A 72,089-nucleotide genomic window follows, 5' to 3' on the forward strand; every position below is an offset into this window, starting at 1 on the left:
GGCCCACTTATATGTCAAATCCTGTATATTTTCTCTACCTCTTTGTTTTAAAATTGTATCATACACTCGGGAGATGGTGCTTACCCCTTCCCTGTATTCTCCAATTATTTTCTTAATTTCTTTACTATCCAATTCCAAACCTGTATCTAGCCTTAATTTCTCTATCCAGTGTCTCACCTGCAAGTACGCATAGAAGCTAGATCTAGGAAGATCAAACTGTCGAGCTATTGCCTCAAAAGTTTTCAGTCTTAGATTTTTACCTTCACAGATCTGGATTACCAGTTTCAGTCCCTGTTCAGCCCAGGTTTGAAATGGTGACAAGCCCAATCCTGGTGGAAAATCGGGATTGCCTATGAATGGCAAGAATTCAGATTTCCGATAGTCAATATTCAACTCTTTACCTATTTTTTGCCATGCCTGTATAATAGTTTTAAAAGTGATCATTTGGCATATTGGAACTGGCAATTTATTTGCATTATAATGTAAAATAGCCTGAAGGTTAAAAGGTTTAATTAACATTGATTCCAAACTATAGAATGTAACCAGTTCTTTTTCAGTTACCCAATCTAATGCATATTTACACAAAGCTGCATAGTTATAATATCTGACATTAGGGCAAGCCAAGCCTCCATAAATTCTGGGTAATGTTAATTTAAGCAATGAAGTGCGAGGCTTCTTTCCTTGCCAAATGAAGCGATTAAAGCATCTATTCAGAAAGACCAGATCCCTTTTATAGAGAAGCAAGGGAAGGTTTTGAAGAAAATATAACAGTTTGGGAAACAAAATTACCTTGACCACCATAATCCTAGCTGTAATGGATAGAGGTAGATTGCTCCAATTCTGGAGCTTTTTATCCAATTCCTTAATACATCCTTTAAAATTAAGGTCATACCATAAACTAGGATCTTTACTCAGTTTAATACCCAGATATGTGATTTGTGTTGTTTCAGTGAAAGGTAGATTAATTTGCTTATGTGGTTTACTTATCCACATAACTTCTGACTTCTCAAAGTTAATTTGATATCCTGAGAATGAGCTAAAGATTGTGAAGAGTCTGATAAGCTTAGGGATCGAGTCTGATAGATCGCTAAGAAAGAGCAAGAGATCATCCGCAAATAAAGATAAAATCAGTTTGTGCCCTCCAATTTGTATACCCTGTAGTTCCCTCCTTAGATAGATTGCCAGGGGTTCAATCGCTAGATTGAATAAAAATGGTGATAGAGGGCAGCCTTGTCGCGTGCCACGTTTCAATATAATCCCTTTTGTAGTTTCCCCATTCACTAAAATTGTGGAGATTGGTTCTCTATATAGTTGTTGAATGAAAGATTGGAAAACCCCTGTTATCCCAAAGTTCTCCAAGGAGGTGAAGAGATGATCCCATATAATCGAATCAAACGCTTTTTCAGCGTTGATTGAAAGAATCGCTAAATCAGGGTTACCGTGATGTTTGTTACCGATTGATTTGTTCCAGTAATAATCTAGTACTAATTGTAATTTTCGTATGTTTTTTACTGGATTTCTACCATTCATAAACCCCGTTTGATCAGGATGTATCATATACCCCAAAGGGGATTTCAATCTATTAGCTAAAATGTGGGTAAGGATTTTATAGTCCTGGTTGAGGAGAGAAATTGGTCTATAAGATGTAGGAAGTTATGGGTCTTTGTCTTTCTTGTAGATCAAAACAATATTAGATGCAGCGAATAAAGGGGACTGTGGTTTGTTACTTATGAAATATTCATTAAATAGTTTACTTAAGATCAAGGGGACCTGATCTGCGAGTATCTTATAAAATTCGGCTGGTAATGCATCTGGCCTAGAAGCTTTTCCCATTTTTAGTTTTTGGATAGCAAGCTTGATCTCTTCCACAGATATAGGTTCATTTAGCCTCAGCAAATCGTGCAAGTCTATTTGAGGCAGGCTTATACCTTGCCAAAACTGGACTTTATTCTCAGTATTAATTTGTTTAGATGCATATAGCTCCTGAAAAGTTTGATAAATAGTTTCCCTTATCTCTGTAGGTTCTGTCACCCTAGAATTCCCCCTTTTTAAAGCTGCAATGTAGCTTTTCTGTTGCCTGATTTTGACTATTCTTGCAAGATATTTGGCTGAAATACCCTGCGCACCTGAATAGAGGGCTTTAAGTTTCTGCTCTTCTACAATCGAGTTTTGTTTAAGAAAAAGATTGTAAAGCAACTTACAGTCTTTGTATTTGTTCCAATGTTCTACCGAGGGCATACTGATGTAATTGCTATAGCTATTTCTTAATGTATTAGACAGCTGTTCCTCTCGCTTTCTCAGAATTGCTCGCATTCTTATCAGATATGCTTTTATCTCTCCTCTAAATACCGCCTTCGCAGTCTCCCACAATATTTCTGGTTTATCTAGATGGCCCGAATTTTCCGCTAAGAATTGATTCCACCTATTTTGCATCCATCTTTTAAAATGGACATTGTTTACTAGATAATTCGGGAAGAATATTCTACCTTTTCCAGTAAGTACTTTATCATTCAGACCTATTTCTAATGAGATCACTGCGTGGTCGGAGATCACAATATCTTGAATAGCAGTTTCTATATTCATTTTTAACATTTGTCTAGCTATTAAAAAATAGTCAATTCTAGAGAATGAAGTATGTACGTTAGAGACACATGTATACTCTCGTTGGTCAGGGTTTTGTGCTCGCCAAACATCTTGCAGTGCTAGTTTTTGACAGAACCTACGAAGAATCTCTGTTTCCCTTGCTTTTCTTGGAGCAAATTTAGCTTTTGATCTATCCAGAATATGTGAAAAGGCCATATTGAAATCGCCAGCTACTACAATGTTCTTTCCAATATGTAAAAACAATTTTAAGCTAATATTTTCCCAGAATTCTTTGTCTATCGCGTTTGGGCCATAAACATTACAAAAAACAAAATTAAAACCATTGATCTGTATTTCAAGGATCTGGTATCTCCCATTTGGATCATTATCTACCGAGATTATTTTATGGTTTAGCTGTTTTCGTATTAAAATAATCAGACCTCTTTTAGCCCTATCATAAGGGGTAAACACCACCTCTCCGACCCATTTGTTTTTAAGTTTTATAGCTTCTACTGGCCTAAGATGAGTCTCCTGTAGGAAGACTAAATCTGGTTTTTGCTTTCCTAAATGTTTTAACAGAAGTTTCCTTTTAGCTGGGGATGAAATCCCTCCGCAATTCCAGGAAAGTATTTTAAGTTTGGTCATCTAAAAATACTGTTAAAACAGAAATCAAGGTAAGGGCTCCTAAGGACGAAAAAAAAAAAAAAAAAAAAAAAAATTTATAATAGTTAAAACTCCTATTTTCCCATTCCCCCCTGCGCACCCTGCAACCTGTTTTTCCATGCTTAACCTTCAGCATTATTGCCCTACATAAAGTTACATCCATTTCTTATATCTATTTATGTAGGTAAGGCCCTTATTTATTAGGGGTTCTTATCTTGTGTGCCTCTCAGCTGTTCTGTGTCTAGCTTCTGGCAAAATGCCTTAATTTCTTCAGTTTTGGTAAATGTCAAAGTCTCACCATCTTTGTCAATAATTATTTTCGCCGGGTATATTAATCTTGCTCTTATATTTGCCTTAATTAACTGAGTACAAAATGGTGCCATCTCCCTACGTTTATTTTGAGTCTCTGATGAAAAGTCTTGAAATAACAGTATTCTATTAGATCCTATCATGATGTTATTATTTTTTATTTTTATCCTGAAAATTTAGAAACTTGATTATTACTACCCTAGGCCTTGCCATACCATTTACAATCCCTCTAGGTGCACCTATTCTATGGGCTCTCTCTATAGGCAATCTGACATTCTCAATGGTGCTCCCTACTAATTTAGGGAGCTGGGAGGCTGCAAAGCTTATCAGGTCTTGGTATTCTACTGTTTCAGGAAGGCCAACAACCCTAAGTTTGTTGCGCCTAGACCTGTCCTCTAACTCCTCTAATTTGGAGTGTAAAAATTTAATTTTTGTATCCTGCAAATGGGTCATTTGTTCTTGTATCTCTATTCTATCCTCAGCATCTGAAACCCTGGTTTCTAACTCATTTATACGTGTTGCGAACTGTTTTATTTCATTGGTAGCTGTGGCCATTTCTTGCCTTAAAGCTTCAAATTGTGGCATGATTAAATCAGAGATTTGTTGTATTAGTGGTGTATTATCAGTGGAATTCAGATCTATTTCATTTTGTAACTGTAAACCTATACTACTTTCATTAGTTTTGAGTTTTTTTTCTTTTGGTTTAGGCGGCATATTTGGTGACAAATTTTTAGAATGTGACATAAACCTTTCCATAAAGCTTATTATCGGTCTATTGTGATCAGAAAAAAAGACACACACAAAAAAAAACAACCTAGTTGTGTCTTGAATAAGGGTGAAGGAGGGGAAAAATATATCCTCTTTACTTATTTCTGTAAGTGGATAAGTAAGTAAACAAGAGATGTCTTCAGAGATCTTGTGTAAAAAATGGTTAAAATGTGTTCCTTTTTACATTTTGGTGACAAACAATACTTAATCAAAATATTACATTAATGTGTGCCAACACGTGCTTTGAACAAATCCTTAAATACTCTTATATGTGAAATCTTAGTTTTAAAAATCAGCGAAAAAAAATAAAAAAATGCATTTTTAGTGAAAAAACAAAAAGAGAGGGGAAAAAAAAAAAAAAAAAAAAAAAAAAAAGCAAAAAGAAAAAAGAAAGAACCAAAAATGTGAGTCGGAGAGTACAAAGACTCACAGTAGTGAACTGCCGAGAAAAAAAAAACCAGTTGTTTAAAGGTTTACAACTCTATTCCTCTTTCCCCTTCTTCCTCTTCCTCACTTCCCTCACTTCTTAACAGAGCCACTATCTGAATAGCTTAGGCCACTGGTATTCTAAATGTAAATCTAATGAAAACACAAAATAATCTATCTCTGGGTAGGTTCCTGTTACCAACACAATTGTACAAAATGAGTATATGATCAGTTCCAGCAGACACAAGTTATAACCATATAGAGAAGTTTATCACTATATAATAGACCCAATTTCTTATATATTGATATTTTTTCAGCTATAAAGAATAGACTATTTCTCTGCCACTACCAAAGGCAGAGAAAAAGGAGAAAAAGAGGAGAAAGAAGCAAAAAACAATAGACAGAAGAAGGAGAATACCAAGAGACAAAAAAAGGGGGAAGCTAGAGGAAAAAAGGAGAAAAAGAAGCAAAATTCAGTGTTCAAATCGGACTCTTTAGCTTATTTACGCCAGTCAAACAAGCTATATTTAACTGTATTTCTTATGTTAATAACCAGTCATAAAAGATAACTAAAAAGTTTTTATCTTGATTGAAGATCCATTATGAGGATAATCCCTTTCTAAAGGAGAGTTCCCAAGACCTAGAAATCTTTTTCTTGTATTTAACAGTAAATCATAAGTAATATCCCTCAGAAAAAGACAACTTTTTAGCTTGATTGAAGTTTTCATAGAGGACAGTCCCCACACAGAAAAATCCACAGAAAAGCAAACAGTCTAATGGAGATTGAAACAGCAGGTCTCACCGCTTGTACTCTGAACAGTTTTCTTATGATGTGTGATACTTAAGATTTCTAACAAAAACTTTACCATCTGTAGCAAGAGAGGGGGGGGCTATAAGGTGGCTCGGGCACATAGAGAGCCTGTATACCTCCGTATATGTTTTTCCAGCTTCTCTCTCCACTCCTCGGCCCCTCTATAAGACCTTTTTAAGCAGTTTCCTTATGTATGGGACTTTAATATTAGGAGAAGCAGATCTTAACCTTAGGCTGTGAAATAATTCAGTCTATATTTAGACATTTAACCAGGCTTGATAGTTATTTACACCTAGGTGCAGTCTTTTAATAAGCTCAGCCTTAGTATGTTTATATAGGTTCAGCTGTTATTGTCTAACAAGAGAGTGTCTAGGGATAAAACAGACCGTGTCTGTAATACCTGTTTCCAAATGAGGTCTCTTAGCAGCGGCTCTTTGTCTCACTCTGTTGTTCTTATCCACATAGCAGCTACCTCTTGCTTTCCAGCTAGCTTTCCGGTCTTTCCACAGGTAGATATTAAGGAGCGGCAGATTTGTGAAGTCGCGATTTCGGACACCTCCGCTACCGCAGCCTCCGCTGATACACCAGCTCCTCTGTCCTGTATGGCTGCCGACCGGTGGGTATGTTGCTGCAATTGATGCGTTTCTCTGTGTTGAAAGGAGGTTTACACAGAACAGGAACGCCTTTTGGCGTCGTGACTCCGCTTTGAAGTCAATCTGCTTACAGGAACCGGCCACTGCATGAAAGTTTATCCAAGCCGGGATGCGCCTCCGCTGGCCAAGGATCAGCACAGATGGGGTAGATCGATAAAGCCCTTCTCCCCAGAGCTAGAGTTAGCGTCCCACGTTCTTACTAGCTCCTCCCCTTCCGGTTCCCAACAACCCAGGTTTCATATTTCTAATAAACATTTCTACGCCTATCTTCAGGTGAGACATTATGTGTCGCGCCTTCTGCATTCCAACCCAGAGTTCTGGAAAAAATCCCCCTTTGCCATCTCTCAGACATTGTTTCAAATAGGGCGTTTCTCATTGTCAGATTTCTATAAGCAACTATTGAAACGTAAAGAAACCACAATACAAACTCATATTTTAATGAACCTGAATAAGGACTTCTTACCTATACTGACTATACAAGACATGACAAATAGTCTGGAGGCCATCAAATCAGTGATCTTGGCAGTCCCCCTCAGAGAGGCACAGCTTAGAATGCTACATAAAGATTATATTACACCTCATAGGTTATCAAGATCGAAAACACAACACCCAGACATATGTGTTAAATGCAGCAGTGAGTCTCCCTCATTTCAACATTACTTTTTCTCATGCCCGTTAATTAGACGGTTTTGGGGAAAGTACCAATACTGGTTAAAAGCTACATTCAACATAGAAACTGAGATAGACTTGAGTAAAATATACCTATTTCGATGGGAAGACACTCATAAAAAACACCATAGGCTACTCACCCTGTGCACACTGTTAGCGAGACACTGGGGCCTAGTTATCAAGCCGTCAACCTCAAATACGCTGGAATTCCGCAGCGTATTTGTGGCGAGGCTGATTCGCCATAGTTATCAAGCCCTAGATACCGGCAAAAGTAGAATTTAGTGACGTAAGCTTCGATCCGCCGGACTCAGTCCAACACAGATTGATGCTTACGTCACTACAGATGTTCCGCACACAAGTGCGGCACCATCTGACTACTTTTGCTAGTTATCAAAAAACTAGCAGGTACGCTCGGCACTTTTCCGGCCCAGCGTACCTTGTTTTCAATCCGCCGCCCTGGAGGTGGCAGATCCCATAGGAATCAATGGGAGTCTAACCATAGCGAAAGTTCATGTTCGCTGCAGCCAGACATCCCATTGATTCCTATGGGAGCTGTCTGCACCTAACACCCTAACATGTACCCCAAGTCTAAACACCCCTAATCTGTCCCCCCTACACCGCCGCAAATAAATAAATATTTTACCCCCTAAACCGCCGCTCCCGGAGCCCACCGCCACTCTAATAAACCGATTAACCCCTAAACCGCTGCTCCCGGAACCCACCGCAACTATAATAAATGTATTAACCCCTAAACCGCCGCTCCCAGACCCCGCCGCCACCTACATGATACCTATTAACCCCTATCCTGCCCCCCCCTATACCGTCGCCCTCTATAATAAAGTTATTAACCCCTATCCTGCCGATCCCGGACCTCGCCGCAACTAAATAAATAGTTTAACCCCTAAACCGCCGCTCCCGGACCCCACCGCAACCTATATTAAACTTATTAACCCCTAATCTGCCCCCCCTACACCGTCGCCACCTATAATAAGTTTATTAACCCCTATCCTGCCCCCCCTACACCGCCGCCACTGTAATAAAATTATTAACCCCTAAACCTAAGTCTAACACTAACCCTAAAACCCCCCTAACTTAAATATTAGTTAAATAAATCTAAATAATATTTCTCTTATTAACTAAATTAATCCTATTTAAAACTAAATACTTACCTTTAAAATAAACCCTAATATAGCTACAATATAAATAATAATTATATTGTAGCTATCTTAGGATTTATTTTTATTTTACAGGCAACTTTCAATTTATTTTAACTAGGTACAATAGCTATTAAATAGTTATTAACTATTTAATAGCTACCTAGCTAAAATAAAGAGAAATTTACCTGTAAAATAAAAACTAACCTAAGTTACAATTACACCTAACACTACACTATACTTAAATAAATTATTCCTATTTAAAACTAAAAACTTACCTGTAAAATAAACCCTAAGATAGCTACAATATAAATAATTATTATATTGCAGCTATTTTAGGATTTATATTTATTTTACAGGTAACTTTGTATTTATTTTAGCTAGTTAGAATAGTTATTAAATAGTTATTAACTATTTAATAACTACCTAGCTAAAAGAAATACAAAATTACCTGTAAAATAAATCCTAACCTAAGTTACAATTAAACCTAACACTACACTATCATTAAATTAATTAAATAAATTAGTTACAAATAACTACAATTAAATACAATTACATAAACTAACTAAAGTACAAAAAATAAAAAAGCTAAGTTACAAAAAATAAAAAAAATAAGTTACAAACATTTCAAAAATATTACAACAATTTTAAGCTAATTACACCTAATCTAAGCCCCCTAATAAAATAACAAAGCCCCCCAAAATAAAAAAATGCCCTACCCTATTCTAAATTAAAAAAGTTCAAAGCTCTTTTACCTTACCAGCCCTTAAAAGGGCCTTTTGCGGGGCATGCCCCAAAGAATTCAGCTCTTTTGCCTGTAAAAGAAAAATACAACCCCCCCAACATTAAAACCCACCATCCACATACCCCTAATCTAACCCAAACCCCCCTTAAATAAACCTAACACTACCCCCTGAAGATCATCCTACCTTTAGTCATCTTCAGCCAGCCGACCCACCGATGAAACCGAAGAGGAGCGGAAGAAGTCATCATCCAAAGGGTGCTGAAGAAATCTTCCATCCGATGAAGTCATCATCCAGGCGGCGCTGAAGAAGTCTTCCATCCGATAGAAGTCTTCATCCATGTGGCGTCTTCAATCTTCATCCATCCGGAGCGGAGCGGCGCCATCTTCAGACGAGCCGACGCGGAGCCATCCTCTTCTTCCCGACGACTACCGATGAATGGATATTCCTTTAAGGGACGTCATCCAAGATGGCGTCCCTTCAATTCTGATTGGCTGATAGGATTCTATCAGCCAATCGGAATTAAGGTAGGAAAAATCTGATTGGTTGATTGAATCAGCCAATCAGATTGAAGTTCAATCCGATTGGCTGATCCAATCAGATTGAGCTCGCATTCTAATGGCTGATTGGAACAGCCAATAGAATGCGAGCTCAATCTGATTGGCTGATTGGATCAGCCAATCGGATTGAACTTCAATCTGATTGGCTGATTCAATCAGCCAATCAGATTTTTCCTACCTTAATTCCGATTGGCTGATAGAATCCTATCAGCCAATCAGAATTGAAGGGACGCCATCTTGGATGACGTCCCTTAAAGGAATATCCATTCGTCGGTAGTCGTCAGGAAGAAGAGAATGGCTCCGCGTCGGCTCGTCTGAAGATGGCTCCGCTCCACTCCGGATGGATGAAGATTGAAGACGCCGCATGGATGAAGACTTCTATCGGATGGAAGACTTCTTCAGCGCTGCCTGGATGATGACTTCATCGGATGGAAGATTTCTTCAGCGCCCCTTGGATGAAGACTTCGGCCGCTGCGGATCTCCTCTTCGGTTCCATCGGTGGGTCGGCTGGCTGAAGACGACTAAAGGTAGGATGATCTTCAGGGGGTAGTGTTAGGTTTATTTAAGGGGGGTTTGGGTTAGATTAGGGGTATGTGGGTGGTGGGTTTTAATGTTGGGGGGGTTGTATTTTTCTTTTACAGGCAAAAGAGCTGAATTCTTTGGGGCATGCCCCGCAAAAGGCCCTTTTAAGGGCTGGTAAGGTAAAAGAGCTTTGAACTTTTTTAATTTAGAATAGGGTAGGGCATTTTTTTTATTTTGGGGGGCTTTGTTATTTTATTAGTTACAATTAAACCTAACACTACACTATCATTAAATTAATTAAATAAATTAGTTACAAATAACTACAATTAAATACAATTACATAAACTAACTAAAGTACAAAAAATAAAAAAGCTAAGTTACAAAAAATAAAAAAAATAAGTTACAAACATTTCAAAAATATTACAACAATTTTAAGCTAATTACACCTAATCTAAGCCCCCTAATAAAATAACAAAGCCCCTCAAAATAAAAAAATGCCCTACCCTATTCTAAATTAAAAAAGTTCAAAGCTCTTTTACCTTACCAGCCCTTAAAAGGGCCTTTTGCGGGGCATGCCCCAAAGAATTCAGCTCTTTTGCCTGTAAAAGAAAAATACAACCCCCCCAACATTAAAACCCACCACCCACATACCCCTAATCTAACCCAAACCCCCCTTAAATAAACCTAACACTACCCCCTGAAGATCATCCTACCTTTAGTCATCTTCAGCCAGCCGACCCACCGATGAAACCGAAGAGGAGCGGAAGAAGTCATCATCCAAAGGGCGCTGAAGAAGTCTTCCATCCGATAGAAGTCTTCATCCATGTGGCGTCTTCAATCTTCATCCATCCGGAGCGGAGCGGCGCCATCTTCAGACGAGCCAACGCGGAGCCATCCTCTTCTTCCTGACGACTACCGACGAATGGATATTCCTTTAAGGGACGTCATCCAAGATGGCATCCCTTCAATTCCGATTGGCTGATAAGATTCTATCAGCCATTCGGAATTCAGGTAGGAAAAATCTGATTGGCTGATTGAATCAGCCAATCAGATTGAAGTTCAATCCGATTGGCTGATCCAATCAGCCAATCAGATTGAGCTTGCATTCTATTGCCGTCTGAAGATGGCTCCGCTCCGCTCCGGATGGATGAAGATTGAAGACGCCGCATGGATGAAGACTTCTATCGGATGGAAGACTTCTTCAGCGCCGCCTGGATGATGACTTCTATCGGATGGAAGACTTCTTCAGCGCCGCCTGGATGATGACTTCATCGGATGGAAGATTTCTTCAGCGCCCCTTGGATGAAGACTTCGGCCGCTGCGGATCTCCTCTTCGGTTCCATCGGTGGGTCAGCTGGCTGAAGACGACTAATGGTAGGATGATCTTCAGGGGGTAGTGTTAGGTTTATTTAAGGGGGGTTTGGGTTAGATTAGGGGTATGTGGGTGGTGGGTTTTAATGTTGGGGGGGTTGTATTTTTCTTTTACAGGCAAAAGAGCTGAATTCTTTGGGGCATGCCCAGCAAAAGGCCCTTTTAAGGGCTGGTAAGGTAAAAGAGCTTTGAACTTTTTTAATTTAGAATAGGGTAGGGCATTTTTTTTATTTTGGGGGGCTTTGTTATTTTATTAGGGGGCTTAGATTAGGTGTAAGTAGCTTAAAATTGTTGTAATATGTTTTAAATGTTTGTAACTTTTTTTTTATTTTTTGTACTTTAGTTAGTTTATTTTATTTTATTTAATTGTAGTTATTTGTAACTAATTTATTTAATTTATTTAATGATAGTGTAGTGTTAGGTTTAATTGTAATTTAGGTTAGGATTTATTTTACAGGTAATTTTGTATTTCTTTTAGCTAGGTAGTTATTAAATAGTTAATAACTATTTAATAACTATTCTAACTAGCTAAAATAAATACAAAGTTACCTGTAAAATAAATATAAATCCTAAAATAGCTACAATATAATTATTAATTATATTGTAGCTATCTTAGGGTTTATTTTATAGGTAAGTATTTAGTTTTAAATAGGAATAATTTATTTAAGTATAGTGTAGTGTTAGGTGTAATTGTAACTTAGGTTAGTTTTTATTTTACAAGTAAATTTCTCTTTATTTTAGCTAGGTAGCTATTAAATAGTTAATAACTATTTAATAGCTATTGTACCTAGTTAAAATAAATTGAAAGATGCCTGTAAAATAAAAATAAATCATAAGATAGCTACAATATAATTATTATTTATATTGTAGCTATATTAGGGTTTATTTTAAAGGTACGTATTTAGTTTTAAATAGGATTAATTTAGTTAATAAGAGAAATATTATTTAGATTTATTTAATTAATATTTAAGTTAGGGGGGTTTTAGGGTTAGTGTTAGACTTAGGTTTAGGGGTTAATAATTTTATTACAGTGGCGGCGGTGTAGGGGGGCAGGATAGGGGTTAATAAACTTATTATAGGTGGCGACGGTGTAGGGGGGGCAGATTAGGGGTTAATAAGTTTAATATAGGTTGCGGTGGGGTCCGGGTAGCGGCGGTATAGGGGTTAAACTATTTATTTAGTTGCGGCGAGGTCCGGGATCGGCAGGATAGGGGTTAATAAATTTATTATAGAGGGCGGTGGTATAGGCGGGGGCAGGATAGGGGTTACTAGGTAGAATGTAGGTGGCGACGGTGTCCGGGAGCAGCGGTTTAGGAGTTAATACATTTATAAGAGTTGCGGCGGGGTCTAGGAGCGGCGGTTTAGGGGTTAATAACTTTATTTAGTTGCGGGGGGCTCCGGGGGCGCCGGTATAGGGGGTAGAACAGTGTAGTTAGTGTGGGTGCTTAGTGACAGGCTAGCAATAAAGCTGTAAAAAAGCCAAAGAGCAGCGAGATCGGATGAGTGATAACTCTCACAGTCCGCTGCTCATCGCCCCGTACTTGGTGCGCGGTTTTTTGACAGCTTTATTGATAACTTAGGCGAAATTTTGCAGGACCGCGGCGGCGATGGTAGGCGAGCTTAGGTGGGCGTATTGAACCGGCGAAGGCAGGTAAAGTAGACGCGTTGATAACTACCCCCCACTGTATTCTTGATAGGTGGATCTCTAAACAACCACCAACGATAGCCCAATTTAAGCTTCGTTTAATGAAACAGCTTTTTGTAGAACAGCATGACGTCAAATTAAGCACAAAACACAGGCTTCAACCTTTCTTAAAAAAGTGGCAGCCCTTTATAAAAACACTACAACCAGCCTTGCAGCAACGATTTTTTAGGCCCTTCGCACAACTTGAGATGATGCTTTTGGCAACTCTGGGTGGGGAATGGCAAGTCCTGGCTGAACCAGTGACAAATCAACCTAGAGCGGATTTCTCAGAGGAAATGCTGTTCTAACGTACCTTAATCTCTAAAAAAGTGTGGTCTTCCATGTTGAGGAGGAGTCAAATCCCCCCCCCTTTTTTTTTCTTTCTCTTTTCTCTCCCCTGGTTGGAATGTTATTGGTTAAGCGTTGATGTTTAGTAAATGTTGACATAAGTTGTTATAATAAAGGAAAAAAAAGGGATGGAGGCGATCATTCATGACTAAGCTACGTTTAATGTATTCTTGTTATGTGTCTGTCAGAGTACTCGACCAATGTAAACCTACCCCAAGGCATAATGTACTATCATTACCTGCTACATATTGTTCAATTCATTTTTTTGCATATTATATGTGCCATTTGATGGTCTGCGCACAGATCTTTGTTGAAATGTGATGACTCTGTACTCTTGGATTGTCATGTGATTGCTTTATCTCTGCCAATAAAAACGAATTTAAAAAAAAAATTAAAAAAATCCAGATTTGAAAAGGATTATTAACATACAGCTAGTTGACGAGTTTTGCGTTATGAGTGAAAAAGCATCATTATGCTTCATAACGCTGCTTTTCTCTAACGCTGCTATTACAAGTCTTGTCAGAATAGGTGTACCGCACACCTTTTTGTCCTTCACGCAACGTCAGTACTGCACTTTTCAAAAAGTTATTTTTAAATGGGACTTCCATAGCGCTGGTATTACGAGTTTCCCTGGGAGGCCAAAAAGTGAGCGGTACACCCTATACTGACAAGATCCGTACTGCCATCTAAAGTCAGTAGTTATGAGTGTTATGCTACAAATCTGTAACATAAAACTCATAACTAAACTGTCACAAAGTACACTAAACACCCATAAACTATCTATTAACCACTAAACCGAGGCCCTCCCGCATCGCAAGCACTAAAATAAAATTATTAACCTCTAATCTGCCACTCCGGACATCGCCGCCACTTAAAAAATGTATTAACCCCTATTCCGCTGCTCCCCGACATCAACGCCACTATAATAAACCCATTAACCCTTAAACCGCCGCCCTCACATTATTAACCCCTAATCTGCTGTCTGCCCACACCGCCACTATAATAAACCTATTAACCACTAAACCGCAAGCCCCGCACAATGAAATATACTAAATTAAACCCCTAACCCCTAAGCCTCTGGCCACCCACATCACTACATAAATATATTAACCCCTAAACCTAACGTAACCCTAAGCCTAACCCTAACACCCCCTAACTTAAATATAATTAAAATAAATCTAAATAAAACGTATAATTATTACCTAAATAATTCCTATTTAAAACTAAATACATACTTACCTTTAAAATAAAACCTAAGCTAGCTACAAAATAACTAATAGTTATATTGTAGCTATCTTAGGTTTTATTTTTATTTCACAGGTAAGTTTGTATTTATTTTATCTAGGTAGACAAGTTAGTAAATAGTTATTAACTATTTACTAAGTACCTAGTTAAAAGGAATACAAAGTTACCTGTAAAATAAAACCTAACCTGCCTTACACTAAAACTTAACATTACAATAAAATTAAATTAATTACATTAATAAAATACAATTATCTAAATTACAAAAAAAATAAACACTAAATTACACAAAATAAAAAATGAAATTATCAAAAATAAAAACAAATTACTCCTATTCTAATAGCCCTATCAAAATTAAAAAGCCCCCCCCCAAATAATAAAACCCCTAGCCTACACTAAACTGCCAATGGCCCTTAAAAGGGCCTTTTGCTGGGCATTGCCCCAAAGAAATCAGCTCTTTTACATAGCAATTAAAAATACAAACATCCCCCCAACAGTAAAACCCACAACCCACACAACCAAATCCCCCAAATAAAATTCTATCCTAACCTTTTCAGGGCATTTGAATGGGCATTGCCTTTAAAAGGGCATTTAGCTCTTTTGCCATGCCCTGAAAAGGGCAATCAGCTCTTTTACAAAGTGCCCAAACCCTAAACTAAAAATAAAACCCACCCAAAAAAACCTTTAAAAAACCTAACACTAACCACCGAAGATCCATTTACAGTTTTCGAAGTCCGGAGTATGCTCCGCGCCAGATGTCTTGAAAATGGACCCTCTCTGCGCCGAATGGATGAAAATAGAAGATGCCATCTGGATGAAGACTTCTGCCTGCTTGGATGAAAACTTCTGTCCGCTTGGATGAGGACTTCTGCCCTCTTGGATGAAGACTTCTGCCAGCTTTGATGAGGAATTCTGCCCGCTTCTATGAGGTCTTCTGCCTGCTTGGATGAAGACTTTGCTGGCTGGATGAGTAAGGATGTCCGGAATTCGAAAACTGTAAGTGGATCTTTGGGGGTTAGTGTTAGGGGTTTTTTAAGGTTTTTTTGGGTGGGTTTTATTTTTAGTTTAGGGTTTGGGCACTTTGTAAAAGAGCTGATTGTCCTTTTCAGGGCATTGCAAAAGAGCTAAATGTCTTTTTAAGGGCAATGCCCATCCAAATGCTTTTTTCAGGGCAATGGTTAGCTTAGGTTTACAGGTAGCCCTCAGTTTACGCCGGGATTAGGTTCCAGAAGGAATGGTTGTAAATCTAAACCGTTGTAAATCGAAACCCAGTTTATAATGTAAGTCAATGGGAAGTGAGGGAGTTAGGTTCCAGGCCCCTATCAAAATTGACATAAGTAACACCTAATACGTTATTTTTAAAGCTTTGAAATTAAGACTTTAAATGCGAAACAGCATTATTAACCTAATAAAATAGATTGTATCATCATCAAACTAAGTTTAACAAACAAAAACATTTGCTAAACCGCACCTAATAAAATTATCACACGGACTGTATCATCATCAATCTAAGTTTAATAAACAAAAACAAAATAATCACACAACAGACTGTATCATCATCAAACTAAGTTTAATGAAGAAAAACTTTTTTTACTTGCATTTTTCTGCAGCTAAGGGAAGAGGCTGCTAGATCTTGTTCCTTTAAAAACGGCTCCATTGCTCAGGTCTGGTTATACACTGATTAATTTCAGCCTGCCTGTGTTTAATCACACAACAGACTGTATCATCATCAAACTAAGTTTAATGAACAAAAACGTTTTTTTACTTGCCTTTTTCTGCAAACAGTTCTCTGCATTGAGTCTGCAGCTAAGGGAAGTGGCTGCTAGATCTTGTTCCTTTGAAAGCTGATCCATTGATCATGTCTGGCTTGCTTTTCTTTGCATGTGTTTGCTGCAACACAAGCGGACAGCTCCACCTACTGGCTATTTTAATGTATGCATGTGCTAATGCTTTCAATAGCAGTCAATGCTTTTCAATAGCAAAAAAAAGGGCGTTATTCTGAAACGGCGCAAATTGAACAGTCGTAAACAGAGGGCCACCTTTATTAAGAAAATTTAAAAAATTGTATTATATTAATTTAATTTATTTAATTTTATTGTAATTTTAGGTTTTAGCAGGGGCGTGTTAACGCATAGGCCGACAAGGCCGGTGCCTAGATCGTCAGGTTTTGGGGGGCAGCACTTGGCCGCTACTGCACTGAATATGTGGGGTCATTAAAAACAATTTTTTTACAATTTTGACAAGGCATAATATTTTACATTTAAAAAAACGTGTTTTTTTTTTGCCCGGGAGATTTTCTGGGGGACGGGGCAGGTGCACGCTCAAATGTGCAGTACTGTGGAGGGCTGGGGGTATGAGCGGCGAGTGCTCTGTCTGTGGATACAGAGAGACAGTCACAGTCAGTTATGAAGTGGAAGGAATGGAAGGAAGAACTTGTCAGACTTAAGGTAATAAAACTTATAAAGTGGCCGTGCACTTTAACAATCCAGCCTGCAGGCTCGCCAGAAACAGCAGTTATAAAGCAGCGGTTTTAACACCGCTGCTCCATAACCTGTCCAGGCAGACAGACATCTCTGCAATTCAACCCGATCGAGTATGATCGGGTTGATTGACACCCCCTGCTGATTGGCCGCAAATCTGCAGGGGGCGGCATTGTACCAGCAGTTCACAAGAGCTGCTGGTGCAATGCTGAATAAATATCCCCCTTTATATCAGACCTTTAATAAATATCCCCCTAAGGGTTAATAACTGTAAGGGCGGCAGATTAGGGGTTAATAACATTATGTAGGTGGTGGCGATGTCGGGGGCGGCAGATTAGGGGTGTTTAGACGTGTTTTTTATGGTAGGGTGTTTTTTTTCCGCCATAGACATCAATGGGACTGCGTTACGGAGCTTTTCATTTCGCGATCGCAGATGTTAGGCTTTTTTTTTGCCGGCTCTCCCCTTGACTATGGGGAAATCGTGCACGAGCATGTCAAAACACTGCTTGTATTTGGGTGAGATATGGAGCTCAACGCCACCATATCGCCCGCACAAGCTGGGTTTTTTCAAACCTAAATAGCAGCGCTATACGAAGGTGAAATACTGTCTGATACAGGATCCTTTGAGCCAAAGAAACCTTCATCAGTAGAATACACTTAAATATGCTGTCGGTCAGAACAAAATTAATTCAATCTTCACAATTTTGAAAAGTCCTTGTAAGTTTACTTAAAGGCAAAATATCAGTCATAACCGTTTAAGATATAAGCAACAACATGTGATGTTTGCAGATGAAATCAAGTACATGAACTGAATATGTAAAAAACAGTAAATGTTATTGTACATGTAGAAACATTGCTAGCATAAAACATGATAAATAAATGCCACATAATTGAGCTGAAGAAATAATAACAGCTTAAAAAATTAAAAGAACACACTTAGCTTTGTAGAATTGTGTTCCAGGGTATCATAGTTTCTACAGTAACATCAGAGTCAGGATCAGAATGAGACATCTTGAAAAATGTAACAGAAAAAGAAAAATAACATTAGGCAAAACATTAAATTTCCACAATGTAACAGTTTTAGTAGAGAAAAACAAAAGCAGGCATAATAGCTTTCAAAGTTCATGAAAACAGCGAGTTAAAGAGGGAGAGGGGAAAAAGAACTAAAATTTGGTGCCAAGAATGACGCATTACACAAAAAGAAGTTAAAAAATGTTGGCGCAAAACTAACACCAGGAAATGACACAACTTGCGTCATAACAAACGCCAAAATAACTAGCGTCAACAAAGACGCAGGAAATGACTAAATTTGCGCCATCAAAGGTGCAACTTCGCGAGAAAAAAGTTTGCGCCAAGAATGACGCAATAAAAAACAGCATTTTGCGCCTTTGCGAGCCTAGATTTGCCGGCGAAAAAATGAAAGTCAAATTAGAAAAAGACTGAACCCCAGGTAAGAAAAAAGTTTAAATAAACATCCCAAATATGATTTCTATACTGCAACTGTTTAGACTGAAAAGGGAAATACACATAGACCTGACTCATGGCAAATATAAGTAAAATACATATATTAATACATAAAGCGCCAAACCATAGCTGAGAGTGTCTTAGCCCCCCTATTGGAAAAATTATATTTAATTTATAGCCCCCAAAAAATAAAAGCCAAAAAAAAAAAGGTTTATCTTTTTTTTATTTAACTGCACATGCGGTTAGCTTGATGCCTGTCATTAGTGCTCTCACTAGATTTGCCTGCAGCCTGCTCCGCCTCCCAACCCATCCCTATACTGTCTTAATCGCACAGTTCAGCCTGTGCATTAGACAGTGTGAGTGAGCAGAGAGGTGGTGCTGACGCTGCTGCTTGATTAGGCTCTTCACGTGCTACAGTTAGAACCCCAGAGTGACTGAGCTGTGAGCTCTAAGCAGTGGTCGGGCCTTTCAGCGCTATGAATGTGCAGTTTCAGTCAGGGCCCGGCGTAAGGCAAGTGTGTGTCATGGCTCATAGACTTTATATACAAGAAAAATCCATCAGCTAAAGGCTCTGACACTCGTCTGTGGATCACTGGTATAGTACGAAGTACTTGTGTTTTATGTAGAAGACTTAGCTATTTCCATGTGTATAGACGTGCTGTATTACTGTTCCTGTGTGTGTCATGATCGCATCTGTCATGTCTCATGCCATATCGTGTCACACTGACTTCATTTTACATTGCTATCACGATATCTGAGACACCTCACTAGTTGTTATTCTGTGCATCACATGGAGTGGGGCCAGTGTTACTCAGTGTGGGTGTCCTATTGCCTATACATGTGTGCCTGTCTCCCCTAGACCTGTCTGTGTGTGTTATGACCACATACTGGTTATGTGGTGTTGCATAGTGTACAACGATGTCTGATTCTGTCAACTACTGTATCTGTCCCCTGTGACTGTGTCTCAATACCACACCCTGTAATGCACTGTACCAGTAACTCATTGTCTCTGTGCTCATATTGTTCCCCACCAATTACATATTGTTTTCAGTATTGTGCGTCTTACTTCAAGGTTAGTAATATGTACCGGTCTGAATAACAGTTCATTTGTGTGCATCATACGTTATCATGCCTGCATGATGCGCTAACGTGTCCATTCTACTGTATGTACTACATTTGTACCATGTCTGCATGATGTGCTAACGTGTCCATCCTACTGTATGTACCATGTCTGCATGATGTGCTAACGTGTCCATCCTACTGTATGTACCATATATGTACCATATCTGCATGATGTGCTAACGTGTCTATCCTACTGTATGTACCATATATGTACCATGTCTGCATGATGTGTTAACGTGTCCATTCTATTATATGTACCATATATGTACCATGTCTGCATGATGTGTTAACGTGTCCATTCTACTGTATGTACCATTTCTCTCTCGTTCTCTTTTTCTCTTTCTCTCGCTCTTTCTCTCGCTCTTTCTCGCTCTTTCTCTCTCTATTTCTCTCTCTCTTTCTCTCTCTCTCTTTCTCTCTCTCTCTTTCTCTCTCTCTCTCTCTCTTTCTCTCTCTCTCTCTCTCTTTCTCTCTCTCTCTCTTTCTCTCTCTCTCTCTCTCTCTCTCTCTTTCTTTCTCTTTCTCTCTCTCTTTCTCTCCCCCTTTTTTCTCTTTTTCTCTTTCTCTCTCTCTTTCACTCTCTCTCTTTCTCTCTCTCTCTCCCTCTCTTTTTTTTCTCTTTTTTTCTCTCTCTCTCTTTTTCTCTCTTTCTCCCCTCTCTTTTTCTCTCTCTCCCTCTCCATGTGTATGTGTAGAGAGAGAGCCATCTGAAGGGCGGGGCCTTTTCAAGGGGTGTGGTCAGGGGCGGGGCCAAGTGTACCTCCATTTTCATAATTCACCAGCCACCACTGTGAATCCCTACGACCGATAACAGAAAACCCTTGAAAAGATTTCCCGCAAGGAAAACCATAAAATCAGTAGGAGATACACTCTTCACATCCCTCTGACAAACACTGTACTCTGAAAGGAATTGGGCTTCAGAATGCTTAGAAGCACTTATCATAGAAGAAATAAAAAAAAAAAAGAACACACTGAGATAAGGGGCAGTCTGCATGGACTTAGATAACAGGTAACCTTAAAGGTAAAAAGAAACAATTACAATTTTCAAGTAGACTGTCCCTTTAATAATGAGCAAGCTTGAGCTGTTCCCATTTCAGATCATTCAGATCCCTTAGAAGGCAGAAAACTGTATTTGTTCTAGTAGAATGTTCCTCTAGGCATTCCGGTTTAACTTTGCAGCACTTGTTTGGATCATGTTATCCACCATTAAACTGCTTCTACCTTTCCTTTTAAAGGTGCATGGCCACTCCCCTTTTTGTTTAAAAACGTAGCGCAGAGCTAGCACTCCTTCCTAGAAAGGAATAAACTCAAGAAAGCAAAGAACTTAATTCCTCTTTTTGTGTCTCACAGGGTGGGACCTACAGGGAGTGCAGAATTATTAGGCAAGTTGTATTTTTGAGGATTAATTTTATTATTGAACAACAACCATGTTCTCAATGAACCCAAAAAACTCATTAATATCAAACCTGAATAGTTTTGGAAGTAGTTTTTGTTTGTTTTTAGTTATAGCTATTTTAGGGGGATATCTGTGTGTGCAGGTGACTAATACTGTGCATAATTATTAGGCAACTTAACAAAAAACAAATATATACCCATTTCAATTATTTATTTTTACCAGTGAAACCAATATAACATCTCAACATTCACAAATATACATTTCTGACATTCAAAAACAAAACAAAAACAAATCAGTGACCAATATAGCCACCTTTCTTTGCAAGGACACTCAAAAGCCTGCCATCCATGGATTCTGTCAGGGTTTTGATCTGTTCACCATCAACATTGCGTGCAGCAGCAACCACAGCCTCCCAGACACTGTTCAGAGAGGTGTACTGTTTTCCCTCCTTGTAAATCTCACATTTGATGATGGACCACAGGTTCTCAATGGGGTTCAGATCAGGTGAACAAGGAGGCCATGTCATTAGATTTTCTTCTTTTATACCCTTTCTTGCCAGCCACGCTGTGGAGTACTTGGACGCGTGTGATGGAGCATTGTCCTGCATGAAAATCATGTTTTTCTTGAAGGATGCAGACTTCTTCCTGTACCACTGCTTGAAGAAGGTGTCTTCCAGAAACTGGCAGTAGGACTGGGAGTTGAGCTTGACATCCTCAACCCGAAAAGGCCCCACAAGCTCATCTTTGATGATACCAGCCCAAACCAGTACTCCACCTCCACCTTGCTGGCGTCTGAGTCGGACTGGAGCTCTCTGCCCTTTACCAATCCAGCCACGGGCCCATCCATCTGGCCCATCAAGACTCACTCTCATTTCATCAGTCCATAAAACCTTAGAAAAATCAGTCTTGAGATATTTCTTGGCCCAGTCTTGATGTTTCAGCTTGTGTGTCTTGTTCAGTGGTGGTCATCTTTCAGCCTTTCTTACCTTGGCCATGTCTCTGAGTATTGCACACCTTGTGCTTTTGGGCACTCCAGTGATGTTGCAGCTCTGAAATATGGCCAAACTGGTGGCAAGTGGCATCTTGGCAGCTGCACGCTTGACTTTTCTCAGTTCATGGGCAGTTATTTTGCGCCTTGGTTTTTCCACACGCTTCTTGCGACCCTGTTGACTATTTTGAATGAAACGCTTGATTGTTCGATGATCACGCTTCAGAAGCTTTGCAATTTTAAGAGTGCTGCATCCCTCTGCAAGATATCTCACTATTTTTGACTTTTCTGAGCCTGTCAAGTCCTTCTTTTGACCCCTTTTGCCAAAGGAAAGGAAGTTGCCTAATAATTATGCACACCTGATATAGGGTGTTGATGTCATTAGACCACACCCCTTCTCATTACAGAGATGCACATCACCTAATATGCTTAATTGGTAGTAGGCTTTCGAGCCTATACAGCTTGGAGTAAGACAACATGCATAAAGAGGATGATGTGGTCAAAATACTAATTTGCGTAATAATTCTGCACTCCCTGTATGATTTTGCTCCAGGTTTTAAAGATTTAATTCACTACACAATTTAGGAAGTTTTGGTGGTTATGCTTCCTTCAAGTAAGCGCAATCGCACTGCTACTGACATGCAGTTTTTAATTGATACATCTGCTACTATTAACCAAGATTACAAATTGTGCGCTAAACCGGGTGCGTAAATAAAGCAAAAAAAAATAGCAGTATCGCACTCTCCATAGCACAAAACCCAAGGCCAGACTTGATGTGCTCATGCACGGTTTCCCCCATAAACATCAATGGAGAGAAAGTGTTAGAAAAAAACTAACACCTGCGATCGCGGAATGGTGACCGCCATAACACAATCCCCATTGACATAACGCAATCCCCATTGATGTCTATGGGGAAAAGAAAGTTATGTAAAATCCTAACACCCTACATCCACCCCCGACACTAAAAAAATGTTATTAACCCCTAAACTGCTGACCCCCACATCGCAACTACTATAATAAACCTATTAACCCCTAAACTGCCGACCCCCACATCGCAAAACACTAATTTAAACTATTAACCCTTAAACCTAAACCCCCCTAACTTTAATTTGATTGGATCAGCCAATAGGATGAAAGCTCAATCCTATTGGCTGATTGCAACAGCCAATAGAATTTTTTCCGCTTTAATTCCTATTGGCTGATAGAATTCTATCAGCCAATCGGAATGTAAGAGACGCCATCTTGGATGACGTCATTTAAAGTAAACTTCATTCTTTAAGAGACGTCGTAAGAAGAGGATGCTCCGCGCCGGATGTCTTGAAGATGGAGCCGCTCTGCGCTGTATGGATGAACACCCTACATCCACCCCCGACATCGCCAACACTAAAAAAAGTTATTAACCCCTAAACCGCTGACCCCCCACATCGCAACTACTATAATAAACCTATTAACTCCTAAACCACCGACCCCCACATCGCAAAACACTAATTTAAACAATTAACCCTTAAACCTAAAACCCCCTAACTTTAATTTGATTGGAATAGCCAATAGAATGCGAGCTCAATCCTATTTGCTGATTGGATCAGCCAATAGGATGAAAGCTCAATCCTATTGGCTGATTGCAACAGCCAATAGGATTTTTAAAAATCTGTTAAAATCTGACAGCGCTCAACCTTGTGTCTGTAGCTCCTAGTATTGTGGGTACCAGCGCCCCCAAAAAGGTGAATGTAGTGCTAAAAATAAATACACAGAGCGCCTCCTAAAAGGCTAAGACACTAGTAGTGACAAAATTATTTAAATAAAAAATATATTGAAATTCTATAGGGGTATATAAAATATTTTATAAGCAACTTATAGCTAAAATATACAAACAAGATCCAAAAGTGGATCCACTTAAAATTAACAATAAAATATGCATATATCTATATAAAAAAACAATACAATTGTGGTTAAAAACCACAACAAGGGGGGCGGAGCCAGCGCTCAAAGGAGATGGCTGCACGTTTGTGAGCTCTTGTCTCCCTAAAGGGCTAAATCAACTTAAATGTGAAGGTGCCTAGTTCAATTGATCCGCTAAGACGTCTCGACAAGTCCTACTTACCATCCCGGATTACCATCTGACCGGATTTATAACATAACAACAAGAGGACGGCATTACAATACGCCGCGGCTTGCGGCCTGCATCGCATTCAAGCTACGTGGCACAGACCGCGGACAGAAATGAAGGCTGCCAGACGGTCCGCCGGGTGAAAAGTGACCGCAGTGGTAAGCGGATATGTGTTGCATAAGGTGTGTGCCCTTTTGTGGACTTACTGTGCTCATGTGAAACCCAGGGAAGGGAAGCATCAAATTTAGTGGAAGGCCGCAATCAGCCACACTGAATGGGAACGCATGGCATTTTAAAGTGATGAAAGGTGAACCTACTATAAGGGGATAGCAATACAGCATAATAACGAAACAAGAGATGTGTTCGACATCGGTTAATATAATCGGTGCTCATCATGCAATTAAAGTATAACCCACTGACACATGCTGCGTACTTCTGAACACGTATGACTAGCCTGAGAAGGCAGGATAGATAGTAAACAATACACCCCGGCCGCAAACCTACAGCTGATGAAAAATACACGGGCTACAGTAACACTGATACTAGCGACAAAAGAGGCAGACATAATTTACTCACTACACCGGTAATTGAATACATCTCGCCCTCCCTATTGAGATTTAAAATACCGATCTTTCTTACTCAGGGGTTAAAATGTCTCCTAAAAAAGGGGGCAAACTAGACAAAGGTGTTAAAAAACGGGCAGCAACAAACCCCTCTGTAAACAATTTTTTCAAGCACATAGATACACCTGGAAAAGTGCTAACAACTACAAGCGATACCAGAGAAGATGCTTCCTCAGCCTCATCTGAATCTGAGGGAGAGAGTTCAGAACATGCTGTCTCAGTTCCTAGAGCCCTGCTGAATTCATTACCTTCAAAAAAGGACTTTTCCAACCTAATTGGCCAAGTTAAACAATGCATAAGGGAGGAAATCTCTGAGATTAAAAAAGAACTTTCAGATATGGGCCAGAGAGTAGAAAAATTAGAAGATACCAATGCCCTAACTGATTCCAACATACTCTTTCTCAGATCCAAAGTGGCCTTTCAAGATGAGCAACTTTTACAAATGGAGAACAAGCTAGACGACTTGGAAAATCGCAGTCGTCGTAGTAACATTCGAATCAGAGGAGTCCCGGAGACCGTCCTACCAGCAGATCTGGAAGATTATCTACAAGGAGTGTTTACTCTGGTCTTGGGAGTGGACTCAGAAGCCACAATAGCACTGGATAGATTTCATCGAGCTCTACGAGCAAAACCCCTGGGTGATCAGCCCCCAAGAGACGTAATTGTCAAGATCACTAGTTACCAAATCAAAGAAGAGATAATGAAAAAAGCACGACAGAAATATCCTCTTAAATACAGGGCTGACCCCATTCAGTTATTTGAAGATTTGTCTCCAAGAACATTACAGAAGAGGCGTGAATTCAGATTCTTCACCACCACATTGAGACAGCGTAATATCCCGTACAGATGGGGCCACCCTTTCAATCTGCAAATTCCATGGAAGGGAAGAAGATTAACCTGCAATACAATAGAGGATATACAGAAGGTCTGTAAGGACCTGGAAATCACCATTTTGCCTCAGCAGGATGAAATCAGTGAAAGAAGAGGGGAGAGACCCCATATGGCCCCACCTTTACCACAGAGACCGGAGTGGAAGAAAATACCAGCAAAATTGGTCAATAAAGACACTCAAAAAATTGACTCTGCAACAACTTCAGGAAAGTGAACTCTTCTCTCTTTCTTTCTGATGTGGGTTTGAAGTTAATTGAATCTAGGGGGTAAAGGTTGCAGTTGATACAGCAGTGTTTATGATCTGGGGGTCGCCTGCACTGGCCCACTCTGTGATTTGAAGGTGGAGTGGGCCGGGGTGGGATGATCTCATGGACGCAGCTCTGTTGGGATATGATCGTATTGATCGATAGACAAGAGCCTTTGAAGATGAAGATAGGTGAGACATATTGTGTTGATAAGATGCGATTAATGCCTTTGACATAAGTAGGAATCACATTGTAAAGTAAATATTTGAATGTTGTGATGGTAGGAAACACGTGTTTATTTAAATGTTATGATTGAAGACCTATATAGTTCAATCTACAGGGTGAGATGTTATATATCTTATGTCCAAATGTTTATAGGCGCACTCACTAAACAACACTCAGGGTGCACCATGGTGCAAGCCTGAAGTAATATCTATTTCATGCCCAAACAGGGGTCTTGTATTCTCCCCTTAAAAGAATGCAAGTTATAGCTCTTTTCATTCGCACCAGTTGTGCAATATTTATCTTGTTTGAATTTTGTTTTGTTTATTATTTTTCTAGTTGCTACCGTGAGGGCCATCTTAATCTTAGATATGTATTCTGGGCTAAATATCACTGTCAATTATTTTCAATATTGCCACACAACTTAGGACTATCTACACTTAGCTTCAACTCTCTGGATGACAGAAACTAATACACCCAGTATACATATAGTTACCCAAAATGTAAAAGGTTTCAATTGCCCTAGTAAGCGGAATATGGCTCTCAGAGACCTGTATAGGAAAGGAGGGAAAATCCTCTTACTGCAGGAAACACATTTTAAAACGGGTAAGATACCCAGGTTTTTTTCAACTCAATATCCGCAACATTTTCACAGCACGAACTCCACCAAAAAAATTAATGGGGTTAGCATTTTGGTGCACAAATCAATTCTATTTAAACCCCAAAGAATAGATAAGGATAAAGAAGGGAGATTCTTGGGAATTATGGGTCTGATGTTTGGTAGACCTGTGACAATTGTCAATCTATACGCCCCTAATGCGAGACAAGACCGTTTTGTTTCACAAATCTCAGATAGGGTTACAGCCCTTGTCAAAGGCCCCCTAATTGCAGCGGGAGATCTTAACACCCCTCTCGATCCTGACCTAGACAGCTCTAACCCCAATGTTCGGCAGAACCAAAAAATGCTTCATTCTATTTGGAAAGACATTAGAACTTTGACACTACATGATACATGGCGTTACACTCACCCGCACACTAGAGACTACACTTTTTTTTCAAACCCACAAAAAAGTTACTCAAGACTGGACTACATTCTAGTAGACCATCTTGCACTCTCATTAGTTAAACATGCACATATCAAACATACGACATGGTCAGACCACTCTTTAGTAGAATGTGTGATAGCATGGCCTTCTGCCCCCATCAAGCCTTTTACATGGCGTCTTGACAATGTGCTGCTAGCTGACTCAAAAGTGGTAGAATCATTCGCTGAGTTTTTGGACAGCTATTTTCTTATTAATAACACACCTGATGTCAGTCCCGCGACAGTATGGGAAGCACATAAAGCTTATATTAGGGGCGAATTTATCAAAATACAAGCATATAAACGCAAACAAACCCTTGCAGAATATGTTAAATTGGCACAAGAAGTATCTGAGGCTGATATGTCACTGAAATTACATCCCAAAGATCAGGAACTAGCTAGGATTCTACAACACAAAAGGGATAACCTAAATAAACACTTACAACTCGAAACACAGAGAAGCCAATTACACGTACAACAAAAATATTATGGTGAGGGAAATAGATCGGGGAAGCTATTAGCTAGAACATTAAAGCATCAACGCACAAACTCCTACATTCACTCACTCAAATCACCACATAATACTAATATTGAGGACACAAAATCCATTGGGGACTCTTTCAAGAAGTTCTACCACAGACTATATAATTTGTTCCCCAACAGATCGCCAAATAACCATCAGTCAGAGTGTGAAAGGTATTTAGAAGGCATAAATCTCCCGAAACTCACAGAAGATGAAATTAGGGTAATGGAAGCACAGATCTCCAGTAGGGAGATAACAGAAGCTATTAAAGAATTAAAACCGGACAAAGCCCCAGGACCAGATGGTCTCAGTAATAGGTATTATAAGGCCTTCAAGACCCAACTCACCCCACACTTACTTACCCTATTCAATCAAATTTCTGATACCGTAGTTTTTCCTGACACTATGCTACAGGCCCATATCTCAGTACTCCCTAAACCCGGTAAAAAACCAGAGACCCCAGCTAATTTCAGGCCAATCTCCTTGTTAAATGTAGACATCAAATTATATTCCAAAATAATAGCAAATAGGATAAATAAAGTCCTCCCAAAACTAATAAATCACGACCAGGTTGGCTTTGTTCCAGAAAGGGAGGCTAAAGATAATATTGGAAAAGTATTAAACTTACTGGACTACATTAAAAAATTCAAAATTCCTGCAATTTATCTATCAACCGACGCTGAAAAAGCATTCGATAGATTAGATTGGACCTTTTTATTAACAACTCTTCAAAAATTCGGCTTCCCCAAAACAATTATTTCGAAAATTTTTGCTCTATATTCCACTCCATCGGCCCAGATACGAGTAAATGGGACTCTGTCTGATCACCTCGAAATCAGGAATGGGACGAGGCAAGGTTGCCCGCTCTCCCCCATTCTTTTTATACTATCATTAGAACCATTGGCCACAAAATTGCGTGCACACTCGGAAATAAAGGGTATTACCATACAGGACCAATGTTATAAGTTAGCAATGTTCGCTGACGATATTCTCCTGACAATAGCTGAACCATTGCTCTCTCTTCCACACATCCAAAGTGAACTGGAGACATTTGGAGCAGTATCAAATTTCTTGATAAATATTAACAAATCAGAACTATACCCGATAAACCTAGCAGACTCAGAAATATTAGAAATTAAACATATGTTCCCCTATAAAATTCAGAGACAAGCATTAAAATATTTAGGGATATTTTTGACGCAGGACCCTATCTCCCTACGGAAACTAAATTACGGCCGATTGCTGGGGGAATTTGAACATTTGGTATCCTCTTGGCTACCGAAAAAACATATTTCTTGGCTGGGGAGAATTGCAGCTGCCAAAATGACACTATTACCAAAAGCACTGTATGTCATGCAAGCATTGCCCATATCGGGAGTGTCAACAGACATCAATAAGCTACAAGCGATTATAGACACATATATTTGGGATAGGAAGCCCCCGCGCCTAGCTAAGACCACGCTCTATAGACACAGGGAAGATGGGGGGCTGGGGGTCCCTAATCTGCACTTTTATAAATTGGCAATTGCCGCAAATAAAGTAGTAGAATGGTGCAGGCAAGGGGACAACTCTTATAAGAGAGGTGTCCATCTAGAATCCCAACTGCTAGGAACCCCGCATATTGGTGGGATGTGCTGGGCTCCTCAAAAACCATCTATAGAAAAAATAGAAGCTTACCCAATTATCAAAGAAACCTGGTCCGACTGGTTAAAGTTACGCAACAAACACAAACACATAACATCCACTTATTCCCCTCTAACAATTCTTGACCCAAATGAGGAATTCCTACGAGACTGGTCAGGGAGGAAATTAAAAATAGACCAAACGTCTAATCTAGTAGATCATATCCCTGTATATCTGTTAACAGAGAAAGGAAGAATAGCACAGAGAGAAACCCTACTAACACAAGGCCACACTTTTTTCCAATCCTGGTTGAGATACCACCAGATTCGCCATTTCCTAGCTATGCACCAAAACAAGCAAGATTTGCTCAGACCGCTCACGGTTTTTGAAACTTTATGCACATCACAGCACCACCCTAAGGGGGTGATTTCCACAATGTATAGGATGGTTCTTAAATCAAGTCTTCCGAACAAACCGAACTACATCTCTAAATGGGAGGCTGAGATGGGTAGACAGTTTTCTGGTAAACAGTGGGATACATGGTTTCAGACGACAGCCAAATCAGCACAATCATCAACAGCGCTTGAAACTAATACTAAAATTCTCACCAGGTGGTACCTAACACCAGGCAAGCTAAAACACATGTTTAAAAATGCTAGTGGCAAATGCTGGAGGGGTTGTGGGCAGGAAGGTACCATGTATCACATATGGTGGGAATGCAGAGTAATACACACATTTTGGATACAAATACATAACCAGATTTGCAAAACGATTGGTATTGATCGGACATTGTCACCGGAGGGTGTCTTGTTTAATGCCAACATGGAGATCCCTTGTAAGATTAGGAAAAACCTGTATCAAATACTAATAAATACAGCAAAAAGGCTAATAGCCAGAGCCTGGAAGAAAATACACGCACCTACACTTAGCGATTGGTGTGATTTAGTACAGCACACCTTAATATTAGAAAGATTACATTATCTTAAAACAGGAAATTTGACTATGTACCATGATATGTTATTTTTATGGGAGCAGTATATACATGGTCCAGAGGTGGTAGGCAATTGATCTTTATTGAAAGCGCGACAGATAGAGCATAATGGGTAATATATATGTATTAGAAGTTAAGTTGTTGATGACCAGAGCAGGAAATGCATAATGGCCCTCACGGTGGAAAATATGTTAAAATTTGTAAACTCCTTTGTAGTCTCGAAGTTCTTCCAAATTTTTTAAGGTATAATGTAATGGGAACTCAATTTTCTTGACCCTGGACTGCATAGGAAATGCTATGGACTTACACTACACGCCATTCTCAGGAGTGACATTATGTGCAACCCGAAGGGGTATCTAACAGAGAATGAAAATAAAATATGGTTGTGGACTTGCTGTTACAGCCAGGGTTCAAGTGAGACACCATTGGCTAAATACAAACTTACTTTTTCTGCACGGATTCAAATTGTTATTTCATTGAATGCGACCTGTTGTTCAGGTTATTTTGCTTTGTACATTCATAATCTTTATTGTATGAGACCGCTTTTTATTTTGTATGTTTATTATACTTGAATAAAGCTCTTTTGAAAAAAAAAAAAAAAAAAAACCACAACAAAATACAATCTTAATCACAAAATAAATTACAATAAAACAGCTGTTAACTGATAAGCTGGTTGATGGTTGGATAAAAAATATAAATATATAAAAACATCAATTTACTGAGTAGGTGTCCATAAATATGTAGGTCCCAAACTTTCAATTCTTTCCAGAGAGTGAATGTCCAATATGAAGATTCTATTTTAAAACAATTATCCTTATATATCCCTCGATAAACGGTGAAATGATGAAGTGTGTAAAAAAGAAAAACGTAGTGGTTTTCAAATCATATTTCAAAAATTATTGTGAATATCCAAAAAATCCTGAAAAGATGATGTGATGAAGTCGGCGTGAATAATCAAAAATGTGTGTACACAAAAATGAAAAAAGAAAAAGGAAAAAATGTGAAAAAATAATCCAAATGAATATTTAGGATGTGTTAAAGTGAATAACACACTTATAAAGTGACCCTTATGTGAATACAAGATGTGAAGAGATGCTCCTAAAAAGTTATTCCTGTGTGTAAACGATGAAAAAATACAGAAATGGATCCTACGTCTCAGGGATCAATCCATTCAAATATATACCTGTAATAAAACAAATATAACATAGTGCAAAACTGCTATTCAAACTTAGTAATTGAAAAGAAGCTTACCATATATGTCAACGCGTTTCGGCCCTAAGAACTGGGCCTTTATCAAGACTATAGATGGATTAGCATGGTAGCTCCTTTTATAGCTATTACTGGCCAATAAGTGCCAGGGTTGTTTTGGCGCCAAAAAATAACCTCTACTTCCTGTTCCTGATGACCTTGAAGTAAAAAAATAACCTCTACTTCCTGTTCCTGATGACCTGGAAGTACTATTGAGTTTATTCTATTTTTGTATATATGTTCCTAGTTTCATGGTAAATTCATGCTATGTTTCAAATAAAGTACATGTTCATTTTTATTTGTTTCATTTATATTTGAAAGATAATATTTGCCTAAAATCGGCAAACCGGAAGTGTGTGTTCATACATCAACTTCCGGTTTCGCCACTCATTGTCCTATTAGTTTCTATTTTATGTTTTTATTATTAGTTTCTTGTAATCTTACTAATGTATAAAAAGTATCTTAAGTTCCATTATGAAGTATATATTCCTGTTTAATTTCAATTGTTTCAAAAAAAGAGAGAAAGTTTACCTGAAATTGGCAAACCGGAAGGGATGTGTTCATATCAGCATCCTGTTTCGCCACTCGTTATCTTTTTTATACCTATCATCCTACACATCTGTTAGATGTCTTGTAAATGCCTTTGTTTCCCCTATTTCTTTTCAAAGTCAGTAAAAGCCTGACATTTTTTGCCTCATGTTCTAATTTTGCGCTGTGTCCCAAGAAGACGGCAAACCGGAAATGGCGTGTATACATATCATATACTTCCGGTTTCGCCAATCTCAGCATTCAGTATCTGTCAATCGGCTAAAGAAGGGGGAAGTGACATCACCACATGTCTGTTTCACTTTAGTCATTAATCACCATGGAAACCAATATAAGAGTGAATGAATAGAACAATTTTCAGTCATATATTTAGATTTACCATGCCTGATCTGAAAATAGGCTTAATCTTTCCTAAGGTAACTAGCTATTTTTGAAAATTGTAAGGCTGCTTGTTAGGCCCTTCTTTGACAGAAAAGACGAGTGAATGAAAAATGTATTCTACTTAGGAAAGACATCAAATTAATAAATATTTTAGTGGATATGACACTATTAAGGAATACAATAAAATAAAATAGAAGATTCTTATTTAAAAAGTATAACAATCTAAAAGGGTCCTAAAATGTAAGCAATAATATCACTGTCCCTATAGAGATATCTATTTAGGAAAAGCGTATAGAATGTCTTCTGGAATGTCATAAAAAATCATATATAAACCCTATAGAAATATCAAAAAACCTATTAAGATAAACATTGTCATATAGCCTCCTATATGGAGACGACCCAGGGCTAAAAAACATTGGAATGATAAACATGATAAAAACATTGGGATAATGAACATCGATTGTAAACATAATTAAAATATAATAAAATTGTTCGAATGATAAACATGATAAAAACATTAGGATAATGAACATCGATTGTAAACATAATTAAAATATGTAAACTATTAGAATATTAAAATATTTCAATATTAGAAACTCTCCATCAGTAATAGTAATGCAAAGTGGCAGGTGAAGAGGGGGGGGGGGGTGCATGGTTATATTAACAGAAGTACTTAAAATCACAATAACAATAAGACCTATCTCTTTCAAATGCCTACATATACTCTATGTGGGGGTGTGCCTAATCTATGCTAGTATGAAAATACATGCACCTATTTAAGCTACACCTATAAGATAGAATAATGACAGCGGCTATAATCTTAAGTTAAGAAGATGAGATAGATCTTCTTTGTTATTAAGACCCTTAGGGTAAAGGCAATCTAAATCGAAAATCCATTTTGATTCAGCAGTTAATAGTTTCTTTTCATAGTTCCCCCCTCTCCAATTGGCTGTAACCAATTGGATACCTATGTAGCTAAGATCTTTTTGTCTTCCCTGATGTTGCTGCGTGAAATGCCGATATAGTGGTGTGTCTACATTTTTATGCTTGATTTTTAACAGGTGTTCTTTGATTCTGTCTTTCAAAAGTCTGGAGGTCTGGCCTATATATTGTAGGCCACAGTTACATTGTATCATATAGATGACCCCCTTACTTGTACATCTTATTGTATCTTTAATTTCATACTTCACTTTAGAATTGTGTGAAATAAAGTTTCGTGTTTTTATTCCCCTTTCACACGCTTTACAGTTTATACAAGGAAAGAAACCCCTTAGGTTTCTACCAAAGACATCTTTGCTAGTTGTTTTCGGAGTCTTGGGAACACTAGGGGACAATATGTTCTTGAGATTATTGACTTTCCTGTAAATAAATGTGGGGTTAGGTGGAAGTTTTTCTCCTATAATTTCATCGTCTTTCAGGAGTGGCCAATGTTTTCGGATTATTCTTTCTATTAGATATCTATTTTCGCTATATCCTGTAATGAATGGGACAATAAGAGTATCTTCACTATTGGTTGACAAGCCCATCTTATTTTTGTTTTTATTTTTATATTTCAATAAGTCTCTTCTATCTTTATTCCGGACTTCTTCCATATTTTAGTTTAGGCTATCCTCTTCGTAGCCTCTCCCTTTAAGTATTGTTGCTTGTTCTTCCCACTTTTCTGGGTTTGAACAATTTTTCTTAAGGCAAAGAAATTGTCCCTTAGGAATATTGGATTTCCACTTGAAATGATGGCAACTCTCCTGGTGGATATAATTATTACAGTCCACTTCTTTGAAGAATGTGGATGTTTCCAATATTCCATTTTTCACCTCAATTTTCAGGTCTAGAAATGTAATTTCCTTGGCACTGATTTCAAAAGTGAATCTTAAGTTTTTGGTATTATTGTTCATAACCTGTATTGTGTGTAATAGGTCCTCCTTTGTGCCTTTCCATATCATTAAAATGTTGTCAATATAGTGTGCATAGAGGACCAGGTCCGCGCTAGCTGGGCAGGATTCCCAAAATATGTGTTCCCACTGCCCCATATATAAATTAGCGTAGCTCGGCGCGAACCTGGTCCCCATCGCTGTGCCACACGTCTGTCTGTAAAAAATACCCCTATGATTAAAATAGTTATGTGTTAAAATATATTTTATTGCATCAAGAATAAAATTTCTCTGTAATTCTGGTACTTCTTCATCTTTTTTCAGGAATAATTCCACCGCCTCTATACCTCCCTCATGGGGTATGCTAGTATAGAGGGATGTGACGTCGCATGTAGCTAATATGTAATTGTCATTCCATTCTATATTATTTAATATGTTCAGAACCTGGGTCGAATTTTTAAGGTAGGATGGTAATCCCATAACATATCTCTGAAGGTTTCTGTCAACATATTCCGACAGATTGCTTGTCAATGATCCGATGCCTGAAATTATTGGTCTACCCGGAGGGTTCACCAAGGACTTATGTATCTTAGGGAGGTAGTATATTACCGGAGTCATTGGGTCTTTTGTCCCTATATACTTGAACTCCTTATCGTTCAGTATTCCATTGTTTTTGGCTTCCCCCAAGAGTCTGTCTAACTCCCTTTTGTAACCCTCAACCGGGTTCTGTTTCAATACTTCATAAGTTTGGTCATCAGATAAAATTCTATGACATTCTTGATCGTAGTCTTCTTTATTCAGGACAACAATCCTTGTCTGCTGGTTTGATGACCACATTGTGTTTTTTTTCCAATTTCCTAATGATGTGCAGTTGTTCTTTAGACAAATTATGTTTGTATTTGTTCAATTTTTTAGGTTTTATGTCTCTTATTTCTTTGACTACCATTGTCTCGATTGTTTCAATGACATTACTCTTACTAGTCACTGGAAAAAAAGACGATTTGGGTTTTAGATCGGTGTGTCGATATGGGCTCAACCTTAAATCATTGTTAGCTACATCTATATTTCCATAATAAGATGTATAAGATTCTAAAGGAGATTTTATGAAGTGCCTTTTTAAGGTCATTCTTCTGATGAATTCCTTTGCATTAACAAAGGTTTCAAATTTGTTTAGGCCTTTAGATGGAGCAAAGGACAAACCATAATTTAATATTGAAGTTTCCTTTTCTGATAGTATTACAGTACTTAAATTATAGATTCCTCCGGATGATGAAACAGTATTACATGTGTTCTTTTGCTTATTTTCGTTCTCATTTGTATTCTTATTCACCCTTTGATTTTTATTCTTATTCAATTTCTTTCCTCCTCTCTTGCTTCTACGAGTTTTCTTTTTTCCGTAGGTGTAAGAAATTCCTCTGGATGTGAGTTTTTTCTTTTTGTTGATGTTCTGTCTATTACTCTGGGTACTGGCTGATGTGCCCCTAAAAAAGAATGGCCTGAGGATGAGGCTTGATCTGTTTTATTGTCTGTAGCTATGTTAGAACTCTGTTCCTCAGTCTGTTCAGGTCTCTTGTTCAGTGTATGTTTCTGTACACCTGTATCCCTCCTCATATTTTTCTGATCCAGAGGTAGAAATCTATTATTATTGTTATAATAATTTCTTTTCCAGTTGCCCCCTTTATTATATTGATCTCTATTGCCTTGATGGGGGTTACCCCGTCTAACTCTCTCATCCCAAGAGTTAGCATTATTACGGTAACTGTAGTCATCATTATACCATCTGTTATTCGCATAATTATGGTTATAGTGTGGAGTAGTATGTCTCCTATCTTGTGGAGAAAAGTGGGAGGAAACTTTATTCCCATCATTATTAAATTGATGCCTTGTACGAGATGGATCTGGATAGTGTCTATAATTTTGATATGATCTATAATTGTTTGTATTATAGGTTCGATCTCTGTAATTTTCTTCCCACCTATTATTCTGTCTGAGAGGTGTCTGTGGCAGTGGGTTATCTGTGAATACAGGCCTTCTATTATATGATCTCTCCCATCTCTCATTATGATTAAAATTACGTGTAGAGTCATCAAAAGAGTATTGGTTAGAATCGTATCTGTTTCTTCTATGTGGGGGTCTAAATGTTCGCCTCCCTCTCTTATGTGATACTTCTTCCCATTCCGCTCTCTCATTAGATTGTGTAGTGACCCCATCATTAGTTCCAGTCTCATTGGTATTGTTAGGTGTATATATTTCAGTCTCATTCTGTTCATTCTGTTTCATCTGTTGTAATTCTTTGTTTAATTTCCTTGATTTCTTGTTAGTGATATCTTCCCTTATTTTGTTGATCTTCTTCGTGAGGTTTTCTTTTCTATCTAAAAGGTCTTTGGTCTCAAAGATTACTCCTTCTGGGCCTATGAGATTGTCTTCATTGGTTTTATTCTCTATATCTACACCAATAAGTATAGATTCACTGTGATCAATTATGACCTGCATTAATTTCCGTGAAGTCTCAATCAGAATTTCTGACCATTTGCTTATAGATTCTGTTTTCTCTAATGGAAAGGCATATTCTTTCTTAATAAGTAGCCCTTTAGGTATTATATTGAGTTCTAGGCATTTCTTAAGGAATGTGATTTCTGCTTTGTATTTAACCTCCTGAATCAATAATTTCTCTAAATTTTTAAAAATAGATGAATAATCTATACGAGTTGTACCATTAGGATCTGGATTAGGTACAATATGGTCAATCTCAAGGGTTATTTCCTGTCTTATGGATTTTGTAAAATCCATATTATAATTGTATGCGTGTGTTTAGGGGTTAAAGTTATTAACCCCTAAACCGCTGACCCCCCACATCGCAACTACTATAATAAACCTATTAACCCCTAAACCGCCGACCCCCACATCGCAAAACACTAATTTAAACAATTAACCCTTAAACCCAAAACCCCTTAACTTTAATTTGATTGGAATAGCCAATAGAATGCGAGCTCAATCCTATTGGCTGATTGGATCAGCCAATAGGATGAAAGCTCAATCCTATTGGCTGATTGCAACAGCCAATAGGATTTTTTCCACCTTAATTCCTATTGGCTAATAGAATTGTATCAGCCAATCGGAATATAAGAGATGCCATCTTGGATGACGTCATTAAAAGGAAACTTTATTCTTCAAGAGACGTCGTAAGAAGAAGATGCTCCGCGCCGGATGTCTTGAACATGGAGCCGCTCTGCGCCGGATGGATGAAGATAGAAGATGCTGTCTGGATGAAGACTTCTGCCCGGTTGGATGAAGACTTCGGCCCGCTTGGATGAAGACTTCTGCTGGCTTTGCTGAGGACTTCTGCCACTTGGATAAGGATGGATGTCCGGTCTTCGAAAACTGTAAGTGGATCTTCGGGGGTTAGTGTTAGGTTTTTTAAGGGTTTATTGGGTGGGTTTTAATTTTAGGTTAGGGACTTTGGGCTGAAAAAGAGCAAAATGCCCTTTTAAGGGCAATGCCCATACAAATGTCCTTTTCAGGGCAATAGGGAGCTTAGGTTTTTTAGATAGGTTTTTATTTGGGGGGTTTGGTTGTGTGGGTGGTGGGTTTTACTGTTGGGGGGGTGTTTGTATTTTATTTTACAGGTAAAAGAGCTGATTTCTTTGGGGCAATGCACCGCAAAAGGCCCTTTTAAGGGCCATTGGTAGTTTATTGTAGGCTAGGGTTTTTTTATTTGGGGGGGGGGGGGGGCTTTTTTATTTTGATAGGGCTCTTAGATTAGGAGTAATTAGTTTAAATATTTGATCATTTATTTTTTATTTTGTGTAACTTAGTGTTTTTTTATTTTGTGTAGTTGTTATTTTTTTGTAACTTAGTAATGTTTAATAGTAGATTTAAATAACTTGAGTAGGGTTAGGTTTTTAAATATGTAATATAGTTAATTTAGTTTATAGTTTAATGTAATTTTAGTATAACAGTTAGGGTAGGTTAATTAATAGTTTAATATAGTTTAATGTAATTGTAGGATAATAGTTAGGGTAGGTTAATTAGTAGTTTAATATAAGGACAGGATCAACATAGAAGTTGAGAAAGTATGTATTTCTTTAGCACTTCATTCTCCCCATGTAAATTTATAATTGGAACACCAATAGTAGGATGAAGTTGGTGATTTAAATTAAAATTTAACCTTTATTAGTTTCGTTAAAAAGACAGAACACACAACATAAAAAGTTAAAAAACACAAAAAGTAGGGGCCCGTAGAACGAGTCTATCAGTTGACACAGTGCAGTGAACCGTGTTATTAAATTTAAGAGGTGTGGAAATCAGGTGACATTTCAATATAAACAACAAGGAGATGGAATATATTAAAATCTCCTGGGAGAAGGCAAAAGAATAAGTATGTGTTAGTTTTTTTCTGAGTATCAATATAACTCAGTAATAAATAGGTACTTTTTGAGTTTATCAGGTGGATAATCTTAAGTCTATTATATTTTTCTCTTATTTACAGTAATACTGTGAATGATGGTGAGAAGAAATAATAACAAATTGTTCTCAAATAAATGAGCAATTATTTATGAAAGTAAATATAGGTGAAGTACCTAGATTTTTTACTTTTAGTTGTTAGATGTCTTTTGTCATTGGCTCATGTATTTAGGTTGCCTTGTATCTGCAATCATTACTTTGGTTTGTATTATTTTTTGGAAATGCAAGGTAGTAGATGTATACTAATTCACAGTCTGTTAATTAGCTTCATTGGTAGTCTGATGTCTTTTATCATAGGCTCATGTGCTTTAGATTGCTTTGTGTCTGCAATCTGTACTCTGATTACAATTATTATCTGTTAATACAGGAAACTGACTACTTCTCAGTCTGTTAGCTAGTTTTATTAGCGGTCTGTCACTCTCAGAAGGTGATGTAACTTATTGTATAGTGTGTGCACTAAACTTTGTTCTTAATTAGGATTGTAACACTTTATATAGAGGAGTGCTGCCCGAATTGCTTCGAATATATAATATATTGTAACTAGTAAGGTTACAAGAGCAAAAGTGTGTCAATCTTCAAGGTTCTATGTATACCTTTTAAATAATGATTACAGCCTGAATATTCCCTGAGGATATAGCCCTTAATGTTGAATATCTATGGTTACCAATGCATATAATGCCAAGTAATTTCTATATTGCTCAGGTAGCGGCTGGTGTCTGTTGATAACAATATTACATTTTCATCTAGGTACATAGATTCAACCTGGAGTGCTGTAATGAGGTTAATTTATATTGTTGTTGTAGATTCTCTAGGAAGCACTCTCATATATTATCTTTGTAGATAGATAGATAATATAGCTTTTTTATGTATCGCTTTAATATTCAGGCGAAAGCTATTAGCGCTGGACACACACTTCAATCATTCAAGTTCACAGCTCCATTAAATTAAATTCTAAAAAAACGGCCCAAACTTAATGCTAAGTTTAAAAAATAATGGGGGTTGAAAGAGGTTCAACACCCTCCCCTGATGTTAGGGGAGGGTGTTGAACCTCTTTCAACCCCCATTATTTTTTAAACTTAGCATTAAGTTTGGGCCGTTTAAAAACCAGCAATATGGCTATCTGATTTATTATACAATAGAACGATTCATGTCTAACTTGTGAGACAAACTGAACTTGCTATAGCAAGACTTTCTATAACTTAACTTAGTGTGAATCTGTGGTATGCTTGAAAAGTTATTTTTAGAATTTAATTTAATGGAGCTGTGAACTTGAATGATTGAAGTGTGTGTCCAGCGCTAATAGCTTTCGCCTGAATATTAAAGCGATACATAAAAAAGCTATATTATCTATCTATCTACAAAGATAATATATGAGAGTGCTTCCTAGAGAATCTACAACAACAATATAAATTAACCTCATTACAGCACTCCAGGTTGAATCTATGTACCTAGATGAAAATGTAATATTGTTATCAACAGACACCAGCCGCTACCTGAGCAATATAGAAATTACTTGGCATTATATGCATTGGTAACCATAGATATTCAACATTAAGGGCTATATCCTCAGGGAATATTCAGGCTGTAATCATTATTTAAAAGGTATACATAGAACCTTGAAGATTGACACACTTTTGCTCTTGTAACCTTACTAGTTACAATATATTATATATTCGAAGCAATTCGGGCAGCACTCCTCTATATAAAGTGTTACAATCCTAATTAAGAACAAAGTTTAGTGCACACACTATACAATAAGTTATATCACCTTCTGAGAGTGACAGACCGCTAATAAAACTAACTAACAGACTGAGAAGTAGTCAGTTTCCTGTATTAACAGATAATAATTGTAATCAGAGTACAGATTGCAGATACAAAGCAATCTAAAGCACATGAGCCTATGGTAAAAGACATCAGACTACCAATGAAGCTAATTAACAGACTGTGAATTAGTATACATCTACTACCTTGCATTTCCAAAAAATAATACAAACCAAAGTAATGATTGTAGATACTAGGTAATCTAAGCTCATGAGCCAATGATAAAAGACATCTGGCAATAAAAAGGATAAATTCTGGGCACTTTATCTATATTTACTTTCACAAATAATTGTATTATCTTGCATTACCAGATAATAACTGAAATCAAAGTACAGATTGCAGACACAAAAGCAATCTAAAGCACATGAGCCTATGATAAAAGACATCAGACTACCAATGAAGCTAATTAACAGACTGTGAATTAGTATACATCTACTACCTTGCATTTCCAAAAAATAATACAAACCAAAGTAATGATTGCAGATACAAGGCAACCTAAATACATGAGCCAATGACAAAAGACATCTAACAACTAAAAGTAAAAAATCTAGGTACTTCACCTATATTTACTTTCATAAATAATTGCTCATTTATTTGAGCACAATTTGTTATTATTTCTTCTCACCATCATTCACAGTATTACTGTAAATAAGAGAAAAATATAATAGACTTAAGATTATCCACCTGATAAACTCAAAAAGTACCTATTTATTACTGAGTTATATTGATACTCAGGAAAAACTAACACATACTTATTCTTTTGTCTTCTCCCAGGAGATTTTAATACATTCCATCTCCTTATTGTTCATATTTAAATATCACCTGATTTCCACACCTCTTAAATTTAATAACACGGTTCACTGCACTGTGTCAACTGATAGACTCGTTCTACTGGCCCCTACTTTTTGTGTTTTTTAACTTTTTATGTTGTGTGTTCTGTTTTTTAATGAAACTAATAAAGGTTAAATTTTAATTTAAATCACCAACTTCATCCTACTATTGGTGTTCCAATTATAAATTTACATGGGGAGAATGAAGTGCTAAAGAAATGCATACTTTCTCAACTTCTATGTTGATCCTGTCCTTCTAGTCAATTCATGCATAAGCACTCAAGCTAAGGAAATTAATCAATTTTGATAAAAGCATCTCCCCCACACCACGTGTAGTGCTGTTGCACCTTTTTGTTTTGAATAGTAGTTTAATATAGTTTATTTTAATTCTAAAGGTAAGTTTAAATTTATTATAAGATAGGGATGAGTTAATATTTAATGTAAAGTTAGTGGGTTGCTAGGTTTAGGGGTTAATAGCTAAATTTAGTTTATGGCGATGTGGGGTGCTGGCGGTTTAGGAGTTAATAAGTTTAGTAAGTGGTAGTGATGTGGGAGGCCAGGGGTTTAGGGGTTAATACATTTAGTTAGTTGCGGAGGGCTCCGGGAGCGGAGGGATGGGGGTTAATAACTTTATTAGAGTTGCGGTGGGCTCCGGGAGCAGAGGGATAGGGGTTATTAACTTTATTAGAGTTGCGGTGGGCTCCGGGAGTGGAGGGATAGGGGTTAATAACTTTATTAGAGTTGCGGTGGGCTCCGGGAGCAGCGGGATGGGGTTAATAACTTTATTTCGTTGCGGCGGGGTCCGGGAGCGGTGGGAAAGGGGTTAAACATTTTAGTATAGTGGTAGTGTTTAGTGACAGGGTATAAATAAAGTTGGGAAAAAGCCAAATAGCAGCGGGATTGATGACTGTTAGTTATTAACAGTTCGCTGCTCATCGCCCCGTACTTGGTGCACAGCTTTTTGACAGCTTTTTTTATAAATAAGGAGAGCGTATTCAGGTCCGCGGCCGCGATGTTAGCGAGCATATTGGTGCCAGCGAATGCAGCATAGTTGACGGCTTGATAAATATCCCTCATAGTTTCAATCTATTAGCAATAATATGTGTTAGCAGCTTATAGTCTGTGTTGAGTAGAGAAATGGGTCAATAAGACCCTGGATCTAGACAATCTTTATCCTTTTTCAAAATCAATGATATAGTAGATGCCGAGAAATATTTAGACATTTTTGGTGCCTTTATGTAATATTCATTAAAAAGTTTAGTTAGAATATCTGCTATTTCCATTTTCAATATTTTATACATTTCTGCAGGTATCTGGCCTGGGCCAGGGGCTTTATTGCATTTAGCATATTCTATAGCTTCTATGACTTCTTCTCTAGTAATGGGATTATTTAGCATATTTAGCTGATCTTGTGAAACTTTATGCAAGAAGTCATTTTTATTATATACATCAATTTCTCTAGCTGTATATATCTCCTGATAGTATTCTAGAAAAATATCTTTCATTTTAGAGAGCTCTGTATATCTGTTTTGTTTACTTACAATAGCTTCTATTGTATTATTATTATTTTGGCTTTGTCTAACCTGGATAAAAATTTGGCTGATTTTCCATACTGACCTTTATAAATCGCATTAGGTTTTAGCTCATCCCATGATGCTTTTCGTTTTATAAAAAGATCTCTTCCTGCTTTTACTAATTTATATTTATCCCATAACATTTTACTGGGCTCTTTTACATACTTACAGAATGCATTCCATACTTGATTGGAAAGCTGGCTCTCTCTTGCCTTTATTTTTTTATTATCATATATGCTTTGATCTCCCCTCTCAACCATCCTTTAGCCGTTTTCCAGAAAATCTCAACTTATTCCTTGTATGTTCTATTAAATGAGTCAAATTATCTCCATTTTTGTATTAGCCAGCTGCAAAGATCCTTGTTATTTACTAAAAACTTAGGGAAAAAGAAATTGACCCTCCCATCTCTTGGATTTGATTTTAGGCCTACATCTATTGCAATAATTGCATGATCAGAAATACTTATGTCATGTATTACAGTTTTCATTTCTAGATTAAGGAGTGTATTAGATAGCAGAAAAAAAGTCTATCCTGGAGAGGGAGCCATACAATATGGAATCACAAGTGAACATTTTGGTATCTGGATGTTGTAGAGGCCAAATATCATGCAATTTAAGACTATTACAGTTGCATAAATATCTTAGCCTTCTGTTTTGAGAAAAAAGCATTATTAGGGCTAAATTTATCTAGAGTAGTAGGTATTAAATTCAAATCACCTGCCAGGATTATATTTTGTCCAATATATTCAGTCAAGCGATAAACTAGATCATTCCAAAAACTCACCTCTATTTTATTGAGACCATATACATTACATATAACTAGCTTCACTCCCTTCACCTGCAATTCCACAACTAGCCCCCTCTCATTTGGATCGAGATCTATTTTAATAATATTATATGTCAAATTTTTGTTTAGTAAAATTGCAACTCCCTTCTTTCTGCATGAACACGGAGTGGCCATCACCTCACCGATCCATTTACTTTTGAGTTTGACAACTTCTTCCAGTTTTAAGTTTGTTTCTTGGATGAGAGCTATATCCGGGTTCAGTTTGCCTAATTGTCTTACTATTAGTTTCTTATCAGAGGCATCTTATCTGTTCCTTTATCACTGTTTAATCATTAGCAATATAAGCTAGGCAGGAAGCGGGGAGGAGAGGAGAAAAAAAGGGGAGGAGGGAGAGGAGAAGGAAGAAAAAACAAAACATAAAACCACCTCAGCAGATATTTGCGAGCACCTGTCATCGATACTTGTTGGGACTTTTCCTTTCACTTTCCTTACATATTACTTAGCAGCAACACAACTTATGTCCCTCAGCTGGCTGCTATATTTCTTTCTTTTTTAGAAATTCCTTAGCTTCCTCTATGTTGCTTAAATTGACTATGTCATCTTTTTCTTCAATCAGGGTATAATAATTTTGCTTTATATCCTGCCTGAATTAATTTAGTGCAGTACGGGGCCATTTCTTTTCTCCTAGTCGCAGTGTCACTCGAATAATCTTGAAAGAGCAAAATTCTATTTTGCCCGATCAGCAATTCTTCCTTTTTTCTATAAAAACGTAGAATGTTAATGTTGTCTTGGAAGTTTAAAAATCTGACCATAATTGTTGATATTTTTTCCAGTGGTACTGCTCCTAGGTGGACCCATCTTGTGAGCTCTCTCAATGTTTATTGGAAGATTCTGTTGCTCAATACCTAGTATTTGAGGAAATGTAGATGCAGCAAAGTGTAGTAAATCACTTAATTCCTCTGTTTCAGGGAGGCCTATCATTTTTAAATTATTTGGTCTGGAGCGATCCTCCAGATCATCTATTCTTGCATTTAATAGCATCGTTTTTTTGTCTTGAGCTAGTACTCTTTGGGATTGAGTATTAAGTGTATCTTCAACTACGGATATTATGTCCTCTGCCTCAGTTTATCTATTGGCGAATTGCCTAACTTGCACTGACCGGCTAGACATTTGGGATTTCAGTGATTCAAACTGGGGTAGAAAGATACCTGACATTTGGTTCACCATTAATTGTATGTCTGTTTTCGTAATTGGCCCTTCATTTGGAGTCTCATTTAAAGCATCAGACAACCGGTGCTTCCTATCTTTTAACTTGGCAGGCATGGTCTGTCAGGAAGTGTTACTACTGGAAAGAAACCTTTTCATGTGCTCTAGAAATCTATGTAATCAAAATAAAAAAAGAGGAAAATGTGTATTTAAAATACGTGTTTTCTTTTTTTTAAATATATTTTTAAATTAGTGTTGAGGGAGCGGGAGTAGAAGAAAGGAAATAAAAAACAGACCCTCAGTGTTTATGTGCTATTTAAATGACCATGCGAATAGCTTTTGCTTTCAGCACCAGCTAATAATGAAAAAAGGGAATATTATAAACCTTAATATACACTTATAGGTAGCTTTTAAATTCTCAACCAGTAACGCCTTATATTTCCTCTATTCCATACAGATCTTCTATGTGTTATTACGAAGAACAAATCCTTAGCGTTTTTTACTAATGACCAATATTTTGAACCTTTTCAAGCTATTTTGAAGCTAGCAACCCTATACTCTCAAAACACTGTATACATATAAATCTCCAAAAATATTTGTCAGTAATTACCCATATCAAACAGCAGTATTATTTTCCTTCAGCGTACAGAGGGAACCAAATTGCTCACAATTACTAGCATTTATCCATAGATAAACTTCAATGTTGTATTGAAGCACTTTTTACATTCTGCTATTTCTAAGTTCCGTCGTGCTTGTATTCTGCATATTTATATCAAATGACAAAAGACCCCTTCTATCTTAAGGCAAAAATAAATTGAACACTTTTAATCTAACAAATGTATTTACCAACTGCCTACACACTTAGCCTGTAGGATATCTTCTTTAATGAGTAAGCTTTAACTCTTATTTACAATCTAATAACTTAATCTTGATTGCATATATATCTTAATACTATGCCAAGCTGCTTTCTGTATTAAGTCACATTTGGGATCCAGGGGATTATAATCAGATTTATCTAGCAGACTGTATATATGAAAAAGTCCTGAAAGACAGAAAATAAGAGGCGCTCTTGGTGTAGTATGTCCTAAACAAACATCAATGGACAGAACAGAGATGGAGATATACTCACAAAAGGCGTTGCACATGCAGTGCAATAGCGGACAAGCCGAAGCTTCAGAGCCGTTCGGCTGACTCGCATAGGCAATGGACGCTGTAGTCAGAACGAGGCTCCCCACAGTAGCTGCTTCCGATGACAACTCCCAATACGGGATTCCGATCAGCTTACCAGCAAAAATAGTCCCCAATAGTAAGACTCCAACCAGGCGGATCTTTAAAGTATAGGGGTATATACAAAATTCCAATGTCCAGAGCAAGGATAAAATAGTAAAATATTTTATTAAAACATATAAAATTGTTAGTTAGCAACGCGTTTCTTGGCTGAGTGCCGTTTCATCAGGCTATATCAACCTGAAATAGTAATAGCTAGTATAACTCGTCTGTATATAGTAGTCAGTCAGCTATAGGAATGCACATTATAAACTGATTGTATATAGCAGATAGATTTATATGGTAATATCTGATAAGGCTACTCTCATATAGCAGTCAGACTGATATATAGCGATCAGATTGATATAATGATATCCTAATAATGTTGCCCTTGTATAGCAGTGATACTGATATGATATTATCTAATAATACTGCCCTTATATACCGTCTGGCTGCTATAATGATATCTAATAGAAGTGTTTTTATATGATAGTCAGACTGGTATAGAAATATCTATCAAAACTATTCTTATATGACAGTCAGACTGACTTGTAGTAAAAACTTGTTATTGCACCTTTTTCTTCTTGAGACAGGTTAAGTTCAGCATTTTTAGCTTAAAGAATTTAAACAGAACCTATCAAAATAATGTAGGGGTTCAAACATAAGCATACACTCTTTAGAGTAGAACAATGTCAATAAATGAGTCCCGTAACCAAGTTCAAGGGATATGAGCAGATGTAGATTCCCCCCCCCTTTTCTTATATCATTCTCCTGCGTATAGCCTGGGTAGAATATGACTTTTTTAGAGGTTTTAAAAAATAAGCAGCATATGTCCCGCTCCTTCTACAAGCACTGAATCTCACTATATATAGAGAGAGTTCCACAGAAGTAGAAACCTTCAAGTATCTCTGCTTAACAAGCCAATTTCAGCAAAAAATGTGTAACAATCAAAACACAGTACTTGCGTTTTTTTTCTTTTTTCCGTTCTTTCGCCCTTCACTGGTACTTCTCCGTGTGATTGCGGTCTGCCTTGAGTGCCCAAGTTGTAGTTTGCATCTGTTTCTGCCCTAGGCGCCCTGCTGCAGATCTCTCTCCAGCCAGGTCTCTGCCGTCGGATACTTCACAAAGAACTTCAGACTCTGGGCCAGCATACGTCTACTTATTCCATATAAAAGGAGATTGCTTCAACCTGTATCTTCTCCGTAATTTGACATCCTCTCCTTTAAACAGTGGCTTGCCTTTTCAGCTGTAACCTGTCAAGCACCTTGCCAGCCGGCTGCTAGCTGATCACTCTTCACATACTGCTGTGGTGCTTACATCAAACCTCTGCTGAGGCTCCAGCGAATGAGCCCTCTGCAGCTCCTGTCTTGCTTCCTGGTCTACCTCGCAGACTCAGGGGTTGGTGTCCTAGGGAGGTTCATTAGTATCCCCTCCAGCAACGGACAATGACCACGGTAAGATCTCTATGGAGCTCTGTCAAGCAGCAAACCAATGAGAAAACAACAATATGAGGGAAACACTAAGACTCAATATAAGCTACACCTAAAAATTACAACCTTCCTCAAGATGTAAATAATAATAATGAAAACAGACAATAAGGTGAGCGCTAAATTAAAGGGAAACTGAACCCAAATTTTTTCTTTTGTGACTCAGATAGAGCAAGCAATTTTAAGCAACTTTCTAATTTACTCCTATTATCAAAATTTCTCCATTCTCTTGGTATCTTTGATTGAAAAGCAAGAATGTAAGTTTAGATGCCGGCCCATTTTTGGTGAACAACCTGGTTCTTGCTGATTGGTGGATAAATTCACCCAACAATAAACAAGTCCTATCCAGAAAAATTTTCTGTCTCCTTAGCTTAGATGACTTCTTTTTCAAATAAAGATAGCAACAGAACGAAGAAAATTTGATAATAGGAGTAAATTAGAAAGTTGCTTAAAATTGCATGCTCTATCTGAATCACGAAAGAAAACAAAAAAATTGGGTTCAGTGTCCCTTTAATAGCAAATTGAGAAAATAAAACATGTGATAATGTATAAAAATGTATACTTAATCTATAAGGTGAGCACTAAATGAGATAGTATAAAATGTATGATAACTGTTATACTATATAAAGGACTAAAAGAGAACTAAAGCTCTGTTTAAAAATGTAAACACTTTAATATGCAGGTGAGTAAATTCATATAAACATTAAAAACACTAAACCTTTCAAGGTATTCGCTAACAACTAAAATGGCATTGAGTGAGATGCAATATGTCAGGAACAATATTTTAAGAACATAGGGCCCCATTACATATGCAGCGTCGCCCGCAAAAGCTGGCGACGCCGGTTTTTGTGCATTTTTGCTATTACATATCAAGTTACGGCGTAGCATACAAGTTACGCCTGTATATTTCACCCGTCGCTCGCAATTTTTACTCCCATAAGCTAACATGGGACCGCGTCGTAAATCGGTATCCAATATCCAGCGCAAGGCCTTACGTGGCAAAAATGGAGAAATCTTACTCCATTTTTACCTCGCCATAAAAGGCAGATGTAGCAGGCCTTGCGCTGAGTATGGGAGCACCGTAACTCCCTAAAATGCCTGCAAAAATAAACTAACGCATGCGCAATGTCTATCTACCTGTCAACCGCAATCCCCCACCGCAATAACTAATAAAGTGTATTAACCCTTAAACCGCCATAGCCCACACCACAATTAACCTATTCTAGTATTAACCACTAAACCGCCGTAGCCCACATTGCCAATTAAATGTATTAACCCCTAATCTGCTGCCACCAACATCGCCGCCACTATAATAAAGTTATTAACCCCTACACCTAAGTCTAACCCTAACCCTAACACCCCCTAACTTAAATATTATTTAAATAAATCGAAATAATATTACTATTATTACCTCAATTATTCCTATTTAAAGCTAAATACTTACCTATAAAATAAACCCTAAGATAGCTACAATATCATTTTAAGGGCTATTTGTAATTTAGTATAGGGTAGGGCATTTTATTATTTTGGGGGGCTTTTTTATTTTATTAGGGGGCTTAGATTAGGTGTAATTAGTTTAAACTTCTTGTAATTTTTTTTATTTTCTGTAATTTAGTGTTTGTTTTTTTGTACTATAGTTTATTTTATTTAATTGTATTTAATTTTAGGTAATTGTAGTTAATTTATTTAATTAATTTAATGATAGTGTAGTGTTAGGTGTAATTGTAACTTAGGTTAGGTTTTATTTTACAGGTAAATTTGCAATTATTTTAACTAGGTAGCTATTAAATAGTTAACTATTTAATAGCTATTGTACCTAGTTAAAATAAATACAAAGTTGCCTGTAAAATAAAAATAAATCCTAAAATAGCTACAATGTAATTATTAATTATATTGTAGCTATCTTAGGGGTTATTTTATAGGTAAGTATTTAGTTTTAAATATGAATAATTGCGTTAATAATAGTAATATTACTTCGATTTATTTAAATAATATTTAAGTTAGGGGGGTGTTAGGGTTAGGGTTAGACTTAGGTTTAGGGGTTAATAACTTTGTTATAGTGGCGACGACGTTGGCGGTGGCAGATTAGGGGTTAATAGATTTAATAGGCTATGTGGGGTATGGCAGTTTAGGTGTTAATACTAGAATAGGTTTATTGCAGTGTGGGCTATGGCGGTTTTGGAGTTAATAATTTAGTTATTACTTGTGGTGTGGGCTATGGCGGTTTAGGGGTTAATAATTAGGCTTATTGCATTGTGGGGGATTGTCGGTCTAGGAGTTAATATATTTATTATTAGTAGTGAGAAGGGGGGATTGCGGATATAGAGGTTTTACATGTCGGCTATTTTTGGGAGGCAGGTTAGACTTTTACGGGAAATTTGATATTTCCTTTACTTTTCTTAAGCGCCGGCAGTTTCTAAAGTGCCGTAAGTCACTAGCGACTCCAGAAATTTGTATTTACGCTCATTTCTGGACATCGCTAGTTTATCAGACTTACGGCACTTTATGAACTGCCGGAGGGGTATATGTAATACCCTGATGTGCGAGGTGAAATTACGGGTGGCGCAGGTTCCCACACTTGCGCCGAAACCTGTGCCATATATAGGATCGCGCCCAATATGTGCAAACAATTAAAATAAACAATATCTAAAAAATCTATAAAATTAGAAGTGCATTTCTTGATAGGAGTACAATGCAAGTCTAAAATAATGTCTCTTAGAGCGGTGGTTAAATAACCGTAAATAGTATCTTAATAGACCAGGAGCCCAAACAATCCTTTTGCGAGGATGAGCAGTTATATCTTTCAACAACCGCTAATGAAAGAACAAGGATAAAAAAGTGTTAATTTTATGATTTTGCAGGTTAGGATGAGCAGTTATATCTTTCAACAATCGCTAATGAAAGAACAAGGCTAAAAAAAGTGTTGATTTTGCAGGTTAGGATGAGCAGTTATATATTTCAACAACCGCTAAAGAAAGAACAAGGATAAAAAAGTGTTGATTTTGATGATTTTGCAGGTTAGGATGAGCAGTTATATCTTTCAAAAATAGCTAATGAAAGAACAAAGCTAAAAAAGTGTTGATTTTGATGATTTTGCAGGTTAGGTGGATTACGTAGATCGTGTAATTCACTCCAGAGTGTGTCGTAGGAGGAAAGAGTGACAGCTCACAGTCCAAATCTTGGGATTGGTGGGTTACTATAAGCAATAGCTTCAACAGACAGCATCTGTAATTGTGTGCTACAATTCCAACAGAAAGCATCTATGTGTGTTTTGATAATCCAGAAAGACAGCATTTGACTGATATTTTTCCACAGGTGATGAAGCAATGCAGAGGCTGTAGAGACTTCTTACAGACAGCGTCTGTGTAAAACAATGGATTTCCTGACAGACAGTGTCTGTTCTAAGTTCAAGTAAACTACGAGATCCCACCAATTCCTTGTGCTCCTTCTAGCTCCTCCCTCCAGAAGCCAATGCCGAGGATCAGGATTCTAATCGAGTTCAGGACTGTGAATATTATTCCTTTATGTATAAAGTCGAACATTTATACTCCTTACTGTGAGAGGTTTTACAAACATTCGGCTAGATTACGAGTCTTGCGTTATGAGTAAAAAAGCAGCGTTAAGCCTCATAAAGCTGCTTTTTTACTACCGCTGCTATTACGAGTCTTGCAGATTTAGGGGCACCGCACACTTTTTTGGCTTTACCGCAAATCAATATACACAAATTGCGTATAGTCTTTTTTCAATGGGACTTCCATAGCGCTGGTATTACAAGCTTGTCCTGGGAGGCCAAAAAGTAAGCGGTACACCCTATCCCGTCAAGATTCGTACTGCATTCTAAAGTCAGTAGTTATGAGTTTTACACTACTGTAGCATAAAACTCATAACTTAAGTGCTAAAACGTACACTAAAAACCATAAACTACCTATTAACCCCTAAACCGCTGCACTTCCATCTCGCAAACACTACTTAAATATTATTAACCCCTAATCTGCCACCCCTAACATCGCCGCCACCTACCTACATTTATTAACCCCTAATCTGCCACCCCCAATGTCGCTGCCACTATACTAAATTTATTAACCCCTAAATCTAACACCCCCTAACTTAAATATAATTAAAATAAATATAAATAAAAATTACTATCATTACCTAAATAATTCCTATTTAAAACTAAATACTTACCTGTAAAATAAACCCTAACCTAGCTACAATATAACTAATAGTTACATTGTAGCTAGCTTAGGTTTTATTTTTATTTTACATGCAAGTTTGTATTTATTTTAACTAGGTAGAATAGTTACTAAATAGTTATTAACTATTTAATAACTACCTAGCTAAAATAAATACAAATTGACCTGTAAAATAAAACTTAACCTCTCTTACACTAACACCTAACCTAACCCTACAATTAAATAAATTCCCTAAATTAAATACAATTAACGAAATTCAATACAATTAGCTACATTACAAAAAAACCCCACTAAATTACAGAAAATATAAAAACAAATTACAAGATCTTTAAACTAATTACTCCTAATCTAATAGCTCTATCAAAATAAAAAAAAGACTACCCAAAATAAAAAAAATCCTAGCCTAAACTAAACTATTCCAATATCCCTTAAAAGGGCCTTTTGCGGGTCATTGCCCCAAAGAAATCAGCTCTTTTACCTGTAAAAAAAAATACAAACAACCACCCCAACAGTAAAACCCACCACCCACACAACCAACACCCCAAATAAAACCCTAACTAAAAAAATCTAAGCTCCCCATTGCCCTGAAAAGGGCATTTGGATGGGCATTGCCCTTAAAAGGGCATTTAGCTCTATTGCAGCCCAAACCCCTAATCTAAAAATAAAACCCACCCAATATACCTTTAAAAAATCCTAACACTAACCCCCGAAGATCCACTTACAGTTTTGAAGAGCCGACATCCATCCACAACAAAGCTGGGAGAAGTCTTCATCCAAGTGGCAAGATGTCCTCAACGAAGAGGTCCTCCAGATAGGCAGAAGTTTTCACCCAGACGGCATCTTCTATCTTCATCCTTCCGACACGAAGCGACTCCATCTTCAAGACATCTGGCGCGGAGCATCCTCTTCAATCAACGGCTTCTTCTACAATGAAGGTTCCTTTAAATGACGTCATCCAAAATGGCGTCCCTTAGATTCCGATTGGCTGATAGAATTCTATCAGCCAATCAGAATTAACGTAGAAAAAAATCCTATTGGCTGATGCAATCAGCAAATAGGATTGAGCTCACATTCTATTGGCTGATTGGAACAGATCTTGTAATTTGTTTTTTATTTTCTGTAATTTAGTGTTTGTTTTTGTAATTTAGCTAATTGTATTGAATTTAGTTAATTGTATTTAATTTAGGGAATTTATTTAATTGTAGTGTAAGGTTAGGTGTTAGTGTAAGACAGGTTAGGTTTTATTTTACAGGTCAATTTGTATTTATTTTAGCTAGGTAGTTATTAAATAGTTAATAACTATTTAGTATTTATTCTACCTAGTTAAAATAAATACAAACTTGCCTGTTACATAACAAATAAAACCTAAGCTAACTACAATGTAACTATTAGTTATATTGTAGCTAGGTTAGGGTTTATTTTATAGGTAAGTATTTAGTTTTAAATAGGAATTATTTAGGTAATGATAGTAATTTTAATTTATATTTATTTTAATTATATTTAAGTTAGGGTGTGTTAGGGTTAGACTTAGGTTTAGCGGTTAATAAATTTAGTATAGTGGTGGCGACGTTGGGGGCGGCAGATTAGGGGTTAATAAATGTAGGTAGGTGGCGGCGATATTAGGGGCAGCAGATTAGGGATTAATAATATTTAACTAGTGTATGCGATGCAGGAGTGCGGCGGTTTAGGGGTTAATATGTTTATTATAGTGGCGGCAATATCCGAAGTGGCAGATTAGGGGTTAATAAGTATAATGTAGATGTCGGTGATGTTGGGGGCAGCAGATTAGGGGTTAATAAGTGTAAGATTAAGGGTGTTTAGACTTGGGGTTCATATTAGGGTGTTAGGTGTAAACATAAAATGTGTTTCCCCATAGGAATCAATGGGGCTGCGTTATGGAGGTGTTAGACTTTTTTTCAGCTTGCTCTCCCCATTGATGTCTATGGGGAAATCGTGCACGAGCACGTACAACCAGCTCACCGCGGACTTAAGCAGCGCTGGTATTGGAGTGCGGTATGGATCACAATTTTGATCTACGCTCACTTATTGCCTTTTAACGCTGGGTTTCTGAAAACCTGTTAGCACCGCATCCCTCATAACGCAAAACTCGTAATCTGGCCAATAGGAAGTTCAAGACAAGAAACAACTAAACAACTAGATTTTTTTTTAAATCTAATTTTTATTAAAAATTGTTAATGATACTTTCAACATTAGTTTATACAATCAGAATTACAATGTGTATGGGCGGATTCATAATTTTAAACAACCACCATTACAATACTGAATTTAATAACTAAAGAATGGTCCAGATGCACTCCCTTTTTATTGACCTAAACCCCACCTTAAGTTTATAGGATACAGTGCCAAGAAAAGTTCATCCTGTATTAGAATTATTTAAATTTAAAAAGAAAATAAGAAAGAAGGAAACATTTGGAAGAATTAAGGAAGATGAAACATTGTATATTTATCATTTGGACTTTAACAACTTGATTTTTAAGCTCTCTGCAAAGTCTCCAGAGATCATTTCCTGTTTTTAGATACTGTCTTAACAGTAAAGTCAGGAGAGAGAATTCTCACAGTTTCTGAAGTATTCTCTGATACCGATCAGCATAAAACTGTGAAACATTGCATCTAAAATGGATGGGCTGATGTTTCTGTGAGAGCCCTAGTAGTTCCTCTTTATCTCTGTAGTTTTTAAACTTGATTATTACATCTCTTGGAGAGGCTGTATCAGGTGGCTTAAGAAGCAATGTCCTATGAGCTCCGTCCCATAGAATTTCCTCAGATGAAGCATTTCCTTTCATGTGAGCAAAAAGAACTGGAAATTATGTTGGGAGATCCTTTGTTAGTATTATTTCTAGTATACCTTAAATTCTAGAGGTATTCCAATTTATATTGGAGTGAATCCAGGTAATTTCTGGTATACCTCAAATTCTTGAGATCTTCCAATTTATCTATTTATCTCCTGCATCTGATTTTATTCCTCACACATGGAATCACCGCCATCCTTCAACTTTTCAACACGTAAGCACAAAGTGTGTATTTCTTAATTGATGTCTGCCAATTCCTTCTGCACACAAGTTCTCACAATATCAGCAATATCTTGCATGGAGGCTAGGGATGATAACACATTAGAAAAAATTCGTACAGCATTTTGCACTGCAGATCCTCTCACTTGGGGAACAGGTCAGCAACCCCATTCATTGAGGGTGTGAGAACAAAGCACATAGTTTAGGACTGCATGCTCTGTCAGAAGCAGGACTCTTTAATGTTGACTTTACTCTCCCTTTAATTATGCACAGTAGAATTTTTTTTCCAATATTATTTTCCTATTTATTTGGTCCATGAAAACAAAATTGTAGTTTCTTCAGTTCTCATGAGAATAAGTGTATATTCCAGACTTCAGAAGCCTATCCCTGCTACCAGTTACGCAGTTATCACTTAATCACTGTAGTAACACTTACATCTGTTCCTAACTGGCTTCAGCACACAAGATACAATATAGCTCTTAAAAGGTTATGTCCATTGATGTAGTGTTTAAAGGGGCATGAATTAAATCATGATTTAGATAAGAGTGCAGACTTTTAAAGAAACAAAACTCCAATTTACTGCAATTATCAAACTTTCTCTGGGTATCCTTTGTTGAAAAGGAGGTAATTAGGATCAGGAGTGGGCCCTTTCATTATAATCATTATATCATTATAAGGCAGCAGTTTAGCAAGAATGTTTTGAACAATGTTATACACATAAACTGATGGGAAAACAACATCAGGGTTTTGTATAATGGACAGTTCATTTTTAGTTTATAGAGCTAATAATTATACATAATTAATATGGGTACCTCTTTTTATGGAATAGGTTCATCAGAGCACCTCCCTCTGCTATAAAATGCTAATTCCAACTGTTGTTGTATGTTATCTTTTGTTACTAAATTCCTTACTGATTGTGTAGCACTGTGCAAAATAATACCACGTGGGTTACAGTATACAGGGGTGAGCATATACATGCCACTATGTCACTTCACAAATGACAGGCGTACATGCTGCAACTGCAGAAACAGAGATAACAGCAGTCAGAGCTTGAGAAAAATGTATGTATGTATATATATATATATATATATATATATATATATATATATATATATAGGTACTTAAAATAAATCATCTATTTATTGGCTGTTTTGGAAATATTTGTAAAAACAATTTGATTTTCTTTAAAAAATAATTTTAATTGAGTTGTAGATCAATTCAGTCCAGAGTAGCATTTGCAACAGAAATAACTACATGCACTGTGTTATAATAGACTGACACACTAGTACTTGGATTCATATGAAATTGTCTTCCTTGTCTTCCTCCTTTATGAACGCTTAGCTCCCTTACCTAATCCCTTGTGGTTACATTAAGATCATTTTTAGGTTTGCACCATTTTTTGGTCTTGCACCATTTTGCTTCTTCAAAAACCATTTCCCAAGTAGTTTAGCCAATAGTCTGCATTTCAAATTATTTCCAGCGTACAATGTTACTGAATTTTTTTCAACCTCAAGTATTGCACTAAACTTCTTGAGTTATCTTTACATGTATTTATGCTACTTTGAAATAGTTTTCAATTTGAAATTGAATCTCAATTTTTGAAATTATGTTTAAGAAGTATCAAATGTATTTAAACAAATGGTTCAGGATGCATATTACATTTTTATTTTAATTTCTATTTTTTGTTCTTATACATAGAAAAAAAACATACACCTGGAAATTTGTTGTGTGTAATTTTAGTAATTTTTTACACTTATTGCAAAATGCATATGTTACTTAATGCGTTTTAGAACAAGAAAGACATTTATTAAGTCTTTTTTTAGAATTCAAGAAAATAGAGAGACGCACTCACTGAGACAGAACAATAGCTAGAAAAACTTCTGTGCTTGTCCACAAGGCCAGTGCCACTCAGGGTGCAGTCTCTTTTTGCACACTTTTCACAGAGAAAAAATATCCTGTAGCATATCAGTCTGATTCTGACTGTGAGTGCGTCTCTCTATTTTCTTGATTTTTTTAGAGTTCACAATATTTATGTCTATTTGGCGGTTTTGTGAGGTCACGAATGGGGAAGATGGCAGCCCCCAGCTCCATTCAGGCTCTTTTTGGATCCGTATTTCTTCTTGTGAAAGTGCAACACTACAGTATAAGATCTGGATTTGCGCAGACCTTAATGCACTTGGCCCTTCCCCCATTCGTGTCCTCACAAAATTTCCAAATGCATATCCTTGTCCAAAACATTTCATTTATATAATAAAATATCACTGTACATTGAAATATAAAGCACAAGACAATGGGGCCCATTTATCAAAGGTCTTGCGGACCTGATCCGACAGTGCGGATCAGGTCCGCAAGACCTCGCTGAATTCGGAGAGCAATACGCTCTTTGTATTCAGCATTGCACCAGCAGCTCACAAGAGCTGCTAGTGCAACACCACCCCTGCAGACTCGCAGCCAATTGGCCGCCAGCAGGGGTGTCAATCAACCCGATCGTACTCGATCGGGTTGATTTACGGCGATTCCTGTCCACCTCATCAGAGCAGGCGGACAGGGTTATGGAGCAGCGGTCTTTAGACTGCTGCTTCATAACTGCTGTTTCTGGCGAGTCTGAAGACTCGCCAGAAACACGGGCCCACAAGCTCCGTTCGGAGCTTGATAAATGGGCCCCATTGTGTTTGTTCAAGACCAGGGGTTTTCAAACCTGTCCTCAGGCGATACCCGACCCAACTACACTACAATTAATTTCCTTCACCTGACTTCTATTCACAAGCCCATTAGCTTGGTTTATGCAGATCAATGTGATTAAACGGATATAAAACCCCAAATTTGTCTGAGAGAGTAAACAATTTTAAACAGCTCTCCATTTTATTTCTATTATCAAATTTGCTTAATTCTTTTGGCATCCTATGTGTAGCAATGCACTACTGGGAGCTGGCTGAAGAAATTGTCCCCGTCCAGGGCCCTACACTTTCAAGGGTGAGGGTATGAGCAGGTGCAATGTATATCCTTTATTTAGTTTATGAAGAAGTGTTTATGGTATCAGGAGGTGTAATATATACTGTTATTCTTTATATAGGTAACACTGACTGTTGGGACAGGGGTGGGCCACACAGGGGGCAGGGCATACAGAGGGAGGGGAATAAGAGTGTTGGCTGTGGTCTGGCCCCGCAAATTTGTCTTGCCTAGGGTCTACAATTGATAAGGGTGTCCCTGGGTGAGACAATGACAAGAGGCATATGTGCAGGCACCAATCAGCAGTTAGCTCCCAGCAGTGCATTGCTGCTCATGAGCCTATCTATGTGTGCTTTTCAGTAAATTAGACCAAAAGAGAAAAGCAAATTAGATAATAGAAGTAATTTGGAAAGGTTTTTTTTATTTTATATTTTATGTACTATTCGAATCATGAAAGAAATGTTTTGGGTTTTATATCCCTTTAAATTATTTTTTATTAATTATATCTATGATATAAAAAAAAGTTATCAAAAGCAACTAACAGTTACATTGGTTTGTATTGCTATCTTTATTAAATCATTACTACATTTTGCATTGGGTTACTGAAATGGCCAGTAAGGTTCAAGTCAATGTAAGTGATAAAGAAAAAATTAGAAATAAATACCCTGTTATGTTGAAATTATAATTAAGTGTGTAGAGAGTCTAATAGATATAAATGATCATTTAAATTCAGTCCAATCAGCTTTAGTCTCTGAGTAATGCTGTGTAATTAATTAAAGGGATACTCAAGTCAAAATAAGCTTTTATGATTCATATAGAGCATGCAGATTTAAGACACTTTCCAATTTACTTCCATTATCAAATTTTGATAAGTCTTTTTATATTCACACTTTCTGGGGAACAAGCTCCTACTGAGCATGTGCACAAGCTCACATGGTATATGTATACTAGTCTGTGATTGGCAGATGTCTGTCACATGATACAGGGGGCTGGTAAATGGGGGGGGGAATTAAATTTGTAAGAAAAAAATCTGCTAATCATACATAAAAAACATTATATGTGTCAGATGCCCCTTCTGCTTCATGCACCACCCTCACCCTTTCAACCTCCCTAACACACAGCCCCCTCCTCAGCCTTACTCTCTCACACGCAGCCCCCTCCTCACCCTCTTGTTACTTATCTGCCTACCTTATGCACACTTTCCCTCAACCCTCCTCTCCCACACCCTCCTCACCCTCTTGTTACTTCTCTGCCTACCTTATGCACACTTTCCCTCAACATTCCTCTCCCAGACCCTCCTCACCCTCTTGTTACTTCTCTGCCTACCTTATGCACACTTTCCCTCAACCCTCCTCTCCCAGACCCTCCTCACCCTCTTGTTACTTCTCTGCCTACCTTATGCACACTTTCCCTCAACATTCCTCTCCCAGACCCTCCTCACCCTCTTGTTACTTCTCTGCCTACCTTATGCACACTTTCCCTCAACATTCCTCTCCCAGACCCTCCTCACCCTCTTGTTACTTCTCTGCCTACCTTATGCACACTTTCCCTCAACCCTCCTCTCCCAGACCCTCCTCACCCTCTTGTTACTTCTCTGCCTACCTTATGCACACTTTCTCTCAACATTCCTCTCCCAGACCCTCCTCATCCTCTTGTTACTTCTCTGCCTACCTTATGCACACTTTCCCTCAACCCTCCTCTCCCAGACCCTCCTCACCCTCTTGTTACTTCTCTGCCTACCTTATGCACACTTTCCCTCAACATTCCTCTCCCAGACCCTCCTCACCCTCTTGTTACTTCTCTGCCTACCTTATGCACACTTTCCCTCAACATTCCTCTCCCAGACCCTCCTCACCCTCTTGTTACTTCTCTGCCTACCTTATGCACACTTTGCCTCAACCCTCCTCTCCCAGACCCTCCTCACCCTCTTGTTACTTCTCTGCCTACCTTATGCACACTTTGCCTCAACCCTTCTCTCCCAGACCCTCCTCATCCTCTTGTTACTTCTCTGCCTACCTTATGCACACTTTCCCTCAACCCTCCTCTCCCAGACCCTCCTCACCCTCTTGTTACTTCTCTGCCTACCTTATGCACACTTTCCCTCAACATTCCTCTCCCAGACCCTCCTCACCCTCTTGTTACTTCTCTGCCTACCTTATGCACACTTTCCCTCAACCCGCCTCTCCCAGACCCTCCTCACCCTCTTGTTACTTCTCTGCCTACCTTATGCACACTTTCCCTCAACCCGCCTCTCCCAGACCCTCCTCACCCTCTCCCTTAGAAAGCCTTTACCTCATCCTCTTAGCCACTTTCTCCCTCACACAATCGACTCTTCGCCATCTCTTTCCCTCACACACAGTTTTTTTGATTTGCATAAATGTGCTAATGCTTTCATTTGTGATGCTGTTTTTGACATCATTAAGATTGATTCTACAAGTATGTTTTTTTGGCAGTACTTTCTAAAAGGGCTTTATGGTTAAAGTCTTGTTCTGCTGATATGATTTCTAATCCAGGCTTTTATCTGCATCTTTCAGGGAAAGATGATGTTTGGGTTCTGGTTTGATTCTATTATCTCTACTGTAACTGGATGTAAGGGAGCTTTTTTTTGCCCCAAGGACAAGTAGTCCAAAGGTAAATCCAAAGCTTCTAATTGTTTTTGCTCTTTTTCATCAGAGATCTGATTTTTTTTCTGTCGGCAACAAATTTCCTCTTGTTTTGCCTGGAATCCTAGTTCAAGCTGGAACTGGTATAGCGGTCTGAAAAATCTACTCCTCATCTAAGTCTGCATAAAGGTAAGGCCCCTTGATCCAGAGGTTCTGGTAGAGGGCAAGTTGCACCTTTTTTCAGGGGGCTTGGTTTCTGACTGTTCATGATCCCTGGGTTCTAAGTATTGTTTCTTAAGTTTAGCAGTCTTCCAGAGGAAAGTTTATTCTGTCTACTGTTCCAAAAAATCCTGTGAAAGCTCAGGACTTTTTAAATTCAGTTACAGATCTAGTATTTATGGGAATGATTTTTCATGTTCTTATGTTGGAACAGGGGTTGGGATTTTATTCAAATATCTTCATTGTTTTAAAGTAGGATGGAATTTTCAGTCTAGTTTTTGTACCTGAAGGCTTTGTAGTAGTTTCTCAGAATTCCTTCTTTCAGAATGAAAATTATTCAGACCATTCTACTTTTTGTTCAGCTGGGTCAGTTTATGTCCTCTATAGATTTAAAGGATGTTTTCCTTTATGTTCCCATTCTTAGGGAAGATTATCAGTTTCTAGGTTTGTCTTTCTAGATAAACTCTTTAATTTTTTTGCTTGTCTGTTTGGCCTGTCTACAGCTCCCAATATATTATATAAACAGTCTGTTGTTTCTTCAACAACATAGTAGTAGAGAATCAATTTTCCAGAGGTTTTCAGGTTCCTCAGACATGGGTTATTTTTCTGGGAGTTCAGATAGATTTACTTTTTATGAGTCTCTCTTTGACAGCTGTAGTAGGTTAAAGTTGTTGTCAGCCTGTCAAAACCTTCAGTCACTTTCTTTTCCCTCAGACGCTCTTTGCATGGAGGAATTAGGTCTTATAATTGCTGCATCTGATGCTATTTGTTTGCAGATTTTTTTCAGTTGTCAGTCTTTGCATCCAGGGATTGGACTGCTGGGATACTGGGACAAATCCCGGTGGGCTGGCAGCTGCACATAGTGTGTGGTGTGGAGAGCAAGCAGTGAGTGTGAGCACAGCACAGGCAGCGCCGCAGCACAGTGTGAAGGAGCGCAGTGGCCATTACTTTGCCCCAAAATTTTATTTATTGTTGTGACATGTTGTAGTTTTAATACACATCACCGTATTAAAACTACATCATGTCACAATAATAAATAAAACAGGGCCGCCGGTTAGCCTCACCCCGCCATTACCGCCCAGTGTAGTAGCAGATAAGACTCTACCCCTGGACTGCCCTGTGCTTTGGGACAACGTAATGGCATGGTGTGTATCCCATATTGTTGCATTGGATGGTTGCGGTCATGTGGTATGTGACCTAGCAAACACAGTCTCGCCTTTGCTTGATGGCATAGGGATAACGGAGCAGCTGACCTAGCAAAGAGAAACCAGGGTTTTACAATTGAAGAGCCCAAGTAAGACTCTCCTGTGTAGGGGCTGGAGCGTTTCCCTCACATAAGCAGTGAATGATTCCTGGCCCTGAGCGAGTACACTGTGAGTTTACTATATTGAGAGGAGCAATTCACTGCAGTATTAATTCATGGAATTTTTTATTTAAATTTCATTTGATATATTACAGATAATCATCATTTGATTAATGTCATCCAAACACAGAGAGAATAAAAAAATAGTTGAAGTGTATCTCAAGTGGTAGTACTTGACCTCAAGACACGAATAAAAGTTTAAGATCCCATTCCTACATCCCAATCAATCACAGAAAATCAGAAGTGCAGGCCTTTTATATTAAACTGCTGGGGAAGCCAAAAAAATATTGATTTAAAAGCAGTTCAGCTGTAATTAATATTTTTCCTTAAACTGGGTGTGTTGTACATCGCCTAAAACAATATACATTTTCTAAGTAATAATTTTATGTATGGGTATGTTAAGGGGGTGGGGGTGGGGGGAGGGGCTTGGCTGGAGGGGGTGGGGAGGGCTGGAGGAGGCGGGGCCAGGCCAGACTATTCACATTTCCAGGGCTGGTCTGATTTCCCAGTCCGGCCCTGTCTGCATCTAGGGGAGTGGTCTCTTCATCTGGATGTTTTCAAAGAGATAGTGGATCTTTGGGGTCTCTCAGAGATAGATCTGATGGTGTCTTGGTTGTACAACAAACTTCCCATTTACTATATGAGGTTCAGGAATCCTCAGATGGAGTTTGTTGATGCTCTAGTAGTCCTATGGTCATTTTGGCTAGCCTGTGCTTTTCTCCTCTGGTTTTTCTTCCAGTGTGATTATCAGGGTCAAGTAAGACAAATTATCAGTAATCCTGATTGTTCTGGCTTGGCTTCGGAGCTTTAGTTATACATAGCTGGTTCAAATGTCCAGTTGCCCTCCATGTTTACTTCCTATGTGCAGTGGTGTCACTAGGGTTCGTGTCACCCGGTGCGGTAAGTTATGGTGTCACCCCCCCACCCCCCAATAAGCAGACACACACAAACACAAAAACACAGGCACACACACATACAAACACTCAGACACACACACACAATTAAAAACACACTCACATGCACACACAAACACTCAGAAACACACTTAGACACACACACACACAAAAACCCTCAGACACACACACACACAAAAAAACTCACACACACACACTCACACACAAAAACACTCACACACACACACTCACACACAAAAACACTCACACACACACTCACACACAAAAACACTCAGACACACACACACAAACACTAAAACACTCAGGCACACACACAAAAACACTCAGGCACACACACAGAAAAACTCAGACACACACACACAAAAACACTCAGACACACATACAAAAACTCAGACCCACATACACATACAAAATATGTAAACTGCACTGCATTAATTATAAAGCTCATGCCTAGAGCTGTTCCCTGGTTCAGCAGAGCATCAAATGAAAGATAAACAGTGCACTCTAAAAATAAATCACTAAAGAAAAGGTTTAGGTGCGCAAACTATGAAAATTCTGCTCTCTGACTCTATTCCAATTCTGTCAGTGCACAGCCCCGGGCCACGTACCTACCACTTCTTATGGCCAATCACCTCTACACTCTAGCCGCAAAAGGTGAGCGTAGAGCAAAATTTAGCTCCACATCTCACCTCAATACCAGCGTTGCTTACGGTAGCGGTAAGCTGGCTAAACCTGCTCATGAACGATTTCCCCATAGGAAACAATGGGGCTGAGCCGGCTGAAAAAAAGTCTAACACCTGCAAAAAAGCAGCGTTCAGCTCATAACGCAGCCCCATTGATTCCTATGGGGAAACACATTTTATGTCTACACCTAACACCCTAACATGAACCCGAGTCTAAACACCCCTAATATTACACTTATTAACTTCAAATCTGCCGCCCCCGACTTCGCCGCCACCTAAATTATATTAACCCCTAATCTGCCACCACCAATGTCGCCGCCACTATAATAAAGTTATTTACCCCTAAACCTAAGCCTAACCCTAACACCCCCCTAATTTAAATATAATTTAAATAAATCTAAATAAAATAACTACAATTAAAGGATTACTAACTTTTGTTATTGCTATGCAAAACGGAAAAAACATTTATCATTGCAATTACCACACCAATGTAATGTACCGTTTTATTTTCAGAAACAAAGCTCCATTTGGCAGTAAAATAAAGTTTTATTTTATCCCCATGACATCACGTCATCCAGCCCTCAAATGTGGGCCGTCTAGGGTCTAACATACTTGCCAATCGGATGGCTAATATTTGCATCAAATTATAATACATTAGCATCATTCAACGCATGCGCAATAGGATTTGCTTAGTCTCGCATGCGCATATTGCGGCACAGAAGCCGACATGACCGATAACAGAATAAAAAACCGCATGCGGTGACATAACCGATGACGTTGCGCTAACTTGCACATGCGCATTGCGCTTATGAGTCACCATCTTCCAACTGCAGTTGTCGGCCCGGATTGGAAATCCGTAACGGCGAACAACTTAGTGGGTTTGGAAACATTTAATATTTCAATTAGATATATTTCAAAAACAATAAATATTTAATGCATGATGAACATTGAAAAACGCTTTATTTACAGGTATACTAGTGTAATATCACAATTCCATTTTTGACTACAGTGTCCCTTTAAATAAATTATTTCTATTTAAAACTAAATACTTACCTATAAAATAAACCCTAAGCTAGCTACAATATAACTAATAGTTACATTGTAGCTAGCTTAGGATTTATTTTTATTTTACTGACAACTTTGTATTTATTTTAACTAGGTTGAATAGTTATTAAATAGTTATTAACTATTTAATAACTACCTAGTTAAAATAAGTACAAATTTACCTGTAAAATAAATACTAACCTAAGTTACAATTACACCTAACACTACACTATCATTAAATTAATTTACTAAATTACCTACAATTAAATAAAATTAAATAAAATAAACTAAAGTACAAAACAAAAACACTAAATTACAGAACATAAAAAAATAATTACAATTTTTTTTAAACTAATTACACCTAATCTAATCCCCCTAATAAAATAATAAAGCCCCCCAAAATAATAAAATTCCCTACCCTATACTAAATTACAAATAGCCCTTAAAAGGTCCTTTTGCAGGGCATTGCCCCAAAGTAATCAGCTCTTTTACCTGTAAAAAAAATACAATACCCCGCAACATTAAAACCCACCACCCACACACCCAACCCTACTCTAAAACCCACCCAATCCCTGCTTAAAAAAACCTAACACTACCCCCTTGAAGATCTCCCTAACTTGAGACGTCTTCACCCAGCCGGGCACAAGTGGACCTCCAGAGGGGCAGAAGTCTTCATCCGATCCGGGCAGAAGAGGTCCTCCAAGCGGCAGAAGTCTTCATCCAGGCGGCATCTTCTATCTTCATCCATCCGGAGCGGAGCAGGTCCATCTTCAATCCAGCCAACGCAGAGCATCCTCTTCAAACAAAGTCTAAGTGAAAAATGAAGGTTCCTTTAAATGACGCCATCCAATATGGCGTCCCTTGAATTCCAATTGGCTGATAGGATTATATCAGCCAATCGGAATTAAGGTAGTAAAAATCCTATTGGCTGATGCAATCAGCCAATAGGATTTTTCCTACCTTAATTCCGATTGGCTGATAGAATCCTATCAGCCAATCGGAATTCAAGGGACGCCATCTTGGATGACGTCATTTAAAGGAACCTTCATTCTGCTTGGACTTTGTTTGAAGAGGATGCTCCGCGTCGGTTGGATTGAAAATGGACCCGCTCCGGATGGATGAAGATAGAAGATGCCGTCTGGATGAAGACTTCTGCCGCTTGGAGGACCTCTTCTGCCCGGATCGGATGAAGACTTCTGCCCCCTGGAGGTCCACTTGTGCCCGGCTGGGTGAAGACGTCTCAAGGTAGGGAGATCTTTAAGTGGGTAGTGTTAGTTTTTTTTAAGGGGGGATTGGGTGGGTTTTAGAGTAGGGTTGGCTGTGTGGGTTTTAATGTTGGGGGGGGTATTGTATTTTTTTACAGGTAAAAGAGCTGATTACTTTGGGGCAATGCCCCGCAAAAGGTCCTTTTAAAGGGACAGTCTAGGCCAAAATAAACTTTCATGATTCAGATAGAGCATGTAATTTTAAACAATTTTCCAATTTACTTTTATCACCAATTTTGCTTTGTTCTTTTGGTATTCTTAGTTGAAAGCTTAACCTAGGAGGTTCATATGCTAATTTCTTAGACCTTGAAGCCCACCTCTTTCAGATTGCATTTTAACAGTTTTTCACCACTAGAGGGTGTTAGTTCACATATTTCATATAGATAACACTGTGCTCGTGCACGTGAAGTAATCTGGGAGCAGGCACTGATTGGCTAGCCTGCAAGTCTGTCAAAAGAACTGAAAAAAGGGGCAGTTTGCAGAGGCTTAGATACAAGATAATCACAGAGGTTAAAAGTATATTATTATAACTGTGTTGGTTATGCAAAACTGGGAAATGGGTAATAAAGGGATTATCTATCTTTTAAAAATCTTTAAGGGCTTTTTGTAATTTAGTATAGGGTAGGGAATTTTATTATTTTGGGGGGCTTTTTTATTTTATTAGGGGGATTAGATTAGGTGTAATTAGTTTAAAAAAAATTAATTATTTTTTTTATTTTCTGTAATTTAGTGGGGGGGTTTTGTACTTTAGTTTATTTCATTTTATTTTATTTAATTGTAGGTAATTTAGTAAATTAATTTAATGATAGTGTAGTGTTAGGTGTAATTGTAACTTAGGTTAGGATTTATTTTACAGGTAAATTTGTACTTATTTTAACTAGGTAGTTATTAAATAGTTTATAACTATTTAATAACTATTGTACCTAGTTAAAATAAATACAAAGTTGCCTGTAAAATAAATATAAACCCTAAGATAGATACAAATGTGACTATTAGTTATATTGAAGCTATCTTAGGGTTTATTTTATAGGTAAGTATTTAGTTTTAAATAGGATTAATTTATTTAATTGTAGTAATTTTATTTCGTTTTATTTAAATTATATTTAAGTTGGGGGGGTTAGACTTAGGGTTAGACTTAGGTTTAGGGGTAATAAATTTAATATAGTAGCGGCGACGTTGGGGGTGGAAGATTAGGGGTTAATAAATGTAGATAGGTGTCAGCGATGTTAGGGACGGCAGATTAGGGGTTAATAAAATTTAACTAGTGTTTGCAAGGCGGGAGTGCAGCGGTTTAGGGGTTAATATATTTATTACAGTGGCGGCGATGTCCGGTCTGCAGATTAGGGGTTAAAAACTTTATTTAAGTGTTTGCAATGTGGGGGGGGGGGGGCTCGGTTTAGGGGTTAATAGGTAGTTTATGGGTGTTAGTGTACTTTGTAGCACTTTAGTTAAGAGTTTTATGTTACGGCGTTAGCCCATAAAACTCTTAACTACTGACTTTTAAATGCGGTAGGAGTCTTGACAGGAGAGGGTCTACCGCTCACTTCTTCCAAGACTCGTAATACCGGCGTTAGGCAAATCCCATTAAAAAGATAGGATACGCAATTGACGTAAGGGGTATTTGCGGTAAGAAAAGTGAGCGGTACACCTGAACCTGCCTGACTCGTAATACCAGCGGGCGTTAAAAAGCAGAGTTGGGACCTCTCAATGCTGCTTTTTAAGGCTAACGCAAGACTTGTAATCTAGCCGTTAATTTGGCATTGAAGGTTTTGCAGGCTCCTCCGTTTTGAGCCTATGCATAAGGTGGTTTTTAAAGGTACATGTTTGAAATAGAAACATATTTCAAATATACATGTAGTGGAAAAAATGTTTCTAGTAAAAGTTATCCCTGTTTTAGTGTTATCATTTATCTCATGAATGTGAAGCATAACTAGATATTCTCAGTGCACCAGCATTTTAAATATTGCAGCTGCTCAGAGCACAAGTGGGGCTTGTATCATGTTAGCAATTAACAAATTGAGTCATTAACAGATGGTACAAGCAGCTTAGACTCTCTGAGCAAGTGCTTTATTTAAAACACTCTGCATGGTGCATACTTAAATACCCTATTAAAACAGCTATGGCTTTTATTAGGAGCATGTTTGCATATGTTACAAAAATGTTTCTATTGAAAAATGAAATGCATCCAATTGGATTCCAATTTTAACTAGAATGTCCCTTTAAGCCTCTGTCTTGGAAGGTTTTTGTTTCTTTTGGCTATCTCTTTCATGTGATCCTCCGCTTGTTTTTCGTCAGGATAAGGCAGTTTTAAAGACTGTAGTTGTTTTCTTACGTAAGGTTGTGTCTTTGGACTATGTAAGTCAGGAATTTGCTGTCCCTTCTTTGGGCTAGATTACAAGTTGAGCGCAAAATATTGCTTCTGTATTTGTGCTCAACTTAGTAATACCAGCGCACGCAAAGGTAAAATGTGAACAAGAGTGCACTTCCATAGACTACAATGAGAGCCTCGTTCTCATTGCCGTCAGACACAGCATGAGAACTAGCCCAGTGAAGGAGGTACGTTGTGCAGCGATGGGCAGCAATTTTAAATATATATGTACAGTATATACACATATTGACACATAAATATATATGTACAGTATATACACATATTGACACATAAATATATATGTACAGTATATACACATATTGACACATAAATATATATGTACAGTATATACACATATTGACACATAAATATATATGTACAGTATATACACATATTATTATTATTCTTATTATCATTTATTTGTATAGCGCCGCCAAATTCTGTAGCGCTGGGTACAATGATAGGGGTATACAATGACAAAGATTTGTGATACAATACAAAACATAACAAGACTAAACAAATCTAGCACAGGAGGAAAAGGGCCCTGCTCCGGAGAGCTCACAGTCTATAGGTTTAGGGTGTAGAGACATAAGGTTGGGGTAGCTTGTTACATTGGTTGTATTTGCAGCAGTGAGTCAGGCAGTTCATGTACATGTATTAGTTTGGTTCGGATGCGGGGTGGAGGAGAGATGGTAAGCCTCTCTGAATAGGTGTGTTTTTAAGGATCTTCTGAAGCTATACAAGGTTGGAGACAGTCTGATGGAGCGGGGTAGAGAGTTCCAGAGGACAGGAGCAGCACGTGCGAAGTCTTGGAGGCGGGAGTGGGATGTAGAGATAACAGGAGTGTAGAGACGTAGGTCAGAGGTTGATTGAAGAGGACGGGATGGGGAGTATTTCACGATGAGAGAGGAAATATAGTTAGGAGTTAGACTGTTGAGTGCTTTGTAGGTTAGGGCTTATACTTTAAATTGTATTCTGGAGTGTATGGGGAGCCAGTGTAGAGACTGGCAGAGCGGAGCAGCTGATGTAGATCGTCGACTTAGGTGCATGAGTCTAGCAGAAGCATTCATAATAGATTGGAGGGAGGAACGGCGGTGTTTTGGAAGGCCATTTAAGAGTAGATTGCAATAATCAATGCGTGACAGGATGAGGGAATGAATAAGTATTTTTGTAGTATTTTGAGTAAGGAAGGGACGAATTCTGGAAATGTTGCGTAGGTGTGACCGGCAGGATTTGGTAAGCGTTTGTATATGTGGGTTGAATGTGAGTTCTGAGTCTAGTGTGACCCCAAGGCAGCGGACCTGGGGTGAGGTGTTGAGAATAGAGTCTCCAACCATCAGAGAAATGTCAGGTGTCGGATGTCTCGAAGAGGGGGAATAAGAAGCAGCTCAGTTTTGGACAGATTGAGTTGGAGGTAGTGTGAAGACATCCAAGAGAAAATTGCAGAGAGGCAGTCAGAAATCTGGTTGAGTAAAGAGGGAGAGATATCAGGAGAGGAAAGATAGATTTGGGTATCATCAGCATATAGGTGGTACTGGAATTCAAAGGAGGCTATAAGTTTTCCAAGGCAGGATGTATAAAGAGAGAAAAGCAAGGGACCCAAGACAGAGCCTTGCGGTACTCCAACTGAGAGAGGCATAGGATTACAAGATATGTTGTTAAAGGAAACTGAAAACGAGCGGTTTGAAAGATATGATGCAAACCAGGAGAGGGCTGTGTCTCGGATGCCAAATGGATGTAGTATTTTTAGGAGGAGAGGATGGTCAACTGTGTCAAAAGCTGCGGACAGGTCAAGAAGAATTAGTAATGAGTAATGGCCTTTTGCTTTGGCTGATAACAGGTCATTTGTTACTTTAGCAAGAGCGGTTTCTGTTGAGTGTTTAGGGCGAAAACCAGATTGTAGTGGATCAAGTAAGGAGTTAGTTGTGAGAAATTGAGTTAGTCGATTATAGACTAGTCATTCCAATAATTTTGAAGCAAAGGGAAGTAAGGAGAACGGTCGATAGTTAGAAGGCGTGGAGGGGTCAAGCGAGGGCTTTTTTAGGATTGGTATGATTGACGCATGCTTGAATGTGTCAGGAAATGTGCCAGCAGTGAGGGATTGGTTAAATTGACACATAAATATATATGTACAGTATATACACATATTGACACATAAATATATATGTACAGTATATACACATATTGACATAAATATATATGTACAGTATATACACATATTGACACATAAATATATATGTACAGTATATACACATATTGACATAAATATATATGTACAGTATATACACATATTGACACATAAATATATATGTACAGTATATACACATATTGACATAAATATATATGTACAGTATATACACATATTGACACATAAATATATATATGTACAGTATATACACATATTGACACATAAATATATATGTACAGTATATACACATATTGACACATAAATATATATGTACAGTATATACACATATTGACATAAATATATATGTACAGTATATACACATATTGACACATAAATATATATGTACAGTATATACACATATTGACACATAAATATATATGTACAGTATATACACATATTGACACATAAATATATATGTACAGTATATACACATATTGACATAAATATATATGTACAGTATATACACATATTGACACATAAATATATATGTACAGTATATACACATATTGACACATAAATATATATGTACAGTATATACACATATTGACATAAATATATATGTACAGTATATACACATATTGACACATAAATATATATGTACAGTATATACACATATTGACACATAAATATATATGTACAGTATATACACATATTGACAGATAAATATATATGTACCGTATATACACATATTGACACATAAATATATATGTACAGTATATACACATATTGACACATAAATATATATGTACAGTATATACACATATTGACACATAAATATATATGTACAGTATATACACATATTGACACATAAATATATATGTACAGTATATACACATATTGACACATAAATATATATGTACTGTATATACACATATTGACACATAAATATATATGTACAGTATATACACATATTGACACATAAATATATATGTACAGTATATACACATATTGACACATAAATATATATGTACCGTATATACACATATTGACACATAAATATATATGTACAGTATATACACATATTGACACATAAATATATATGCATATAAGCATATACATATATATTTACAGGGAAAACACAGTGCAGTTTTTTTTTCTAACACCCTACACCCACCACATTTAACCACATAAAACTGTTTCATGCAGTTTTTTTAAGCAAATTAAAGATGCTATTTTTTTTAATTATAGAAACAAACACTAAAGTTTGTGGCCAACTGGGAAACTTTTTTAAAATTAACCACAGGTCTGGTTATTTATGGTACTGCGTCAAACTGGCGAATTTCCCATTTGTGGGCACGCGATAAATTAGCACTCCACTTGTAATCTAGCCCTTTATGTCCTAATCCTAAGAGTTCTTCAGAGAGGCTTCTTCTTAACTTGGATGTTGTAAGAGCCTTGAAATACTATAAAGATGTTCAGGGCCGTCTTTAATATTGATTGGACCCTGGGCAAAAATTTTCTTGGGCCCACCCCATGCAATTTCGCTCTCCACCCCAACATCCCAAAAAACAACTAAATCTATTTTTTTAT

Source organism: Bombina bombina, chromosome 3 (assembly GCF_027579735.1).
Source record: "Bombina bombina isolate aBomBom1 chromosome 3, aBomBom1.pri, whole genome shotgun sequence".
Classification (NCBI taxonomy): domain Eukaryota; kingdom Metazoa; phylum Chordata; class Amphibia; order Anura; family Bombinatoridae; genus Bombina; species Bombina bombina.